Raw genomic sequence first — 72,089 nt, 5'->3', positions numbered from 1 at the left:
CCTCATGCCAAACAATCTTGTGTAATCTAGTAGATAGAGCTCAGTAGAAATGTAACTGAGAAAATGAATGAATCACAATATGACGATTCTTTACCACAAAATGTTGAGTGAAAAAAAGCCAGACACAACCAAATACCCAACTATTTACAAAATGTTCATAAAAAATTATTTTGTTCATTCTTGTGTAAACAGGAAATAAACTATAGAAAGAAAATAAAAACTAATGGTTAGCCCTGGGGGGTGGGGGGGCGGGAAACCATACATTTGAATGTGTTGCCAAATGAGGGGTTGGGGACAGGAAAGGCTACTTAAGTTGTGGGACCAAGTGCAAATGTAGACGTGGGGTATTTTGTTCAAAATTATTAAGAATTTCAAGGTGCAACAGTAGAGTGTTCAGACAAGCGAGGGACCCTGCTCAGTGCCAAGCCTGATGCCACCACTCATTCATGTTGTACCCCCATGAAGCCAGCCCTGACTCCGGAATTTCAGGATTCTGCACTAATGCTTTATTTTTTTCCCCTTGGTAGGAGAAGAGTCACTTATATAAGAATTTGTTTCAGAAAAAGCCAGATGCCAAACATTTATAAGGTATGTACTTTTCTGTAAGTTTATTCCATTTTACAACTTTTTAAGACCGTGAAAAACAAAAACAAATCCGAACTGATCGGAGCACTTCCTGCCCCAAAACCTATAGGTGGTTTCCCGTGGATGAGAATGGCTGTGGCCGGATGCTTTCCCCTGTATCCTCATTGTTGCCAGCCCAGCTCACATGCCAGCTCATCTATGAAACATCCTCGATTTCTTTCTTCAAAATTAACCATTTCCTTCCTTCTGCTCCCTGTACACTTTCTCCCTTTAGTATAGCATTTAACTTCTCTGCTTCAAGGTTGAGCTCTTTGAGACTGTTTTTTCTAATGGACCTGAAATCTCGGGAAAATATTTCATTCTTCCTCATCTTCATATTTCGGACCCTATGGGGAGTAAGACAAGTGATTGTTGAATTTAATTAAAATTATATCTAAAGATTGTCATAATCCATTGTAAAACCTAAAACACTCAAATTCCCACACAATGCCACATCCTTAACTATTCAATGATACAGGTTAACAAAGGTAAAGGTTCTGCAAACTAAGATATGTTTATTCACCTGGTGAAAATTTGAAACAGGTACCAAGTGTTTAATGATCTCATCCAACATTTTTCTATTTCACATCGGAGATGAATCTCTTAGCCATCTTTTTTAGCACTGTTTTAACATCATAAATTTGATATTGTGAAGTACTTTGTATGTAACAGACACCCTAGATACCATTTTCACCAGAAATACATTTTAAAAACTGCCCACTAATTTCTTTGATATTTGATGTTGTTGTTCTTGGCATGTTTTAGCTCTCACTAACACTTTGGGCTCTCTTGATAAACATGTGACTTGGAAATTTTCTGACAACAGACAGATGGGTGTGTTCACTGGGTATTATTTCTAAAATGAAGAAAATGTTCCCCTTTACCAGCATCTGGGTAAGATTTGGAGTTCTGTCACGGATTTAAAATATAGACAGAAATAATCATCTCTCTTCCACATAAGGTGTCTCTGCAAGTAATTTTTTCTTTCTTTTCTTTTTCTATGCCAGCTTTGAAATCACAAATGAAATATGGGTTCAGAAAAAAAAAACACTATATAAAACAGTATTTGGACATTTCTTTTCATCATTCACTTTTATGGATGTTCTCCAATCGTACTATCCAGATGGCCAGGTTACAAGTCTGCGGTAACATAAAAGCCTTTTATATATACGTAAAACACTGATGAATAGACTTCTAAATGCATATACAACTAACTATATTTTATTCATCTTTGTACATAATCTCATTGTACAAAGCCTACCCAAGTGAATTATAACATTTGGCTGGCAAACATATGGTTATGAACTCAATGACATGGACGTACAGTAAAAACATTCAATGAAAAATATCTACCATTTCTACAGGATAATTCAATTTAATTGACATGCAGATTTTGAATGATTCTCCTTTTACTCTGCCAAGTAATCATAAACAAAAGAAAAAAAATCAACTCGTCATTCTTTGCCAGAGATGATCACAGAGAATGTGAAATTTCATTAAATTTCATGGTTATTTATGCCATCCCTTTGACAACATTTATCAACAAATGACTGGAGATGAATACCACAGGTGCAATAAGACATCTATTTTTAGGTTGTTGTGTTTTTTTTTTTTTTTGCTTAAATGTTTCATTCCTTAATAAACCCCAGAGTGCAACATGGGGATTCTGGGCTTTCACTGCTTGGGGTTTTTCATTTGCTATTTCCTCTGCCCAGGATACTCTCCTTCCAGCTCTTCCCACAGCTGGTTTCCTCTCATCCACTGAGATGTCACCTTTTCAGAGAAGCTATACCGAGCTCTACCTAAGTTAATTGTTTCCCTTCTCCCTGAATCACATAGTCAGGAGTTTACACAAAGGGCACGCCAATCCATTTAGGCTACTCTAACAAAGTACCACAGGCTGGGTGGCTTCTAAAAAACAGAAACTTATCTCTCACATTCTGGAGGCTGGAAGTCCAAGATCAGGGTGCTAACAGGGTTGGGTTCTGGAGAAGACCCTCTTCCAGCTTGTACACTGCTGACTTCTCTCTGTGTCTGCACATGTTGGAATGGGCTAGGGAGATCTGTGTGGGCTAGGGAGCTGTCTTTAATGAGGCACTAATCCCATTCATGAGGGTGGACCTAAGCACCCCCTAAAGACCCTACTTCCGAATACCATCACATTAGGCATTAGGATTTCAATGCATGAGTTTTGGGTGGAAACAAAACATTCAGACCATAGCAAGGTATGTTTACAGGCCAAATCTGACCCTCCACTTGACGTTGTATACTTCACCAAGCTAAGAAAGGTTTTAACCCTTTTTAAATAGTTCATAGTTAAATAAGTGCTATTTATCATATGTGAAAATTATAAGAAATTCACATTTTAGGGTCTATTAATAAAGTTTTATCGGAACACTGCCAAGCTGTCCATATATAGGGTATATGGCTATGTTTAGGTTATAAGGGAAGAGTAGAATAGATGCTACAGAGACCATACAGTCCACCCACTGTCTACGTGGCTCTTCACAGGAATAGTTTGTCACCTTTTCAGGTAGGCCGTTTCAACATCCAGCATGTTAATTTAATCAGCCTGTTTATTCAATCTGTAATTATGATTTTTAATTTATTAATTCACTTATTTATTTATAAGCCTATTGAGGACAAAGACATTGTCTATCTCCATTATGCCCAGATCACTAAGCAAGTATACTAAGAGAAGTATAATAAATATTTGTTGACTATAAATCAAAGGGACTGCAGCCTCTAGGACAAAGCGCCTTATTTTATTTCCATATTGCTCTATATAGGTGAGGCAGAATGGGGGGGGGCATTTCTTATTATAATCAAAAGAAGCCATTTATAATATTTTAAACGCCTTACAAAGGTATCTTCATAGAACAGGAACAGCACTATTTATGGACATTAAATTTTACTTTGAGTTCTCTAATTTCTGGAAGGCTTCCAGAGTATGATGCATGCTAGAACCATATAGAAGGTGGGTGATTCCACTGTGGTTTCAGTTGTGGATCGAATGCAAGCTCCCAGAGAATAGAGATCTTCTCAGTTTCCATGTCCAAGAAAATTCCTTCCCGGCTAGCAGTGCCTTTCACTGAGTATACTCTTTTTGCTCATTTGGAGGCCTGACTCCCACACCTTCCCTATTATTTGGAGCTGATCTGTTTCCTAGCAATGTCAGAGGTCTTGAGTTCTTACTCATTAGCAATTTAACCTTAGAAATTAGCCAGAGTCAGTAGCACAGACATGTGTCTTTTAATCTGGATTAAGAGTCAAGAGATTTCCTGCATAGACCTAAGTTTCCAGAGGCCCTTTTTTCCAACGTTAAGTGGGGAATATACTGTCCCATGTGCTAATGAGACTATGCTCAGATGTCTTTCCATTACCCACACTCAGGCTCCACTCTGCCCTGCCCTTTATGAAACCCATAGAGTCTAGGGAGTACAGTGACCTTGATGCCAAGGAAACATTGCTATTTAGGATCACAAAATAGTGTCTCAGCATCATAGTTGGGAGTCACTATTTTGGGAGGCAATTTCATGAAGAGGAAAACTATACTCTCACTTAAATAATGGCATGAATATGGACTTGATCCTGTTCCTGTGAAATCTGACTAATGGGTTGTACTCTGTTGTGGAGCTGTGTTGGGAAGCAGCTCATGCTAAAGGAAGGCTAGAGCCGCATCTACCTAGGTGATTTTTATTTATATTCACTTAAACATATGGAATATTAGCTGCTCTACCTGGTGCTGTTAGGTGACTCACCGGCCATGGTTTAATAAAATGTATCCCTACGGCTTCTGTTGAGCTTTGCTGCATGTTCATAAAACCGTGGGTTGTTTTGTCTGTGCCTAGCCCCTTTTTAATGCAAAGAGCATGTCTATCTCTAGTGTTCAGTGGGGAAGCAGTGGGGGAAGCTTCACCCAGAGCCTTTGCAAGAAGGTGACTGGCTATAAATTTGAACAATTCTTAGGACCCCTAAAGTGAATTTCATGTATGCATATAATAGAAACCAGACCATCCCACATATACTCTCCAAGTTTCATAAAAGCAATCTGGCCAGTCATTTTTGAATGATGGGTAACTGAGAAAAATCTTTGATTTGTTTACACATATTTCATGGCCTTAGAATTTTATAAGCTAAAATGCATAAGAAAGACATATATGTACACTCAGGGGTAGGGTGATTGCCTGTACCCTCACTTCAGATGTTCACACTTCAGCTGAGTGTACAATTTGTGAGATGTACAGTACTGAGAAGTCTGGGTTTGATTTTAGGGAGGAGAGGAGGGTTGGTGACATTGTACACGGTAACTTCTTGAGCAATTGGTACCTTTTCTCCTTGTGGACAGTGTGAATCATGTTTCCCCTTTTTCTTTGGCCTCAAGGAGATAAATTCAAAACTCAACTTTAATTCTGAATTCTTAAATTGCTTAAAACCTGAGGGGCTGTCTCTCTGGGCTCTGACTTTTCCACTTGAATATCCTGGAGAGTCAGCGTATCACTCAGCCTTACTAGATCTCACAGTTCTCCTTTAGTAAAATAAAAGCATCAGGAAACATTAGTGGTTTTCAAGTCATTTTGGAAAAGTGTTCTTCCCATGGCCTCCTCCAAAAGGAGAAGCTTTGGGAGCAAGGATGGAACTCGGGTTCTTCCTTTTCAGTTTGAAAGCATTGCCAATGTTGCTAGTTTACACTCTCAGTTTTAAAGACTTTCTTGGAACAAAATATAAGTAGAATTTGAGAAGTCTTGTGCCCCGTAAGTTTTGAGTCCTCTTTCAGCGTTAAAAACTTTGAGTCTGAGATTAGGAATCAAAAGACTGGAATTCTAATTCAGGATCTTCCACTAACTCCCTGTGTCATTTAGGCAAGTTACTCTTCCTCTTTGGGACCTTGATGTTTCTCATCTAGAGATGTAGTGAACCGAATACAGTGATTTTGAAGGTTGCTTCAGCTTTAAGGTGCTTTAACTATTCTCTCTTATCTGATTGCCCCAAGTAACTGCTCCTGTGGAAAGTGGTCTAGCGCGTGGGCTAGAGGGGCGCGTGGTGGCTCAATCAGTTGAGCGTCCCACTTCAGCTCAGGTCACACTCTCGCGGTTCGTGAGTTCTGGCCCCGCGTCAGGCTCTGTGCTGGCAGCTCACAGCCTGGAACCTGCTTCAGATTCTGTGTCTCCCTCTCTCTCTTCCCCTCCCCTGCTCATGCTCTGTTGCTCTCTCTCTCTCAAAAATAAATAAACATTAAAAAAAAAATTAAAAAAAAAAAAGAAAGTGGTCTCAGGTAGAGGGATGGGTGGACGTCAATAGAGGAAGACTACACAGTTTCCTCCCTTGTTTTCTTTTCTGTCACTTTGTATTATAACTGGATCCATTTCAAGGAAAGTAAATAAAGGAAAGGATAAGAAGAGGATTAGATGAGCAGAGACGTAACATTTAAATATGGCATTATTGTGAAACTATTTTATTTGCTCAATGGGAGATTAATGAAAACGGCCTGTGAGGTTCTGATAGAAGTGAGTCAGACCAGGATTACCTCACAACATTGCAATCTTACTTGTTTATAGCCAAACTGACTGCTGACCTGATGGAACACGTTGGGGTTTTCCTCCCTGCTGGCTTCCGCCTTGGTAAGGCTTGGTCATGGTTTCCCTAACCATCCTGGGTTTCTGTCACACACCACACTGTGTGTCACGGGGAGTGGGCAGGGCAGTTTCACCTGAGCTCTTTGCAAGAATTTCCTTTAACAAGCTTCATACACTGTATCCTTGGGGCAACATTCTAGTAAGTTATGAGTGACATGGTACCAGAAGGTTATCCTAAATTATATGTATCCCTTCCCTCACTTGCCCCTGTGTCAACGGAGGAAGGAGGGAAATATTTTGGCCTGAATGTAGAACTTATGAAGGAAAAGCTATTGCCTCAGGGGATCTCAAGAGAGCTCTAAAAGTGACCCCAAAATAGGTACTGACTCAGGAAAGGCAGGAAGACCTTTACAGTTGTTCTTATTTATTATGACATAATCTGCTCACGTGCCCACACCCACTGACTATTGGGGTTAGATTTCAGGACCTCTGAGGTTCTTTCTAAAGGTGTCTAACTCCGACTTTCTCTAATCACTTCCTTTTTGCATCAGGATATGTCCCTTAAAGATTTTTCTCTGACGAAGAGTTAGCTTTATCTATATTTCCTCTCTCTCCTTTAGTACCTTCTGTGCTTTCTCTTTTGCCTAGGACTTTGACCTCCATCTCCTTGCCCCCTATGAGATATCAGATCTCGCCACTTTTTCGTTAGTTCTGTGATCATACAAGAGAATCCCTTCCTGATATTGACGAAAGTTAGACTACTACAGTCAGATTCATCCCATGGCAAATGGGGAGGGGGTGCTTTTCATAAACATCAGGTATTTACAGGCTGGGCAGTAATTACAGAGGCAAGCATTGGAAGAGAAGTAGTTCAATAGACCTTGTAAACATTAATCACTAAGTCAAAGAAATAGAATAATTTCTTCTCCTTCTACACATGTACAGGCTCTGAATGATCATGTTAAGTTTTTGTGACATTTTCTTTCCTTCCAAGTTGTTCTTGAAGATGTTCACTTCACCTATTGTTCGACCAAGTTCAACCTAGCTATTTAACTAAGATGTTCAATGAACCTAACTTTAATTTAAAAAGAGGAAACTATCAGATTGATTTACTTGCAAACCCTTACTTCATTACATTAGCTTGGGATACTCATGATTTATTAAAAAATCTAGATTTGGTATTGCGTCTACTTTATGGCATCCGTTTGACCTGCACTATTTCTAGCCCATCCCAAGAATAAATTTGGAAGTTAGAGAGTTCTGTGTAAAACAATTACAAAGAATCAAGTCTGCTTTAATTTTGTTTTAATAGGGGCAAGTTTTCTACTGAAAAAGTAGAATTTAGAAGAAATGTTATCATTATAAAGAAGAAGCAGTCCAAAGGAGAAACAAAAAATACTTTGTGCTTTTATTTACAAAATATTTTCCCTTAACTGTTTATACAATATGCTAATAGTCTGCTGAAATACTCTATTTTTTTAAATGTGTATTTATTTTGAAAGAGAGAGAGAGAGAGAGAGAGAGTGCACATGTGTGTGATTGGGGGAGGGACAGCGAGAGAAGGAGAGAGAATCCCAAGCAGGCTCTGTGCAGTCAGCACAAAGCCTGATGCAGGGCTTAATCTCACAAACCGTGAGATCATGATCTGAGCTGAAATCAAGAGTCAGACGCTTAAGCAGCGGAGCCACCCAGGTGCCCTGATAGCTGGAATACTCTAATCCATATATATTCAATATGAAAACCACTTAAACCATTATTTTGAAATGGGTCATTGTATTTTTCTATTAGCTTACAAGAAGGGGGCCCTAAAGTTTCCTTATTAGGATATCTTTGTCCATAGTAGACCAATCGACATGAACCAGTCCTGCTTTAGCTAGCAGGTTAGCCAGAGAACAGTTTCTAGTAGTACTCCCAAATAGTATGTTTCAGATTGAAAGGCAAAGCTTGCTTAGACAACACACATGGAAGACAGTTCTGAGAAGACAAGATGCTAAATCAACACAATACTATAGCGCTTAAGCAATCCTATGATGCGGTCAACAAAAATTTATTAAGCAGATATTGACCAATATATGAACTGGCTGGCTCACTGGGACTGGTGCGCTCTATGGATCCTTGAATCATTAAATTCTGCCCACAATAGTTCCCTTTTTACTAATTTGTCTCTCCAATAGATCTTCAACTCCTCTGCCTCCCTAATCCATATTATCACCAATTACTTTCCTAAACAGGTTTCTCTCCCTCATTTCTCTCAACTGTTCTTGATTTTTATCTCTCTCTAGATGTACCCACCAGCCCAATTCTTCCCTCCTCAGATTTTATTATAGCTACAAGGTAAGGGGGTGGGCAAGCAGGTCAGTGGGCATTAAAACCAGGGAGAGATACAGCATTAAAAAGTTGTAAAGGCAGTTTTTAAACATATTAATTTTTTCTACTTAGATAGACCATAGTCTGGTCAGGGTTATCTTTTACAGGAAAATTTCCTGAAATTAATTTATTATTCAATAAAATTGGTATTTAAATGAGACTAAAACACTTTTGTAGATGAGATCAAGACAAACCAACTAAAATATGATCATCTCAACTATGGGAATAGAGTTCAGGCTAGAAGTTCACGTTTGGGGATAGGATTGCCTGAGAGGGGCTCAAGGAAATTTTCTGAGTGCTGGATGTGTCCTGTATCTTGATCTGGGGGTGATAGTTACATGTGTATATACCTATGTAAAACCCACCACACTTTACATTTAAGACCAGGGGCTTTGCCATAAAAAAGCTATATCACAATAAAAAATGTACAAGAATATAATCAATGTAAAATGAGCTATGAAACAGAATCCTAACCCATTGTGACTGTCGTCTGACAGAGCAATGATTGGTATAATAATGGCACCAATAACAGGGGGGAAGTATACACCCTAGAATCTTGGAAAAACAGCCTGAGACCCATAATTTGGTAGCATGTCCCAGGCCATTTCTAAGATGGAGAAATGGTCTCTGAGGGTCCCCAATATCCAGAAGTAGAAAAGAGAGTCAGTCTACCAAGCTCTGTTCAGAGATCTTTTTTTTTTTTAATTGCACACCCAACATTTTAGCCCCTATTCTAAACTAATAAGTTACTTTCCTAGCAGATATGCCTCTTTTGAGTCTGAATGGCTTCATGAGCAGATTTTTCTGACTCTGCTTCTTACTTCATGTACAACCTTCATAGATGTGGTGTTACCAGGATAAGTATATTTCCTGGACTCAGAATGGCCCCACCAACTTGAGGGCTCCATTGTCCTATTCGTTTTCCTATCTTAAATGTTACAGGTAGAAATCCTCCAGCTGAGGATTTGGGCAGAATCGGAAGGGGAAGTAGACTATATGGAATGCCGTGTCTTCTAATCTTACAAGGGGGCAAAAAGGATGAAGCTAATTAAATTGGTGTTAAAAATGCAATTCTCTAAATTCACCTTTTTCCCTTGTAAAGTAATATTGCTAAAGACACTAAATATGTTCCAAAACACTTATTGTACAACAGTTGGTAGGTTGGTATTGCCCATTAAAAGGAACATAAAGAAAAGCCTCTGGAAACATGTAAGGATGGACTTCATTTCTTTTTTTTTTTTTTTTTTTTTTTAATTTTTTTTTTCAACGTTTATTTATTTTGGGACAGAGAGAGACGGAGCATGAACGGGGGAGGGGCAGAGAGAGAGGGAGACACAGAATCGGAAACAGGCTCCAGGCTCTGAGCCATCAGCCCAGAGCCTGACGCGGGGCTCGAACTCCCGGACCGCGAGATCGTGACCTGGCTGAAGTCGGACGCTTAACCGACTGCGCCACCCAGGCGCCCCTGGACTTCATTTCAAATATGTTTAAAATACAATGGTTACCAGATGTCAGTTTTAAGGGAATTTTGAAAGTAGTATCTTTTATAGGACTGTGAGTTCATTCACTATTTTCTTTTCTAAAATTTTTTCTGATCAATTTTCTGCAATTATTTCATTTATGGAGTTAATGAAGAAATATATTTTAAGCATATATCTAATGCCAAAAAATAATACAAAACCTCCTACAACAAAACAAAACAAAACAAAACAAAAATAATATAAGAAGCCTCCAATAAGAGGCCTCAAAAAATAAAGTACAGAATTAGAGGCATCTGGGTGGCTCAGTCAGGAGTCCAACTCTTGACTTTGGCTCAGGTCATGATCTCACTGGTTTGTGAGTTCCAGCCTGTCCCTGTTGCATTCTGTGCACTGACCAGCTGGGAGCCTGCTATGGATTCTCTCTCTCTCTCTCTCTCTCTCTCTCCCTCTCTCTCTTCCTCCCCTGCTCACACTCTCTGCCTCTCTCAAAATAAATAAATAAACTTAAAAATAAATAAAAGTACAGATTTACATTTACTCCAAATCCCAGTAGACCAAACCTAAACAGAAAGAGAGTAGAAATTACCCAAGGTCCTTCTGCTTAAACATCCCTATATTTTAATTTATTCAATGTGGTAAAATCAATGCAAAATTACACTCTCTCCTGCTGACATGTTTTGTTCATTGCCAGACATGCTTCTTTATTAGCAATGACAATATTTTAGACCTCTTCCGTCTGTGTCTCATAAAATCGCCCCAATTTCATTCATTTTGTTGGTCAATACAGACCTGTAACATTTTTAAGAAAATGTCAAGAGAAAAGTGTTCTAGTCATTTACTTCCTAGGAAATAGTTTATGTATAGATACTCCTTACACATTTGCTGACTGGCTGAAAGGGAAATTCATTTCTGAATGATATGCTGACATGCCCAGGAAATGGAAAACACTCAGCCATACGTGGTCTAGGCAGTCATTTATGTGTAAGGAGGTGAAAGGGATTTGGGAGAATAATTCTCTCAAATTTCATAGCCTCTAGAGAAGGCCATATGCCACAACTGTGAAAAACAGATACTTGTCATTTAAACTGTCTTCTTTGCTATTCTCTTTTGGGAAAAAATAATGCTGAAAAATATATGAGAAGCTAATAAAAACTGAGCAAAAAGAAAATAATTTATATTTTATAATTTGCATCTTAAATGTAAAAAAGAAACAAAAGTTATAAAATATTCTTTCTAGCACATTTCAATAACTTTGTTAAATTGTAATAATGCAGATGTCTTTGTTATCATGCAATCTCAGGAAATTATATGTGAGACAGAAAAAATAGTAAAGAACTTTTCAGTGCTGCCTGCAATCACAGGAAAGCTAGAGCTCGGGTACAACTGAAATAAAATGGTTTGCTCCGTTTTAACTATGTTACAGCTTTATGTCTGCTAAAATTCACCAGTGATGTCACAGGACAAACACAGGCTGGTCCAGCCCTGAGGCTCTATTTCTGGACTGTGATTGGACCTGGAGGTCTCTCTTGGCTCCTTCCCTTATCAGTCTAGGGAACCAAATGAATTTTTCAAGCATTTATTAGCTACAGTTTGGTGCCCCCAGGACTATGCAATGGGAACTGCTGAAAAGGAAGTCAAAGCAATGTAAGTCACAACCGCAAGAAGCTTACAGGCAAGGCAAAGACCCCAGGTGCGGAACTAGAAACTTGGCTTCTTGTAACTTCCTTGTAATTGAGGTTTGGGGGAAGCCTCCAAAAAATTTGGTGGGTACTCATTTTGAGGTACACAGCTGTTCCTTATCAAAGAGGCAGAATATACTGTGCCCCCATTTACAGCATACTCCCATTGAAGGTACTAATAGAGAGCTAGGTCATAAGAAGATTGTGAAATCCTGGACTGACACCCATGGTCTAACAAGAGGAGAGCAAACCTTGTCATTCCCAAAGCTTTTTTAACAAAACATTTTTTTGCATGTGTCGAAAGAGTCCAAACTTTTCTTCAGAAAACAAAAAATCTAGAGGTCTTCAAAATAAATTGACTATATTTCTGTTGGGCCTGAGGAAGTATTCATTTTAAGACTTTAAGAACAGGCGAGCTTGTTAGAGTTGTTTCCACCCAAACTTCCCAGTGGGAAAATAAAATCAAATCAAGAGCTCCTTATAAACAGGCATTTAACTTTATATAAATGTTTTAAAGGAAGTTTATGACCTAAACTAAATTTTTAGCCCAGACATTTCAATAACTTGTTAAAAAAATTTTCCATCGTTCAACAGCACATCATTTCTTGACACTGAACCCTTGAAAGAATGCTATGTTGGCTGGGTGATCTTATTGTTTTTATACAAACACATGAATATTCTACTTGTGTATGATCTATACATGAGATTTATATAATAAACAGTACATTGATATGATAAATATTTTATCTACAAAAGAAATATATTTGTATATTACATAAGCATATATATTTATAACATAACTATAAGTTTTAGAAAGTTCCACAGAGACTGAAGCTCAACACTCAGAAGGTTGAAGTGACTTGGTGAGGCTTTTTTGATTCAAATTTTTTAGATTCTCTTTTGGAATTGAGCACACCATCTCCTAACTAGTGGGTAATTTCAGCTGGAATCTTGTCTACTGTATTTCTAAGATTAGAAAGAAAGCTGTCTCATTCACAGGAATTCAATGATTGAAGACCATACCAAATAAATACTGTGAAAATAGAAATGGTATTCTGGTTCAGGAAGTAAGAAGATAGTAAGTTCTTTGACTAAATACAGAGTAATGGAGCTTCACCTACCGTGCTGGTGGTTTGTTACTCTGAACTAGGGTGTGACCAGATAGTCTTGCTAACGAAAAGTCAATATTTGACCAACATTTTGGCTCAATGCCCTGGTAAATTAGCGTGAGTCGCACTTCAGGGAAGGAACATGGCAGAAGACAGGCTGCTGAAAATGTTTCCTCCAGCTCCTTTTCTTTATCCACTTCCAGCGTCACTCTATACCACTCCTTAATTATCCATTTTAGGCTCACCAACTACATGCTCTTTGTTTCCTCTGGACATGTTTTCTAGCCATTGATTTTCAAATAGGGCAACTGATTATAATAGTCAAGAAGCTAATCCATTTAATGTAAAAACCCTGGCTGAAACTGGAAACAACAGCAAAGGAAGAAAGCTGATGAACTGAGTAATTACTCATATCCTGTGGTTAAAAAGTTACACACAGCTCTTGGAAATGACAGCATCGTATCAATACATATTACAACATCATGGTGTGTTGTGAGGGAGTCAAGGTGCATAGTAAATTGATCTTCTCAGATTGGTGTGGACAAATGAGATATAATACACACCCTATATCCCATTGGGTTTGATTAAAACTACCCATATTATTTATACTCAAAGTCTGTGGTCTTTTCTGGGCATTTCTTTAACTGCTTTTCATGTTTCCTGGGCTGAAGTAAAGTACATTAAACACTAAGACAGGCCATGTTGCCTAGAGAAAAGAATCTGAGCCAGATTCCTGTAGTTTTGACTTTGCAACTAACTAACTCGGGCAAGTTAAAATCCCTCAGTATCTCATTTTATCAGTCAAATGAGGATAATAGTGCCTACCCTGCCCACTGCCTCACAGGGTGATGATGAAAACCAAGAGAGATAAGAGATACCAAAAGATTTTGAAGTTAAAAGTGCTGTGTAAATGCAAGTGATTATTATGAAAAAAAAAAAAAAAAAAGCTGTGGTAGGTAACTCAGCTGGAAAAACCGTAGGCTGGTAAGGCTATATGTAAGGAACCTGAGAAATTGAGTCCAGCCCCCTAATTCTGCAAATGGAAAACTTTGACCCAAAGAGTAGTGAAATACACAGATAATTTCCATTATTTTTTATTTTACTTTAATATTTACCTGTTTTTGAGAGAGAGCAAGCAGGGGAGGGGCAGAGAGAGGGGGACAGAAGATCCAAAGCAGACTCTGTTCTGACAGGCTGACAGCAGCAAGCCGGATGTGTGGCTGGAACTCACGAACCATGAGATCATGACCTGAGCTGAAGTTCAATGCTCAACCGACTGAGCCATCCAGGTGTCCCTCCATAATTTTATGTAATAAAAATAATAATTAGGGCTTACTCTGGACCAGCCAGTGTGCTAAGTGCTTTACATACATTATTTCATTTCATCTTTTCCATTTCCCCATTAGTGAGGTACATGATTAGTAACTGGTAGGTCCGTGATTCCAAGTTTTTGCTGCCAAAAGCAATGCTCTTAACCAGCTTGCCATATTGTCATAGCTGTGAGCTTTTTCTTCCTGGTGGCTAATAAGCATGATAAAGGAACTTCTCTCAAGAAGCTGTTCAGCCAATAGACAGAAAGCTAGCAGTGCCCATGTATGGTAAATTACACATATAGGACAAGGGATATATTCTATTAATTAAGCATTGGTTATCCTTCCTTTTGGTATTCTAAAACTACTGTGTAGGTGTCATTAACAGATGCTGTAGCACACAAGCCACACTAGTTTACTTAGTTACAATCTATAAGTCTCTTAACATAAAACATAAGCAACTGAAAATGGTAAGCTTTCATAAGAGTTTTCTATGCTTTGCCATTTGCCGAGGTAGTGGCCAACATCCCACACCAAATAGGTCGAACCTCTGTAACCAGTAGGATATTGCAGAAATAATGGAGTGTTCAATGTATGTGGAAATTTCAAATTCAATGTATATGGAAATTTCCAGTTCCAATATTGGCCTCTTTTCAGAACTATAATGGACCAGTTATCCCTTTTGTGCCTCCAGTTTTCCCCCTTTTCCAAGGGGAGTGTTCTTTGTTCTACCATTGTTTGCTAGGTATGGGAGGGAGGGGGCAGATAACTTGTTTCAGGGCCTTCAGATCGTGGACTTTAACTTTCGACATTAGATCATGAAAGTCATTGTAGTTTCCGCTTTGCTTCCTATTGGTTTACTTGCTCAGAGGGAAGCCAGCAGTCATGTCAGGAAGACACTTCATCTACTCTCTGTGGAGGTCCATATGGGGAGGCACTAAGGCTTCCCACCAACCATAAGCCTTTAATTTGCCAGCAGCCATCTTTGAGAAGGATACTGTAGGTACAGGCAAACCTTCAGATGACCACAGCCTCAGCCAACCTTTTATTACAACCTTATGACAAACACTGAGCCAGAACCATCCAGTTAAGCAATTCCTGAATTCCTGACTCTATATGAGATAACAACTTTTTACTGTTGTTTTAAGCAGCTGAGTTTTGGAGGTTACAGAGAAATAGGTCAGAATATTCAAACATGCTTACCTCAACCATTTAACTCATCTTAGAGATTATTTTTCAGCCATAATTTTAGGACTGAGGACGTTAAAAGGGCAGGTTGAAATATTCATTTCAAGTGTAGTTGTGTGTGTGTGTGTGTGTATGTGTGTATGTAAACTACTATAAATCATTATGGGCCCAGATGCCCTTAGGTTTGCCTTTTTTAAAAAAAATATATGAAATTTATTGTCAAATTGGTTTCCATACAACACCCAGTGCTCATCCCAAAAGATGCCCTCTTCAATACCCATCACCCACCCTTCCCTCCCTCCCACCCCCCATCAGCCCTCAGTTTGTTCTCAGTTTTTAAAAGTCCCTTATACTTTGAGGTTTGCCTTTATTTTATTGTTACCAATTTTTTCTGAGGTGACCTTGAGGATGACCAGTTACCTAACTATAAAAACTCACCAATGGTAATTGTAATAAATAGGACCATAACAGTGATGAGATTAAAAGTAATTTCTGTAACTAAATTCATTCAGAGGTTTCTGAACAAAAATTACCTCTTTTTACTCTTCTTGATAGAGGTGATTAAGGGAATGTCATCTTCCCTCAGAATTTTTAGAGGCAAAATTAAATGTGTTAAGGTATAGCCAATAATTAAAATGTAGCATGGGCTTTTTCTCTCAGGGCTTGCCTCTCTCCCATCCCTTAATTTTATAAAACTTTGGAGCATTATCCTCTCCCTAGAAATCACAAATTTAAAAAATCTCCTGTTTTTGTTTTTTGCTATTCCTTTTTTAAAAGGCCTTATTGTCTCTGTGAACAAGATTCTAAAATCTTTTAGAGAAGATTGTTGACATTGGCATGGCAGGATTCATTTTGTTTTGGGTTAGAAGATCACTCAATTCATAAAATATGCTCAACACATTTCTGAAACTGTAAATTCCCCAAATCCATGTGGAAAAAAAGGAACAAGGCCTATGAATCAAAATAAGAGGTGATGAGAATTGTTTTAAACAACCAGAAATACTTAAAGGGGATTTATGATGATCTTTTTTCTCAGACATTTCAAAAAATTTCCCATAGGTGATAACTTTTTTCCTAGCTTATGCCTAATTTACTTTCTATATTAAAAAAAATAAACAGAAAAGCAAAAAGAAAACAACAACTCATTGGGCGCTTTCTAAGCCCTAAACCTTTTGATTTACACACAGCCTAGATTCTCCTAATACTCCTAGCTCAGAAAGCAGAGTTAGAGTCCTGAAGGTTTTGCTCTGTGGTTCAGCTTCAGCTTTGTCCTTTTTAAAGAAAGGGCAAATGACCGCCCTTACTGAGAAAAGAGAATAGCTTTTCTGTTGCTGAAGAGTGAGTGTGGACAACAAAAAGGTGGATAGAAGAGGCTAAGAAATGCAGGCTATGATACTGTACAGAATAAATATCTAATTTGTCCCCAAATGAGAGTTGAACAAAAAAAGAAAATTGATTTCACTTTAACAGATACTACTTTACTATCGGTTAATAAATTTCTATCCAAACATAACATAGACTTTCCGTCAAATATTATTTATCGGTGTTAAGTAAGAACTGACTATTGAGTCAGAATAATATGTCCCTGTAATACACTTGTGTCTGATTTTCATCAAAGCCTAAAGTTTTTTTGTTAAGTTTTGGCCATGATACATCATGACTCCCATGTGTGCACACACACACACTCACACACACTCACACACACACACACACACACACACACAAAGGCTTAGGCAAAACACTAAGCTGTTACTGAGTATTTTATTTTTAACTTTTCTTATCCCTGGGAATAACACAAAATGGACCTCTTTTGGAAATGTGATAAGGATATAGCTGGTGCATTTTTCTTCTGCAATATTCAAAATAGATTTCCTGCATCAGCAGTGACAGTGTTCTCCACACCAAGCAAGTATATATATATAAAGGGCACTGGCCCTACCTGTATAGCTAGATGAATTGTACATAGGATTCTACCTATGCAACTACCACCCTGAAGATAATAAGAAGCTCCCTCAGCTCCTTTCCTGTCAGCAACTAGCCACCTTCACCCCCAGGTAATAACTATTCTTACTATAATCACCAAAGATTGGGTTTCTGTGGTGACTTTTTAAGATACAATAAATATTAACACCTCATAAATAATGTATTTGTTGTTTCATGGCTTATATTATTGGAAGAGATCACTATAAAGCTTCTGAAGAAACATTTACTGTAACATCTCCTTGTAGGATGCTGCTTCCTTGTCATTCTGAGGTTACAGGGAGAGCAATGGAAACTATTCAAAGTTCATACTTGTCTGTGGGGAGAAATGAAAATGCACATTTTGTATGGTGTATAAGAAACTTTACCCTTGTCCCGTGGGTGACACTTGGACCTTGTAAGTAGGTAGAATCTTGTTGTTCAAGGTCATGATGAGTAAAAGTAGAGCCACACTGCACATTACCAAGTGGCTGTGCATTTCTTTTTAACAACAACAAGAAATCTAAAACCCAGACATGCAAACTTTCCAGAGAAACAGACAGAGACAGAGAGAGACCAACATTTTTCAAAAAATCTAAACACTATTAAGAATTTTTTGTTGTTTTGAAATCACTTCACATAGCTTACCCTTTATATATTGAGGTTGATTAACCCTGCGTGCGTTATGTTCAGAATGTACTTTGGCTGATACTTGCTTGGTTGAGAGAACACTGTCATTGCTGATGCAGGAAATCTATTTTGAATATTGCAGAAGAAAAATGCATCAGCTATATCCTTATCACATTTCCAAAAGAGGTCCATTTTGTGTTATTCCTAGGGAAGAGAAAAGTTAAAAATAAAATACCCAGTAAAAGCATAGTGTTTCACCTAAGCCTTTGTAAATAGCCTGCAATTTAGAGACAGTGAATTAAGAATTCCATGTTGAATTAGAAATTAAAAATAGATGCAGTAGTGAGAAATGTATTTAAGGCCCTGCCTACACTGCAGTAAAAATTGTGTTTGCAAAAATTAGGATGATTCTTGCTAGCATGCTGTTAACACAATTTCTCTGGCCAGGGAAGATAAAAATATAAGAGATTTTTTTTGGTATATTATTTAAAAACCTTATCGATTTTCTTACTGTTGTAAATGCTAATGCATGTATTTTTTATCATGCACTTATCTTTTTGTCTGTTTTATAATGAATTAGATTGAAGGGAGTATGAATTAGTGACATTTAAAATACACGTGATATTTCATAGAGTATGGCCTTATATCAATAGGTTCGAGTTCAATTCTCATGATCAGTTTTACATGTAGAGTCCTGAAGTGCAACTCCAGTGAAATCATTAATAGAGGCGTGTTGAAATTATGATACCATTGTCCAGAAAGAACGTGGCATGATCCTTCTGCTCATACACACACATATAAGCAGGTATAAACTTTGGAATATATTATCAAATAATAAAGGAGACTACTTCTATAAGAACACATAACTGAGAATTATATACCCCCTAATATCCTATTTCATAAGAGCAAACAGTGCTCACAAATTAAAGCATGACAGTGTTTTGCCAATAGATCTCAGAAAACTATCACTTGCCTGAATAGATGTAGTTAATATCTCAATATATTCTAGAGTGGGAAATTCCTTGACACCATTGAAAGAAGTTTAAGTAAACACATTTATAATTTTTGTCCCCTAAATTTCAGGAAGGATCTTTTAGTCTTTATTAGCTCCAAGGGCAATCTCTTGATAATTAATTCACAGCATAAGGTTTTTCTACATTAACAACCCTATCTTCTAAACTTACCATTTATATATTTTATTGGATGGGTCCCCCACCTCTCATCCCCCAAACTGTGAGATGCTCATCATCCAGTCATTTGAAAAGTTGTTGTTTTGTTCTGTTTTGTTTTCACACTGATTCTTTCTTCCCACTTAGGTGGGCCAGGCACATTTTGTGGTCTCCCTCTTTCCTATCTCCCACCTTTCATAGCTCAGTTAACTCCACTTTAGCTGGTGTTTGCTATGTACACAACATCCTCTTTAATTGCATTCCTCTCTCAGCTTTATTCCAGCTCTTTCTCTTTTACCTCAGGAAAAAACCTCTTACCATGTTTTTCTCTCTCAGATTCTCCCCTTCCCTTTGTAATATCAAAGACTATGTTCATCATGGACAGTAAACCCCACACTCTTACAGGGGAAAGTCATGAGTTTTAAAGTAAGAGTAAATATGACTAAGAACTATTCCTTTGCCCTCTCAAGCTCTTGAAAGTATTCAGAAGTTCCCAACAACCATTTTATAAATCTCTACCTAATTCCAAATCTCTTAATAAAGCCAGCTTTTAATAATAAACCATATTAAGTGGTATTATTTTCTGTTTTTTTCATACTTCATTACCATTATAGAAATAGTGCTTCTTTATTTTTCACTGTAAGTTAAATAGCTCCATATATATACTATATATTAATATTATTTCATATAATATTATATATTATATAATATTATCATATAATATTATATTATTATATATTTAATATATATTTATATTATATAATAATATTATATACAATATATTATATAATATATAATATATTATACAACATATATAATATATATTATAGAATGTATATAATATATAATATAATATTATATAATATAATATATTGTAATATTTCACTATAATATTATATTTTGTAATATTATATCTTCATCTAATATATATAGACTATTATCTTTCTATATTCTGTATTTATATTATCCTATATCTCTTCTATTGATACATATTATATATTGTATATATATTATATAATATATAATATATGCTATATATTATATAATATATATAATATATAATATATGCTATATATTATATAATATATATAATATATAATTATATAATATATAGTATATATATTTATATACATTGTATTATATATATATATAATATTATATATGTAATATATATAGTATATATGTATATATTATATAATATATATTATACATAATATAAATATATATATATATACACACTTTTTTTTGAGAGAGAGAGAGAGAGAGAGTGCACACAGGTGCATGAGTGGGGGAGGGACAGAAGGTGAGGAAAAGATAGAATCTTAGGCAGCCTCCATGCCCAGTGGGGAGCCCAGATGAGAGGCTCCATCTCATGACCTTGAGATCATGACCTTGAAATCAAGACTCAGGCACTCAACAGACTGAGCCACCCAGGTTCCCCATATTATGGTTTAAGAAGGCATTCGTGGGCTGGCCTTGACTCTTACTATGCATTCATTTCTAATCTTTTACCTGGAAGTGTACAATGGCATACAACTTAGCTGTTCTCCCTATACCTGTCTTTGCTTTTCCTGCTATTTTTTTTTTACCCAGCAGTCAAAGTGATTATTTAAAAGTGTCAACAGAATCTGCTGCTCCCATGACCTCAAACCTCCAAAGGTATCGTATTTTGAATAAAATCCAAAGGCTTCATAAAATATATAGCCCATCAGATGCCAAATAATGTGGCCCTGTATTACTGCTCCAATCTTATGCCTTTCCATTCTCCTTTCTCACCACACTTACAACAAATGGAACTATTTGCTATTCTTCCAAAAACACCAATTTTGTTCACTTTCTCTAGAAGTCTCCCTCCCGATTTCCTATAGATTGCTCATATGTCACTTGAGACTGGCTAAAATTTCAGGTAATTCTTGAATAGCCAGGTAGTGAAGGACTGGATGATGTGATAGGGGCCTGATCAAAGAAAGAAAAATCTGGAAGTAACACATAGATAGCTCCAAGACAGAGTTTGTCTCACTGTCTAAGAGAAATCATGTGAGAGAGTGCAGACAGGGAAACTGTCTTGGGAATGGCCTACAGTTAAGAGACTTGGGAGACAGTGAAGGAAAGAAGGAAGCAGGAAGTAGGAAGTAAAAGAATCCAAAATTGCTATGTCGTTGAATATCTATGATGTGGGAATTGGAAAAAAAAAACAAGGAAGAAGAATAGTAGATAATAAGTCAAGTATAACAAAGTTTAGGAAGTGTGGAGATCAAGGAAAAAGCCATTGAATTTACTGATTTATTGCATTGTTTGAGTTTGGAAAATATCTTTTGTACTTAAAATATTTGTCTTAACTAGTGAATTTTTTGGCAACTTTTTGAAATGTTCTGTATATTTATGGAGCAAACTTTCTATATGCCTAACACTAATCTTATTTTGAGGATGCTTATTTGTTTTTGATCATATGCACAGTAGTAAGAAAGTCTGTCTGTAATCCCATTGTCCCTTGAAGGTTTCTATGAAATTGTTGCTTGTAAAAGATAGGAGCCAAGATATGTAAAGGATTTGGGGTTATCAAGAGATAGTCACAGAATAAGACTCAAATCAGAAAAAAAATATAGTTGTTTATTTTAAGTTCAAAATATCTTGTATGTGTTGGTTGACAAGTCTATAGAGCTAGGATAAAGTCATCTAAAACATTACCACAAAACCCCTCCTGGGATGTCATAGACTAAATCAGCACACCTACTAGTAAAAGAACCATTTTTTTTTATCTACTGTATTATGGAAGTCCTATACTCAAGCAAAGTTATAATTATATGTAATTAACTTTTCCATTTTCAACTAATTAAATTTAAAAAAGACCTGAAAACCCATCATCCCTGTGTAACAGAGTGTACTGAAGCTTGAATGTTTGAACATTTCGTCAAAAAAAGCATATCAATTTTGGCTTCTTCTTATCCCTCTTGTTAACAAAAATACTCCACTGGCTCTAGAATAGAAATGCCATGCTTTGAAATTAGCTGGTGTTAGGCTGAGTGTAAATTTGCTGTCATACTTTTGACATGCATTTTTAAATTCAGATCTCAAAAGAACTAAGATGGTGTAATTTGTAAATTGAAAACAACATAATTAATACAAAACTATTCAAAGAATCAAAACAAAACAGAAGATAAATCCTCTGTATAATAACATCTAAACAAAGACACGTGAAGAGATATCACATCCTTACTAGTTGACAAATGTACTCTCGTGCGTATACTCATTTAATTTACTCATTCTTATGTCTACTAAGAACCAGATTGCCTATCAAATGTTACTAATGTTAGAATTTTGGACAACAAATTCTGTGTTACAGATAGGGAAACAGGAGAATACCTTATATTTTAACATGATACAACCCCAAATATATAGAAAGAGCATAACTTTCCCATCAAGATGGACTTTATTTACAAAATATAAATTAAAATTAATCATGCAAGAATACCTAATATTGTAGAAGGGAAGAATTATTGTTGCAGAAAAGGACTTTTTGATATGGAAATATTCTAAGTGAAAAAGTCTACAAATATAATAAAGAATGATATTTTGTGTGTATGGATGCAAAAAAGGGCATATGTTTATTAAAGAATGAAATGATGCATACCAAAACGCAATATATTGGGATTGCAGATTAATTTTTTTCTTATTTGCATTTTATGAATATTCTGCAACTTACCTATATTACTTTGGCATTCATTTTATAATCTTTTATGAAACTATGTGCCTGGCATTGTGTAAGACAGTGTATTGAAAAGTAAACCCAACAGACACAATCCCTGCCTATATAGTGTTGATATTTATAGCATATGGTTTATTTTAGAATTTTTACTTCCTACTGATTAAGAGCATAGACTTCAGAGACCAATTTCTTGTATTCAAATCCCAGCTTTGCCACTTACTTGGTAGTGACTTCGGACAAGTTTTAACCCGTTCCATGCTTCAGAGACCTCATAAGTAATAGAGGAATAATAATACTGATCTGACAGAATGTGTTGAGAAATAAGTGAGTTGATACCTGCAAAGCACTTAAATCAGTGCTAGCATCTGGTAAACCTTTTGCAAGTGTAAGCTGTTATTATTATTACTATTACTATTATTACTATTAATTGTACTCTTAAATCCCTGATAATACACGGATGAAGAGTTTCATTGCTCCTTTATTTAAAAGGAGAAAGATGCGCAGGCAGAATCAAAGCATTCATTCTACAAAATCTATAAAGTACAATGGAATATAAGGCGTGGTAGTTTTAATTGAGAAAAGAGAACTTTAACCTAATCCAAACCTTATTATGAGGAGTATGTTAAAGTTTTACTGTTAATCATTGCAGATACGTTATTGCATTGATGTTTCCATTTCTGGTTTACACCATAGTCAGCACACATCTGGCCTATCGGGAAAATAAGGAAAAATTTTCCTGCCCATATTCAATAGGGGAGGAATAATTTTACTTAATGGACTTTATATGAAAAGTCCATTGAACAAATGGACAAAATGTGAGGAACTTACAAAATGTGAGGAAGAAAAGATGCTTTGAAGATATAATGTAATTATTATTTTAAAAATAGGTATAAATTCTGTCTCCCTATTATCAGGTTTAATTGATTACTGTGCTTACCATACTCTCTGATATGCAGTTTAGAGCCGTGAAAATTGCCTATTACTTTTTTTCAAATTGCTTCTTGGAGTTTTCAAATTTTATCCCAGTGGGAATAAACAGGGTTGGTGGAATGGTATGAAGGATGGGATAATAACCCTAGTGAGTATTTTGCCTTTAAGTTCAAAATAGCACATTTTATTTTTTGAATTTAAAAAAAAAAGAAAAGGGGGGAAAAAAGAGGACAATTTCTCAGTCATGTGTTTGCAAATGAAAACTAACCTGAAAAACTGAGCCTGAGGGTTACATACTATTTCTTATGGTTATTTATTATTCAATCATTTATCATTAACTACCTAGGCTAGAGTGTACACGAGAGTATTATCCAGTGCTTTGTTCGGCCACTCCTTTTTTTTTTTTTTAATGTTTATTCATTTTTGATAGACACAGAGAGAAACCGGACCTGAGCGGGGAGGGGCAGAGAGGGAGGGAGACACAGAATCCAAAGCAGGCTCCAGGCTCTGAGCTGTCAGCCCAGAGCCCGATGTGGGGCTTGAACTCACAAACCGTGAGATCATGACCTGAGCTGAAGTCAAATGCTTAACCTACTGAGCCACCCAGGTGCCCCTTGTTCAGCCATTCTTATTGGGAACTTCTTTTTGTGCAAGCAGTGTACTAAAGCTAGCTTCTCTGTCAACAAAGATCAATACAGTCTAGCTCCTGCCCTCAAGAAGTTTACAGTCTAGAAGCAAAGCAGACATGTAAAGAAGTCGTTCCTGTTCAGTACATAATTTCTAGAGAAGAGTTTAAAAGAAGCCATGCATTTCTTCCTGGCAATGAATATGTGAGAGATGTTCATGGCACCATTTGTTATCATAAAACTTCTGGAGAACCTCCACATTTCTATGCATATTAGCACTGGTTTCTATAATGCATGTGTGATCCAGACAAGTAATCAAGGTCTAACACCAGGATTGAATGGGAGGATCATATAATGGGGTCTGTAGAAAGACAGTTATTCCTAGGCAGGGCATTTGTTTGGTAAAACATATAGTACCGGTACTCATATCTTCATGTGCTGTGCTCATTTCTTGATGGATTTTTACAGCCTTCTCCCCTACTTCCACTGTCCTCTGTGTGACCCCCTCCTACCACAGGGTGTAAAACTTACTCTTAATGCAAATGAATCAGTCAAAACAGAAACATTAATTTTTTAAGCAAAACTGTATCAATAAAGATGTAAAGTTGTTGGAATTTCAAAACAGGGTATAAGACCTCTACAAAAAGAGACCGTTGTGAATAGGGTAATGGTCTCTCTTTAAGCCAGTATATGGGGCACAAACTTCCTAATTACGTCATTGATCAAAGTTTTATCCCACTAAAAATATGATAAACACAGACTTTCATTGTTCACAGTCTAATCACCTCTTCTATACTTAAAAACTGAGTGTTAGCTTTGTGATAAACTATTTCGTATAAACTGACACATGTACAAAGCAATGATTTCTTTTATCCAAATTATCTTATTCAAAAAATTCCACCAGAATATGTAAAAGAACAGTCTGTGATAATTTTATTTTGAGTGTAACGTCAATTCTCATTCTTGATTTAAAGAGAAATAAGAGAGTCAATACTTTTGATCTGCGTTTTGATGTCAACTTGGCCATTTCTCCCACTTCATGCAAGTTTAAAGATTAAATACTTTTTAATTAGCAAAATCACAAGCAAAATGAATACAGAACAACAAATGGACCACCCAGAGTTAAGCAAAAATGTCTCACAAATTTCTTCACATGGAAGGAATAAGAAATTGTTAGGAGTTCAATATGTAAATATATATACAAAAAGAGAATGAGTGCTTCTGTTCAAGAATTCTGCTTTATGGTTTTATTACATGAAATGTGAGTTTAAAGAGTTTTTAAATGTTTCTAGTAATTCTAGAGTGAAGACTGCCCAGAAAGAAACTGGAATAAAATCCTTTAATTATATAATGGAAGGAAGAAATATCTATTAATCTTTCCCAAAATGACTGTATTACCTATCTTTCTCCATCATCCCCCCACACACTTCCCACTCATAAAGCTGATAATTCCTGGTTGTATGGGCACAAATAGTGGTATCTAGATAGAACAGTCACATTGAAGAAAATGTTCAAGTCACTATGGTCAGATCAGTCCTGAGAAACATTAGGATATTTGTTATGCATGAGGATGTTTTTCCATAGTATTTTTAATAGAACATGATTGTTTTTGACATTTGCTCCTGTTGTGATGGTAAGTTTTATGTGTCAGCTTGGTTGGGCCAAGGAATCCAGATATGTGGTCAAACATTCTAGATGTTTCTGTGAGGATGTTTTTGAATGAAATTAACTTTTAAATTGATGGACTTCAAGTAGAGCTTTTTGCCCTCCATAATCTAGATAGGTCCCGTTCAATCAGTTGGAGGCCTAAATACAACAAAAAACTGACCTTCCTTGCTCAAAAGGGACTTCTGCCTATAGATGATCTTCCAACCTGAGCTACCACACTGGCTCTTCCCTTGTTTTCCAGCCTCATGGCCCACCCTCCAGATGGTGGACTTGCCAGCCTCCATAATCACGTTAGCCACTTTCTTAAAATAAAATCTCTCTCTGTATACATATACATCCTATTGTACATATCCTCATCTGTTTCTCTGGAGAATCTTAATACCATTGTCTAGATAAAATTCTGATATCGAATGCTGGAAAATGAGAGACTTGACATATATAGTGGCACCAGAGTGAGACAATGTCAGAAATTCCTTTAAAACGTATCAGAGAAGTGGGTGAACAAATTACCGTTTGGTCAATCCCCTTTTAGTATGGAGTATAGTGAGTGCAGAGGCTGGGAAACTCAAACACCTTCAGGTGGCATGACCAGCATGGAGCAGGTAGAAGGTCCCCACTTAAGACAATAGTGTGTCCTGTGGTGTGTGGTAAGCATCTACTGGATCTAGTCTCGTTTCCCTTTTCTTCCTCTTCATTCTCATTTTTGTTCTTCATAAGTTAATACTGTACTAGTCAAATATACAAAAAAGACATTTGGAGACCACATTAGGTCATTAAATTTTTGACTCCAAATAAATTTGAACTTGAAATGTCAAAGGAGCTGGATCCCACAGATATTGACATAAGACTGATACAGGACAGGGGTGCCTGGGTGGCTCAGTCGGTTAAGCGTCCGACTTTGGCTCAGGTCATGATCTCATGGTCCGTGAGTTCAAGCCCCGCGATGGGTTCTGTGCTGACAGCTCAAAGCCTGGAGCCTGCTTTGGATTCTGTGTCTCCCTCTCCCTCTGACCTCCCCTGTTCATGCTCTGTCTCTCTCTGTCTCAAAAATAAATAAACGTTAAAAAAAAAAAAAAGACTGATACAGGACAATATAAGGGCATACTTTGTGAAGAAGTAGCAAATCTAATAAACTGCAGGGAAAATAGCATTGTAGATGGGTCTGTGAGGGCAGAGGCATTAGAAAGACCAGAAAGAATGAGGGGGAGACACAAAAAAAGTTACACAGAAGTGATATTATTAGAACCCCAGTGCTTGAATTGGAAGGTTCTATAAATCCAAATCCTCCAGCTAGTGACTTTCCAAAGTTCACAGCCAGCTCTGTGTAAGGATATTAGGAAATAGGAGAGTCAACAAGGACAGATGCAGAGTTTAGTTTGCTCTAAGGAAAGAATTAGGTAAAAGTTCAGCCCTATTAAACCATAAGTCCCCTGAGAGCTTATGTATGTACAAGTAACAGCTTTATCGCAGTGCCTTGTACAAAGTAGATGCTTGATAAACACCAGTTGTTTAAAATAGAGCTTAATAATAAATAAGTAGTCAGCTTGCTTGCAAAGGCCTTGTCAGTCTAAGAGTAGAGGAAGGGAACTTCCTGTAAGACACAGGGATAGCTTTGGGGCAGTGAGCCCTGAGGCATATGACTGCGCATGGCTCCAGGCCAGGACTTGTCACAAAAATATCCCTCCTTTAGCACTCTGAGCTTTTTGGTTTTTTTATTTTTATACAACATTCCAAATTGCCCCACCTGGAGCCTCCACTTTGTTAGGGCACCCCCTCCCCTTAAAAATCAATCCACATTTTTAGGGGTAATGTGACATGAGTCAGATGAAGATAAAGAGATTGAAATTAGGTAGCTATCTCTTACACATTAGCTTAAATCTTTATTTGTAGAGATGGGGGATTTTTGGTTAATTTGGGAGTAGGAAATATTTTAAGAGGAGAGACAACAGGATGTCACAGTAAATTGGGAAAACGATCAATAAAGGGGGGGTTGGGCAGAGGGATTGCAAGTACAGATGTCTCATGACTCATTATGGTAATCTAAGATCTTGTCATTCAAAGTATGGTTTGAGGACCCCACTCTGGCATCACCCAGAAGCTTGTTAGAAAAGCCGAATCTCAGGCTCCACGCTGGGCCTCCTAAAGCAGAGGGTGTGTTTTAACAAAACCCTCAGGTGCTTTTATGCTCATTAAAGTTGGAGAACCCCTGCTCTAAAAAACTGTTTTTTATTATTTCCAAATATTACCTAAGGGAGTCTCTGTGACTAGGAAAGTCAGGATTTGCTTCTAATCTTCCTTCTGTTCCAAATGACTTCCTTCTAGAAGCCAGGACTCATGCCTTTGCTGTTACTAATGTATTTGAATTACCTTGTGGGTTAGGTAGGTTTTGAAACTGGCCTAAGAGTGACACTAAGGCATGCAATATAGCACCCCTAGGGAAATGTGTTCTGATTTGGATAGCTAACTACAGTAGGCTATCAGAACATGACTCCTTTATACACTTGAGTTGCCTTTGTCATCCACAGGAAAGTCATATTAGTTCAGGGACAAAACTAAATTTTCATGCACCAGTTCATAAATAGCAGAAGTAGCAACATTAAAATTTCCATATTCAGATGTCTGTGACAGTGAGACAAAATCAAATATCTAAACAAAAAAAAATCCCTCAATAGCATAAATTTATGTATGATATGTATTATAAATCATGCTAAAAAACTTAAAAATCTCCATTGAATGAAGAAATAAAAGAAAGAAAACAACAACCAATGAGTGAGGAGGTAAGATTTTTTTTCTAGATGGCTCCTGTCTTAGAGACAGAGCGAAATCTTATCTATCCCTAACATCCAGAAATGTGCGTGGAACAAAGAAAAGTCTCATTAGTTGTGAATGAATTAATAAATGAGTAAACCAATACCTAGTACAATGCCATATTCAAGTAGATTCTGGGGCGCCTGGATGGCTCAGTGGGTTAAGCGTCTGACTCTTGATTTCTGCTCAGGTCATGATCTCATGGTTTGTGAGTTTGAACCCTGCATAGGGCTCTCTACTGTCAGCACAGAGAAGGCTTAGGATCCTCTGTTTCCCTCCCTCTCTGCCCCTCCCCTGTTTGCACTCCATCTCTCTAAATAAATAAATAAAAATAAATATTTTAAAAAATAAAGTAGATTCTAAGAAAATGTTTGTGAAATCAACAAAAATGTACAAGAGCACACTAAATCAAAAGAATTTTCCAGTAAAGAGAAGGTGAGTCAGGGTGACTAGCACATATATACTAAATCAGAATGGCATGTTTTATGCCAGGAGGATAGAAAGTGGAAAAATAAGATTTTTTTTAAACTGCACATTTTTGTTTAGATGTAATGAAATAGTCTCTCAGCAATGGAGGCAAAATTTGTAAAGGATTACCAAATGCATTAATTTTCTTTGCAGATAATCTCTCTTGTGGAGTGCTGCCATCCATGTTCATTGTCAAATTTTTAACATCTAAAAATATAGAAGAATAAAAACCAACTTGCTGATTAATGTGCATTTTGAATATTTTGTTCTAAGTTGTATCTTCCAATATGTAAGTGTGGAATTAAATAATTATAACAAAGTTAACCCAGGAGTTCTAGATCCTAACCTAGTCTTTTTAAGACTTCTAGCACATTAGTCTCCCATGGCAAATCAATTAAATACCTGAAATGTGAAAATTTTCATAAGCCTTTACCTTTAATCCAATTCAGATCAACTCAGAAATTTGACAAGCTAGTCAGTTTTATGAATGGAGTGAAAACTTAATAGACTTCACTGTCACCAGTAGCCAAGGACGAGGCTGCTCTTCATGTTGATTTTTCCCAAAACTGAATTCAGGATTGGAGTTTGCCTCTCACTGGTCTGTGTACAGTAAGCATTTCTTTCCAAACAGGAATCCAGCACCTAAATCATTCTGGTGTTTACCCTCAACAGGAGCACAGTTGATCACAAGGGCTATATCTCCAAGAAACTAAGCACTTGAATCTATGTAGTCGGACTGTCTTTTGAGTAGAAGTAGTCATCGCTTTTGTTTATTGGTCATTATTTTTGTCTTAAAACTACCTCTGTTAAGAAGTGCCCCTCTTAAGCCTAATGCACTGCAATTGTGTGAACGGTGTCCAGAGTCCATGTTCACACTAAGCACACTTTATTTTTTTATTATTATTTTTTTGTTTATTTATTCTTGAGGGAAAGAGAGGGAGAGAGAGAGACAGAGTGTGAGTGGGGGAGGGGCAGAGAAAGAGGGAGCCACAGAATCTGAAGCAGACTCCAGGCTCTGAGCTGTCAGCGCAGAGCCTGACTCGGGTCTCGAACTCACAAACCGCAAGATCATGACCTGAGCTGAAGTTGGACACTTAACCGACTAAGCCACCCAGGCTGCCCCTCACACTAAGCACACTTTAAATATGCAAAGTGTCCTTTCTGCCACTGAAGACCTTTGACCTTTCCAGAATAGATTGCCATACATTTGTGTCTACATCAATACCCTGACTAAAAGATGTTGGCTGAGTGCCCACTGTGAGGTGGGCACTTTGGGACCTGGGATATAGCCATGAACAAGACAGGCTAGGTCCTGGCTCTCAGGGAACACACCTTCTAGAGGGGCTAGAGTGGCCAGAAAAGAGACACAAGAAAACCCAAGCAAATAAACTCTTCAGCAAAACCAAAACAAAACACAAATAAGGAAATACTAGTTAAAGAGAAGTGCTATGATAACAATAAAATAGACTGATATATGGTACCAGGTGGGTAACTTTAGACTGTGTTCTCAGAAGAGGTTCATCTCAGGAGATTACATTTAAACTGAAATGCAGAGAAGATGTCAGGCAGGCAAGCCTCTGGGGAAAGGAAGTTCCAGGCAGAGGGAGAATATCTAATGAAAAAGCCTTACAATGAAGGGAGAGAAGCTGGTCTTGCTTACAAAAGAGAAGGAAGTGGGTGTGGAAGACAGTGATTGGAAAATGAGGTCTGCGGGGTAGGCAGGAGTGAGATCACAGGGGACTTTACAGACAAGGTAAAGGACCTGAAATTTTTTTTTTTTTTTCTAATTGAAAATAGGAAATCTTTGCTCTAGTTTAAATACAGGAATGATATGATCAGATTTAGGACTTAAAAAGATGACTCCGCTATTCTGTGAAGGATGGACTGTAGAAGGGCAAGGTTGTCCAGACAGGAGACAATAGGGCTTTGGACAGGGTGGTGGGAGTAGACAGGGAGTGACGTGGGTGTATTTTAAAAAAGGATTTGGAGGTAGAGGCAATAGAGGCCTCTACAAAATGCAAAGATTTTGTAGCTTTTCACAAGAGTATGTTGTTCTATTCCTAATACCACGATTAATATTATTAGAATTCTGTTGACATTTGTGGACCAGGCTGGTTCATAGCATCAATGCCTTCATAGAAAAGTCTATGTAGACTTCTAAGTTTCCTTCCCCTTATACCTCTGGGCAATGAGAAACCTCATAACTCACCACCTTTTTGAGCAGTTTGGGATAATTTTACAAAAATGCATTATTTACTGTTTACCTCTGAGCTCTTTGAGAGCAGGGACTGTGAAAAGTTTATTTATCACCTAGGCTCAGCACAGAATGCACTATAGATGCCTCATAAATACATATGCAGTAAATGAATAAATGCCGACATATTAAATTTCATTCAAAATTTCATTTCATTTCTACTTATATAAACTTTACATGGGCTCCTTAAAATGTATCCCATTTGCTGTTCTGTCACTCAGGTAAGATTCCTTTTTTTTTTTTTCCCCCAGGAGAATTCATGTTTATGTCTACTTTGGGATTGTTTGATAATGCAGTATTTTATTTTTAAAATATTGAATTAAATTGATGTCCAATATATGGATAACTGTGTTTATAGTTTCTATCTCTTTGCTAGAGCTGCCATAACAAATACTACAAACTGAGTGGCCCAAACAACAGAAATTTATTTCCTCACACTTCTGGAGGCTGGAAGTTGAAGATCGGTGTCGGCAGGTTGGGTTTCCACTGAGGCCTCTCTTTTTGGCTTGTGGGTGGCCACATTCTCACTGTGTCCTCACACGGCCTTTCCTCTGTGTGCACGTATGCCCCTGGTATCTCTCTGTGAGTCCAGATTTCCTCTTTGTTTAAGGACACCAATCAGATTGGATTAGGGTCCACCCCAAAGGCCTCACTTTAATCTAATCACCTCTTTAAAGGCCCTATCTCTAAACTCAGTCACCTTCTGGGGTCCTGGGGTTAAAGCTTCTACACAATTTGGGAGGAACACAACTTAACCTATATTTCTTTGTTACAAATGCTAATTCATTAACAATAAGAAACTAGACACATTTTTCAGTGATGACTATATGCCTGTCATTAGAATACACACGTGTGTGCATACACATATGCGTGTGCACTAGCCCCATAAGGTAAATAGTATTATTTACTAATGAAGAATCTGAGGCCCAGAGAAAACAAATTGGTAAAGATCCCAGAGAGATAATATGGGGGCTGGGATTTAAACCCAGATCTTCGTGATTCCAAGGCCTGTTTTTTTAACAACTGTAGAGTGCTGCCATCCCTAATAGAATGATTGGGAATGTATCCAATAAAATAGTGCATGTCAAGTACTTGGCACATGGACTGACACATAATGACTGGACGAATGTCAGGTTACTGCCCCTAACACTACAGGCTTAAAGGACGATAGCATTTAAATCGCCTCTTTCTGGCTCTCCTAGCTTTTCTGGAATGCGAATTTGGAATACGCTTTTTTAAAAAGACTGGCCATAATGGTTATTTCTCTCGACTCAGTGTCAAAGCCTGTTCGCTATTTCAGTAGATGCCTCTGTGTACATAGGAATTCATAGGAGCTAGATAATGAAAATGCTTTTAAATATAAAAATAGTTTTCACAATTCTAATGCTTAGCAACTAGCATTAAAAAGGGAAAGAAAAGCACAGTAACATTCCTTTTCCTTTAAAGACCATTCTGTTTATAAAACCATCTCTAGCTGTGAGTGCTTTAAATCAGCAGGAATTAAGGCAAAATATAATAAACTCCAAGTTTAACATATAAGTAAATTAACTATTCAAGCCCCTACCATGCATATATACACCAATTTATAGAGGTAAAGGTTGATGGTAAAATGAAATGTATATGCTGAAAAGAAAATCAACTCAGAACTAGAAAACACCCAACATCTTTAGAAATGCAAAGAGAATTCGAAACAGAATTTCTCCTTTTGTGATTTCACTGGTTACTGCTTTCCCTGCGATCTCAAAATGCCTAATAATAATAATAATCAAGGCTTGTTTATGAAATCTGTAATCTATTTTAAAATGTTCCAGCATAGATGCTATAATAGCATATATGTGTCCATTGGTTTCAGCTTTAACCCGAAGGGCAGTCAGTTGCCTTCATAGAGATTCCAGAGACAGGAGGCAAGCAATTTATCAGAAAATGCCACTTTTCAGAGCGAACTGGTACAAGTGCTTTAGCTATCTGCATCTCAACACCTGAGACTTGGCTAATTAGCATACTAAATGTCAGAAGTGGTTTTTATCTGGGAAATTCATGGTTTATTTATAGGTATCATGAATGTTAGAAATGGGCCATCATTGGTGACGTTAAAGGTATTTATGGATCGCTGAGGAATTTTAGAAACACTTTTCTACTTTTGTATGAATCTGGTGAATCCCAAAAATTGTTCCAGAATGAAGGGGCCCAAGGCTGGACTCCTAGATGATCTTGTGTCCATTCAGGGTTCTGCAGTTTACTGGCTGTCCCTAGCTAGGACAGAATCCTGCCCGTGCGTTTTTGGTATTGTTTTTGTTTTTTATCTATCCAGAGTAAACTTCCAAGCCGAATACCTAAAGAATTCCGCTGGCACATCCTCAAGCTTTAGAAGCTTCTAGTTATTAAGTATTTGTTAAATGATTGTCTACATGTATGGTAAAACTGGGTCTGAGATTTATTTTTCATTATAATGTGGTAGCCAGTTTGTTGGGGACTTTCCCACTCAAAGTCTTTTGGGGTCAAATAGAATTCAAGATATATATGGGTATAATCCAAATGGCTTGGGTCACTCAGAGCAGCATGTTAGGTGGTACTTTTTATTTCATTAAAAAAAAAAGTTTACTTCGGTGTTATTTATTTTTGAGAGAGAGAGAGACAGAGCACAAACAAGGGAGTGGGGTCAGAGAGAGAGGGGGACATAGAATCTGAAGTAGGCTCTGTGAGCACAGAGCCTGATGTGGGGTTCAAACCCATGAACTGCTAGATCATGACCTGAGCCAAAATCAGACACTTAACTGACTGAGTCACCCAGGCGCCCCTTTTTATTTGATTTTAATCTTTAATTTTCTCTGGGAATGTTGAGATGACTCATAAAAAATAAACTATATTAATCTTATTAAGTATGTGATTCTAAATAGACCCTTAATGATACTAAACATGAAACCACTTGAATGTTTTCCTTATTTCTTAGTTTTCAATTAACATTCTTTTACATCTTTCCAGATAACAGGGAAAAAAACAACAAAAAGTTGCTTTGAGAATTTAGATATTATACACCAAGAAAAGCTTTGTCCTCAAGGCAAAGAATTCAGAGAGAAAAAAGCAGGAACTAGTGCTTTAACCTTATTTAAATTTCATAAACCATTTTGTCCTGGATTTGGCAGAACACAAAATGCTTTTGCCAAAATTTTCCCTCATTATTTAAAGCCACATGTTCTACGAAGGGAATTTAATGCATATGTTACAAATGTTTTTATAAATATGTTTTACTAGTAGGGATTACTAAGCTAAGGTAACCATGCCTAAACATTAGCCCATTATAACACAAGCCATGGGATTGTTTTAATTAATCAATCCCTTTCCTAAAGTATGATGGAATGGAGTTTACATACAGAGGAAATGGGTTTTAGTTGAACCATGAGGAACTGAGGTTGAATATACTTATCACCAGTGAGATTTATTAAGCCTTACAATATATAGAAGGCTTAGGAATGTAGATTCACTAGACAAATAAAAATTCAGAGTTGGAAGGGGATTTTGGCAACTTGCAACCTCATTTGGCCTCAGTTTCTGCTTCTGTAAAATTTAAGAGTTGCTGTATGCTGTTGAATCCCAAACTATTAATATTAAGGACCACCTTTATTATTCACTCGCTCACCATGGGCCCTATATTTTGAAAATTTTGCTAACCAAGTTGCATCTAATGACTAATAAATCCTTTCTCAGATTTTTATTAATGAAACATATTAATCACTGGTTCTGATCAGTAGAAGATATCCAGGATTACCACACTGGGTGGGTATACTGTTGGCCAAAGGCAAAGAAATTTGATACTTTAGTTAACCTGTGCAGGTTGACTGTGGTAAAATTTATTGTTTCCATCAGACATTTTAAAACATAGGCAGTGCTGATTATACAAGGATAATTGATTCCAGAAAAAGGCCATTTACAGTGAGTCCATGTAAATCAGAGGTCATTCTGCCTTGAAATTTGAAGTTTATAATTATGAAAATGAGTTTATTTATTTCAGTTATACTTGTAGTTAAGGGTATATGTGTACTTGCATACATCAAAGAATAATAGAGTGACAAGAATGTTTTATTTTGATGTTCCGACAAGCCTTCACCTCACATTTAATTTTGAAGTTTGCAAGAAGGGTCATTTTGAATGGGGGAGGGGTGGTGTGAGGCATAGTGGGTGCAAAATAATCAAGGCCCAAAGACTTCCTTAATCCTTTGGTCCTTAATCAAATTGTATATATATAATCAAATATATATATATATATATATATATATTTTTTTTTTAAAGTGTTCATTATGAGTGATGTTTTCCATGTTACATCTACTTTCTTTCCTTTGCAAATTTGTAACCTTGTACCCCTTCCAGGGGTCTCTGGAGGAACTCCTATAAGGGAAATATCTCATTGTCATCTATTGAAAAGCATCATTCACCTGGCTGGCCCAGGAACCCTAGATTGGGGATCAGTCGATCTTTATTGTAGTCCTCTGGTCTCTGATATTCTACACATTTGGTTATACATTCTTTTTTCCTGATGTGGAAATTGAGAGGCTGAGGGGTTATTATTTGCTATAGGTCACATGGCTACCAGTGGCTAAAGCAGGTCTAGAATCTGGGCTCCTGACCTTTTTTTTTTTGGACACTTAAACATAATAGTTGTGGTTGCAAGTGTTTGTGATTTTATTAATTCAAATCATGCCTTGTCTTTAAACTCTAAGATATTATAATTCAGTTAACTAGAAATGCTTAATGTCAAGAACAATAACTATCTCTTCTTCAAGAAACCTCATGGGTTGTAAAAGAATATCTCTAAAAAATACATTATATTATGTTAATTTTAATCTTTTAATCACATTTTTCTTGTCTGGAGATCAAAATTAAGCTACAATTTCAGACATTGGCACTCCAGCACAGCATATTTGATACAACTCAGCCAAGGGAATTTCATTTGTTAAAATGTTTTGAAGAGATAGTGTCATGTGGTCTAAGTGGTAACAACACCCTACATGCTGAACCTTCAAGATGGGTACCTGGAGTGGGAGGGAAGGAGACAGTCTTCAGGCTCCCACAGTGGAACCAGGGGAAAAGGGATGAGTTTGAGTATTAAAATCTGGGGTAAAATTCAGTATTATTGGTCTTCAACCTTTTAAAACTTACCCAGAGTTTGGATTCACCTTAAATTAAATTATGGAACATTTCCTGTATAAGTTGATTGATGTGACATGTTTTTTTCATGGATATCTTCAATGGAAACTCCCAAATAGCAAACACATTATTATTTTTACTAATCTTCCTCTCTGAGGAACTATATTTATTTATTTATTTTTAGAGAGGAAGAGAGAACGTGTGGTAGGGAGAGAGGCAGAGGGAGAGAGAGAGAGAGAGAGAGAGAGAGAGAGAGAGAGAGAGAATCTTAAGCAGGTTCCCCACACTCAGTGTGGAGCCCAACACGGGACTTGATCCCATGACCCTGGGATCATGATCTGAGCCTAAATCAAGAGTCAGATGCTCAATCAATTGAGACACCCAGGTGCCCTAGAGCTTTTTTTTTTTTTTTAACAGAAAAAAGGAAGAACAAAACCTTATTCTGCCATAAGTCATATCTGAATAATATCACAGGAGAGTTGTATACATGTTCTAATTAGCCTTGGTCAAGTTTTGATAACCTCACTTGAAGAGTATTAGGATTTTTTTCTTTTCTTTTGTTTCCCTAAATTCATGGAGAACTTAGCTTTCCACTAGCCATTAATCCATCTATCTATCATATGATAAATGGAAGTGGAGCCCTCTTGATTTACAGTGGTGGAATGGGTAGTCAGGAAGAGTCAGGAGATTTAAAAATATTTGAGTTACTTCTTGCTTCATGGTGAGACTGTTTAAATTTAGAATATACCTATAGTGTAATTGTTGAATATATGTGGAAATTCAGAAAGGTTTTAAAATTTAAAAATATCACTAATAGGTACACTAAGAGCTTCAACCTTTCCAGGTCACAGTATAAAACAGAGTGGTTAGGTGCCTGGATTTGAAACTGGACAGGCTGGGCCCCATCACCAGCTGGGTGACCTGAGGCAAGCTGCTTAATCTTGGTGGGCCTCAGTTTCTATCTTTTTAGGATGGGGATGATAATAGTACTTACTTCATTGGGTTGTTGAGAGGATATAAATGAGCTAACATATATGGAGCTCTTAGAACCATGTAAACATGGCACATGTTAACTTCCATAGTAGTGTTCATGATACTGTTACCATTTTCTCCGCCTAAATCCCTGATAGACATATAGATGAATAACTTCACGGATGTATTTTAGAATTGCACTAAGAAATAACCAATAGTATGTAAAGGATCAAGGCTAATCTGTAGCTTTGTATCTGCAGAAACTGGTGTCATTAAAAAAAAAAAAAGAAGAAAAGACATGACCAGACATTTTTCTTGTGAGAAATATAAACACCAAATGTGAAAAAGGATTTGGTGAGATTGGTGGAGAAAAGTTCAGAGTTGATCAGTGGTTAAGAAATGAGTGTCACAGTAATTTGGGAGATTTCATAAAATGCAACCACTTTCTTGATAGTCTAATGGGAAAGAGCAGTGGTTCTCAAAGCTGGGTCTCCAGTCCAGCAGCATCAGCATCACTGGGAACTAGTTCGGAATGCATTTTCTTAGGCCCAACCCCAAACCTAGTGAATCAGAAACTCTGGGGGGTGGGCCCAGCAATCTATCTTTTTAGAGAGAGCACACTGAAGTCAGTGAGCACTGGAATAGAGAGATCACATAAAGATTGAAAAACCACCTCTTGTGATTCTCATTCTGACATATATTTGCATCAACTGCCCTAAGTCAAGACCCACTGCATGGATGGAAATCACCTGTAAATTAAAGAAAAAGAAAATTCATTTTGAAAAGAAATTTTATCAGTGAGGCAAGAGGGTTTTAAAATTATTTATGTACTTATTTATGTATGGACAAAAGGCCCTTATTGTACTAATAAATTAAATCTGAATTCAAAGGCACCCAGTTCTGCCTTAGAAGAGACCAAAGTGGTTGAAAAATCTCTGAAGGGTTTTTGTCTCTATAGTTCTACTTTCTGAGCTGAATTGGATGTGTTTGCTTAACTACCAGCCTGCAAGGTCCATAGCAGTTTCCATGTCTTAGACATCTCTCTATATATATTTTTAAAGTATTTATTTTTGAGAGAGAGAGAGAGAGAGAGACGAAGATGGGGAGGGGTAGAGAGAGAGGGAGACACAGTATCTGAAGTAGGCTCCAGGCTCTGAGATGTTAACGCAGAGCCTGATGCAGGGCTTGAACTCATGAACCGTGAGATCATGACCTGAGCCAAAGTTGGATGCTTAACTGACTGAGCCACCCAGGCACCCCAGACATCTCTATACTTTTGATGCTGACCTAATGTAAGCACTGATAAATGTTTCTCAAAATAACTAATTAATTAATTGAACCAGATGACTGTTACTTAAGGAAGATTAGTGGCTGAATTAATAAAGAGATGGCAGAAATGGCATTTTAATTTTCATGTACAATTTAAAAAGCAATTGTATAAAGCTGCAAAAGGAATTATGTTTTTTTTAGCAGGCACATTGTTTTAAAATAGGTGAAGAAATTAAAGTGTCCGATTAAAGCAATATTATCAGATTTTTGTTTTTAAAGTGACAGTTGAAATTGACTACTTTCCAAATATAAATATCATAATTCTTAGCAGAACTTGTTGATATTTCCATGATGTGACATAGCAAATCACATGGAAAAAATATGTATGTATATATATTTTACCTTCAATCTGCAGGTAAGACAAATTGAAAATGTTTTCTATAATTAAAAGGAAATTTTGTGTTTTTATTGATAGGTGGAACTATAATTGTAAAGGCTAGGTGAAAGAACAGTGAGGAAAAAATAAGTTTAGATTCAGTTGAGTCACTGGGCAAGAATCTGGGAGATATGCTGAGCTCACAGCCTTCCAGGGAAAAGACTGGTGTGCGCATGTGCATGCGTGGGTTCTCAGCCGTGCGCACAGCCGATGGCCAGATGGTGACAGTTTGGGGAGAGGCAGGGCTGTCAGCACTGAGAACGTTCAGGTTGCATACAGATGTTCTATGTGGGCTGTGACAGAGGGAAGCCTTGCCTGAACAAAGATAGACCCTTGGTTAAATAATTGTTTAGGAGCAAGCGATTCAACCTAAATTATGGAGAAAATAGAAAAAATGTTTTATAATATTTAATGTATTAGTAGCTATAATATACAGGAAACCACATCTGAGATCTTTGAGGTCATAATTCTTGAATTTGAGTCAATGAAGTAAGGAAGATGTTGCTTTTAGTCAGCTGACTGAAATGTAGCAGAGTGCCTGGGGAATCTTACAGGTTAAAACACAACAAAACAAAACACCGGATCTATATACTGTATTCCCAGCTTCACTGGATTCCAGCCTATAAGTTTGCCAATAGGCTTTTCATGCACCAGCTAATGATATAATCACTCTGAGGAACGAGTACACTTGGTGCAATGGCAGTTTCCAGAGTCCAGAGAATCCTATTTGGTGCTACATGGTTAACTTTGCCCTTGTCCTTAAACCTTGCTCTTGGCACAGAGGCTAAAACATCTATTACCAAGTTGAAGTGTGCTGAAGAAAAGAAGGGAGCTGAGTGAGAGAAAGAGGGCGATGAGAGCAAATGGCAGGGTACTGGTAATTGAATCATAAAAAAATAAAGCTAGAAGGAACCACTGGCTGGAAGGAAATTCCAGGAAAATCTCTGTTAAGTTGGCTTGTCTTGGCTCTTTGGAATGATTTTCCCTTTAGATAGTTAAATGAGTAGGAACTCTGTGGGCCTAAAATGGTCATGAATTCCATCATGATATGTATGTGTGGATGTCAATTCTAGCCAAATTACATTGCAGAATAAGGTCTATGCTATCAAGATTATGTTGAGCACCCTGACTACACCCACCGAACTTCAAAACAGAGGGTGACTTTCAGTCTTCTTTTGAGGTAGACTCAGAGATCTGGTCTTTGTAATTCTGCAGCCATTGACAACATGGCTTCATTCATTGGACCAATCTTGAAAGTGCTATGTCCCTTCAGAGGGCTGTGAGATGGTGAGATTGTGGGACATGCCCTTTAGCTAGCAATCCCCCTTTTCCTCCCTGTCATGCCTGAGGATGGTGATTGGAAAATGTGGTTGCCTGAAAGTATGTCCACGTTCTCCTTGTTTTTGGACACAACCTACATGTAAACAACATTATATAGACCTGTAATTTTGTTGACTCTTGGCCATCAATGAAACAGAAACTTGGGGGGGGCTGCTCTAGTTGAGAAAGCTGAGGCCAAGCAGCTGTCTCATGACAGACTTCAGGAGGCAAAGCAAAGGCTTCTGATTGTAGTGTTTTCTAAGGCTAGGCATTTCCAAGACTTTGGAGTTTGGAGGGTGTTGGGATTTGACTTTGGCTCGCCACTACTTTTGGCCCAGAACAGGTGTATAACCAGCTTTCAGTATGTTCATGCTTGGAGGCAGGAGTAGAACCATTCCTACCTAATGTACGGAGAGACGGAGTGTAAAGGAAAGAAATGAACATGCTCTTTGTCTAAGGAAGGGGAAAGACCGCTAAGTAAACAAGCAGGACACTACAGATGTTAGCTAATTTCCTCCAACAGAGTTTTGGATTTAAAAGTCTTTAAAAATTATACTTTTTGGGGGCACCTGGGTGGCTCCGTCGGTTTAGCGTCCAGCTTCAGCTCAAGTCATGATCTCAAGGTTCATGAGTTCAAGCCCCACGTAAGGCTCTGTGCTGACAGCTCAGAGCCTAGAGCCTGCTTCAGATTCTGTATCTCCCTCTCTCTCTGTCCCTCCCCCACTCGCGCTCCGTCTCTCTCTCAAAAATAAACATTAAAAAAGATTTGTTTTTAATTACACTTTTTCTTTCATATGCTTAAACTTTTTAAAACTCTTTCCCATATATATTCTCATTTTAACCTTACTGTTAGCACTCTGAAGAGGCTGTATATATCACTGATTAAGAGCACAGATGCTGTGGCCAGTGTTCAAAACTTGTCAAGCTGTATGATCTTTGGTGAATTATTTAGCCTATTGGTACCACAATTTTCTCATCTGTAAAATAAGGATTATATTAGCAAGCTCTTCATGGGTTGGTTGTGCAGGCTGTGTAAATTAATACATGTAAAACCCATAAGGTACCTAACTCATACTAAACCATCAGTAAGTGTGAGCTCTTATGAAGAAACTGGGGCCCTGAGAAGAGAAATGGTTTAGAGGCTAAATTCCACCAAAATCTCAAGGTCACAAGACCAGGAAGTGGTGGTGTCAGGACTTGAATGCTAGTTTAATCATATCAGCTCTAGCATTACATTTCAACAATAGAACACAGTATGAAAATTTAAATGCACACAAGAGAGAAGGGAGAGGCCCAACGCATTTATAGAAAATCATAATGTATGTCATTGTCTTATAATTATGTGTGAACATTTTGTCTGTGATTCTGAGCTTTTGAGGAGATAGGAACTCTGTCATTTTCTTTCATTTTACTGGAACCAAGTACATAAAGTGCCTACCTGTATGTATAGATGTTATAGAACAAAAGAATGGAAGAATGAATGAATGAATGAATGAACATACATGATTAGCTAGTAAAGTAACACTCTGTGTCATAAATTGAAGCAAATTGTTTGGAGAGATTGGTGTAATAACAAACCCCAAACCATGTCACCAGGAAAGCACTTGATGCAAGAAATGTCTACCATCAACACAGCCTCAAGTGGTGTTCTAAGAGCACTTAGTCTTAGAAAATGATAATGAAGGGGACTAAAATGATCAGGTGCCTTAAAACATTGGGATTCAGTGTTTCTTCAGCATAGTGCCCCCACCCACCTCATAGCTGTAAAGACTCAGATTTCTTTTTCTCAGCTAAGATTTTCCTTTTAGTCTGAAGTCTTCAGTGGGAGGATGAAGGGCTGTAACACTATTCTTTAGCGGTCATCTAGCTCTGCAGCCTGTTTTCAGTCTCCTTGGTCACTCAGATCCCTGTTGCAGCCTGCTAACACACAATGAAAGCTTCTATGATCTGTCCTCCCACCCCCCCTCAAATGAAACCATTATTTCCTATCTTTCCATGGCTGGCTACTTGGTGAGCAAATAACTAACAGCAAATAACGATCTGAACTCTGTAAATGAACAATCTAAAAATAAAAGTCTAGGGGCACCTGGGTGGCTTAGTCGGTTGAGCGTCTGACTTCAGCTCAGGTCATGATCTCACAGCTCGTGGGTTCGAGCCACACCTCGGCTTCCTGCTGTCAGCACAGCGCCCACTTCAGATCCTCTGTTTCCCTCTCTCTCTGCCTCTCCCTCGCTTACCCTCTCTCAAAATAAAAATTTTAAAAATTAAAAAAAAATTAAAAATAAATAAAAATACATAAAAGTCTATAAGCACCTTCTGGAATTCCCTAAGCCATCCATCCTTTGTTTCAACTTTTTGTTGAAATTATACCCTATCCTAAATGGCATTTCATTATCAGAGCGATAGATGGCATGGAGCCCTGCTGCATCCCACTTGTTAAGATGTATGTTACTTTGCCATGATTTGTGGATCTGCCTGATTTCTCCCAATTTTACTTTTCCAAATTAAGTTCATTAGTTCTCCCTATAAAACCATGATAACTAAATTTCTGCAGCAATCTGCTTCAGAGACACATAGTAAATTTCCCCTCCACTCTCTGCTTCTTTCCCAACTCCTCTGGGGCTTAATTTTTGCCCCCTGCTTCAGCGTTTAACAATTGAGAAAGTCAGATTTTAAGTTATTGTCAGGACCTTCATTTTCACTTCCATATTTAAGTAGTTTAGTCTATAGGATACATTTGCAAGATTTATAGTGATGAGCATGTTAGTGAACTTCTTAAGGCTAAATGTAAAAACTTGGGTCAAAATATGCCACCAACAGTCTGGAGTTATTTATTTATCATAGGTACGAGAAGCTATTCTTTATAGGTACAGCTATTTATTATAGGACAACTCCAGCATGGACCTACTGAAGATCTTCGGATTTCCTCTGGTTTACAATAATTCCAAAAATCAATCTGCTTTTTTTTTTTCATTGTAAATATCATTTAGGAGGGTGCATGAATTAGTTTGATGGCAAGAACTCAGGATAAAGAGTTGGGAGATATAACTTTAATTTCTCATCTTATTGTTGACTCATATTTTGGCTTAAGGCAACAAGGTCATCACGATTTGTACAGAGAGGGTAGATGTTTACAAAATGTAATTTGGGAGGGTACTAGTTCTGTTTTCATACAGGTGCCAAAGTGCCTGTTGTTCTATTTTGAAAGGTCAATTTGCTTGTGTTGTCTTTCTTTCTCTTTTAAAAAGCGAAAGGAAGTAATGCATTAAGATCCTGATAACATGCTATGATTTACTATACAATATATTCTATTGCTGGGCTTTTAGCCATATGACATCAGTGTGGTATACATCCAGGGGAGGGAGTGTTAGGGTTAGGTGTCTAAGAGGGCAAAAGGGGGAAAAAAGATTGTTTTACAACATTAAGGGCAAATCACCTTTTTCAGTTTCTTAAACTATAAAACAGAGAAGAGCCCTGAATCTATACAGTCATTTGAAGATTTGTCTGCTAATGGTTGATCATGTATTTAGAAATGAATGGGAGACATATACAAGGTATCAGTTATCCAGCTGAGAACATCTGACATTCCCAGTGACTCTTGACCTTTCATGCCTGATAGTGAAGCTGTTAGTGCCGTCAGGAAGCACACACACGAGCACGCACACGCACACAGGCACACACATGCACACACCTAATGCTGTTATATAATACCTTTCATAGCGAGCCATTTAAGCTACCAGGTAATCATGGCAGTTAAAATAACATATTTTTTTAAAAGACCAGAAGTCGTGTCTCCTCCTTAGATTTATACTTTTGATAAAATGCTATTTTGTTTTTTAGTCCTTCCAGTACAACTTGTGGAAGATAATGATAGGCTGCAGTTTTGAATCCATTTAGTTTTCTTTCCTCTGAATAATCCTATTTGACAGGCTCCCCTCTGCCCCTTTTTCTTGTCATTAAGAACAGCCTCAGTGTGGTCTGAGTAAAAAGTAGATTAATTGTATAGCTGTAGGAACATGACTGCTGTGTTCTGAGAGGTAATTTCGGAAAGGGATCTGTCTTTAGCAGGAGTAAGTACACCTAAAACACGTCTGAGCTATAAGGTAAGAGTCATCCATTTGTATCATATTAGTGGAATATTACATGCCATGACTTCGTTTGTAGTTTGAAATACAGACAGATATTGTTCAAACCTTTTGGTCAGGATCTCAGTCTTCCCAGAATTCTGTTTTGTCTTATCTTTTGGAAAGCAACAAGAGCAGTAAATACTTATCATCTTGATAAGTTGTCATTCTTTTAATGTTTGTTTATTTATTTATTTAGTGCAAGCAGGGGAGGGGCAGAGAGAGAGAGAGAGAGAGAGAGAGAGAGAGAGAGAGAGAATTTTAACCAGGCTTAGCGCTGTCAGCACAGAGCTGGACCCTGGGCTTGATCTCATGAACCGTGAGATCATGACCTGAGCCAAAATCAAGAATCTGATGCTTAACCAACTGAGCCACCCAGGCACCCCCCAAAATTGCCATTTTTAATGCAGTTTTTAATTTGGAATTGACAAATATTTTAACACCTTACACAATTATGGTGTATTCATCCCCAAAAGTTATCCAAAAAGACCATTTCTCATAGGAAATATATATTTTTTCCATTTCAAAAGAAAATTTAAAAGAACAATTTTGAGATGAATTAGTTGATTACAACGGGTGTATGCATTTTCACTATTTTCTCCACAAAGCTCCATTTGGGTTTATCTAACATTTCAGAGGGTTTGGAAGAGGCATGTGTTACTCCTGGTGAAAAAAAGCTATTATGGCATCTAGACGTTAAGTGGCTTGCCAAGATCACTAAGTCAAGCAGCGGGACTGAGGCTAAAATGAGAGGTTTCCTGCCTTCCAGATGGAAACAGAATGAGATGAAACCTATATATCAGGTGTTTCTACACAGGAGGAGGGGAAAGACAATCCTTCAAGAGCAAGGGCCTCACCCTCTTTCCACAAGGCAGCTGAAGTTTGACGTTCTTATTTGAGCCCAAGAAGGCAGGGAAAATTGCACTTTAAACAATAAGACTGCCTGTGAGAGAATAGCCTGGGATTTACGTCTTGAACAGGTGTTGCCCTCAGCAGCTTCTACTGCCTCTTCCGCACTGTCTGCAAAGGAGTAACTATCTCCAGGTGGAAGGACTTGAGACCTGTTGCTTTCCTCCCTCTTCCTTAAGGGTTGAATACTACTAGCACACCAGAACATGTCACCAACTTTTTTTTTTTGAGGGGGTGGGTGGGTAGGGGTACTTTAGGGTGCAACGGAGTTTAACACAAATGTACAGAGTCAGTTTTCCCAAGGCAGCCCTGGAGGGGGGTGGAGGGAGTGGTCCCAGTGATTTGAAAAGTGCTTACAGCTTGCCTGGCCCTCACTTACTCCCCGCCAGAGTCCCTGAGTCGGGAGGGAGCCATCACTCTGAAACCAGTGGTAAGAGACCACCCGGGGCAAGTGGTTGTTCAACAACTGAAAGAGAATAGAGAAGGATGAGGAGGGAGGGAGGTGCTGAAAGGGTCAAACAACAGAATCCCAGTGCTTGTGTAGCTGATCCCATCCCGCCCCCCACTTGCTGAAACTGCATATCTACCTAGAAGGGCAATGACTAGATTCCTTTTGACCACACCTGGTTTCCAAAGATTAGAAAGGTAATTTAGGAGATAGGAAGTGTCTCTCTAAGGTTTGCTGGAAAATTCGATTCTGGTTAAGCAGCTTTCATTCAGTAGCTTCCTGTTGCCCATGCTGTAAGAGATTGGAGGAGGAAGCTATGGGGAGAAAGTGTAAAGCCTTTAACTCGATTTATAAAGCCCATCCCCCTCCTTACTTAGGTATTTCTCTATTTAACTCTGTCCCCCTCAGTCATCCTTCCTTGCACACTCAGACACACTCACCGCTCCAAATTATTTGCAGTTTCCCAAACCTACTACGCTCCCTTACTTACACCCCCCCCCTTCCTGGGGGTTATCTTCCCCAATCTGTCCTTGTTGGCCTGCAAATATCAACAAGTTTATCTTTCAAGATTTAGCTCAAGCTTCACCTCCTCTGCAAAGCTGAAGCTGGTCCCCACCACACCAATAAGACTAACCATTTTACTTTTACACCCCCATGTAGCTCAATTGATTATGCCTATTTCTTTACAAGTCCATCTTCCCTGGCTAGCTTGAGAGTGCCCCTGGGGTGGAGCCTAAGTCTTATCTTTCAGTTTCTTGAAACAACACTAGTGTCCCAGTACGTAAATATGTTTGTTGAATGAGTGGTGGTCAATATTCTCTGCTGTGTTCTGTCTTCCTAGAGAGAATAATTCATAGTTGCAGATTTTTAAGCAGTGGAGAATTTGGGAGAATGGCATGGAAGGATTGTGGAAACTCCCAAGTCCAACTCTGATTTTCAGGCAAGTTTTTGTCAGGGTGGAACAAATTCACTGCGTGAGAAACATTCTTCTGATTATAATGAACTACATTTAAGTCAAGTCCTAGCTGTTTGGACTTGTTAGCTGAGTACTAACTGTTTGGAAGCAATTTATTCTTTCTTTTTCTCCCTCTTTTTTTTTTTTTTTTTTTTTTATATATATATATAATTCAGGGAAGTTTTAAGACAATATTGATGCCTGGATCCTACACTGTATATTCTGGTTAAATTGGCCTGGAGTAGGGCCTGGATTTGGGATTTTTAAGTTTACCAGGTGATTCTAATGTACAAACAGGCTTGAGAACCACTACTTTAAGAGAACTTATCCAGGACTAGGGCTTACATAGCCTATGCATATTGACAATTACCAACTTTTTAGGTCCAACTTAAACCTAATGGATATCTTCACCTCTACATGTCCAAAAGCAAACACTTTCATGCATTAAAATAAATGGCATCTCCATTCTTCCAATGGCTCACACCAAAATCCTTGCAGCTGAGAAGATGAAAGAGGAAATTGAATGGTGGGGGAGGAAGCCAGATACATTTTAATGAGGACGAGGAAATCGCTGATGTAGTAGAATAAGGTAAATGCCGTAAGAATTATACAAAGACCTAAAAGTGTTCAAAGAATGAGAATTGTTCACGTGAGATAAGAGTCAGCAAAGACTTCAAGGAAGAGGTGATGTTTGAGGTTAGTTCTGAAGAACTAATAGCATCCCTACAGCCAGTAGGACTGAGGAAAACATTCCAGATAGAAAAACTATCTTGGCAAAAGCACAGAACTGTGACAGGACCAGGAATGTTCACCAGTCTAGCACTGTAGGCTCATGGTAACATGGTAACATAGGCTATGTGTGTCTCAGGGGTCGGAAACTAATCTAGAAAGTCTGGTCTTTGTAGTTAGACAGGCCTGAGTTTGGACACTGGTGCTACGCCTCAATCACTGTCCAATTCAGGGTGAGTTACCTGACCACCCTCAGCCTCAGTTTACCCATTTCTAAACTTGATCTAATCATGCATTTCCTGGGATTGTTTTGAGATTATCTGTTCTGTAATAGTTGTTTAATAAATGGTAGGTATTATTATTTTGCAGAGATCTTGAATAACAGGATAAAAAGTTTGTGTGTTTTTTTGTTTTTTGGGTTTTTTTAGTGAGCTAAAGGAAGATTTGCAAAAGGTAACTACAATTGGAACAATCTGCCAGCCATATAAAGTGGGGAGAGAATGGGGAGAGGGAAGAAGCAGGAGAGAAGTTAGGAAGCTGTTTTGTAGTTAGTTGGGCAATCTGCAAACCTCAGGGTGATGCTACTTCATGGTCAGTAAATGATTTCAAAGTTTTATCTTTGAGTGTTCAGAATATACAGATCTTGTTTATTTTATTCCCATTGGGTTTTTCTACCAGCAGGTAAAAGGAAAATCAGCTGGAACTTCAATCAACCAATGTTACCATAAACAAAAGAAGAACTTACATATTTGGGGTTAATATGTGAAGGTAAGCATCTTTGAAAGATTTGGATGTAGCAGGCTAAAACTAACAACTTGAATTTAATATTTTACAGAGAGTATATGTTCCAATAATTCTTAACTTCCTTGCGTTCCAAACAATACAGCTGAGTCATTACAGTGTTCTAAGAACTTCTATGTAAACACTTTTCTATCAGTTAATTTAAAAAGGCAGTAGGGCAGGGCTCATTTAGAATCAGAGGATTTGCCACTGACTTGCCCCATTGGACCTTGGGCAAGTCATGTGATTTCCCTGAATAATGGACTCCACATCTGTCATTTTGGAAAGGTAATTTATTTCCTGCCTCGTTCTCAGTGTTGTTGTAAGGATGAAATGAAGTAACTGATATAAGAATGCTTATGTTTTATAAGCCACAAGTGCAAAGAATTATTATTAAGACAAATCTGCATCCATTTCAATTAGACACAATCATCGTAAACTTCATTTGAAATGTTCCCGCTTTGTTTTCTTCCCTGTCCTTTGAAGATCTGCTTAGTTTGTCTTTAGGTTGGTGAACATTTTTACTTCCCTATGTTGACCACAGTTAATGTCACATTTTTGGTGAAATGTCCAAAGTATAATTTCAAACTAAGTAGCCATTTCATCCTTTTGAATTTGTGTTGTCTGTCCTCCCCTGTGTTTTGGGATAAGTATGGGAGGGTTTGGTTTCAGATTTTGGTTATTTCGCTAAGGGCAATTTTGGAAGAGGAGAGGTTATTTTTCAGTCATTTAATAAAATAACTTCTTGTACAGCAAATTCTCTCTCATTAGGGGCTATGCTGTAGACTCCAGGGATGATTTAAGAGACTGAGTCAGCATCTTTATCTTGTGATGCATTGGAAGATGTGTTAGTTCCCCTCGGGAGAAAGAAGGGAAATTGAAAATAAAATCTTATTGCCCCCTTTTTGGTTAATTTCCTGTTTTTGCCAACAAAACGAAGCAGTTACTTCTGAAATATAGACACACAGATGAGAAAATGTGTGTAATTACTTAATAAGAGGGGAGACTTGCATAATTAAATGGAAATTCAATGCATTTTAAGGAAAGAGAAAGCATTCCAACTAAGTTTCTGGCAGATAATAATGAGGGAGAAAAATTAAAAACATTTGAGGCTCTGAAGTCACACTTCTGTTGATACATATGGCGTTAATGGATTTTGAGCTCCTCTGCCTCCTGGTAAGCAGATGGTTTGATACTTGTTCTAAAACTAGAGGTTAGATGGCTTGGTGGAAAAAAGCAATGACCTTTCAGCTCAAGTTTAGTTTTGGACCTAATGATTTGTGGATTTAACTGAGCCAAAGGATGAAGACAACAAACTTTTCAAACACATATTCTCATGCTTAGTACTCTTTGAGATACCTAAACACAGACTGGGCTTGGTAAATAAGTCACACACAGTTGATCGTCTCCTCCTGGGTGAAGCTAAGAGGTTAACAGTTTGTAACAGTTACTTTTCTTATCCTGGGCAAAAGGTTAAATCAGGGAATTGTTATCTCTCCTGGGATTACCTGCTCAAGTGTGTAAGATGCAAACGATAATAAGACCCTAAAAATATACACTGGTTCCTTGATAGGTTAACTAGGAAGTAATATTCCTGTAAGTAATTATGCTGCCATGGAAGTATAGTAATAGGCTTCCCCCTTGCCTCCCACCACGCACACATATTTTATTAGAACATTACTGGGCTCATTCCAAATCCTAACTAACTTAATTTAAAACTGTATGTTCTATACAGTGATCACATATATACATATATATATTTTTAAGTTAACTAACATCGGACTATCAGCTCATAGGTTTTATGAATGGAAACAGCACTTCTCATTGATAAGCATAGCATGCTTGTAAAAGAAGCTTAAACAACATTGACCCTCTGGGAAACAAATGTAGCCATTTTACTACTTTCCAGAAGTAGCCTGTTTAAAATTTTTTTTTTCAACGTTTATTTATTTTTGGGACAGAGAGAGAGCATGAACGGGGGAGGGGCAGAGAGAGAGGGAGACACAGAATCGGAAACAGGCTCCAGGCTCTGAGCCATCAGCCCAGAGCCTGACGCGGGGCTCGAACTCCCGGACCGCGAGATCGTGACCTGGCTGAAGTCGGACGCTTAACCGACTGCGCCACCCAGGCGCCCCCAGAAGTAGCCTGTTTAGAAAAGATCTAAGAAAATTACATATCTCTGCATTCAAGACTGGTGGCTGGAAGCTGAAATGTACATGGAAGACAAGAAAGGAAGGAGGAGCTGATCCTTTCCTTTTGGTCTGGCAGAGGCGCTAGGAGCCAACTAAGGGGACAGGATGCCCTAGATAGAGCCTAGAGAATTACATCAGGAAACACATTCTTACTCGGGCTCCCTGGGTGCCAGGATGCCAGGACTCTTTCAACACCAAACACAATAACTAAGAGACAACTCCATCTAAAGAAGGAACTCTCACCTTCTTTACTGTTTAGTGTTTACAGAACACCCTGGAGAAAATATATAATACCCTAATTGATTGAATAAAATTATTTGAGTCAAGAGAAGATTGGATAGATAAAATGTATTATGAGGGAAACAGCATGTGCAGTAAGTGTAATTCATTTTTTTGTGTGTGTGAACAATAGTTCTCTAAATGTACATAAGAAAGACTACAACGAGGCATTCAAACAAACAAACAATAAGGAGGAGGGAATACAGACGATTTTCATTTTCTTTTGAATTAATATGCATTTTCAAACAATCATATATTACTTTTAGAATAAGAAAAAAGTTCTTAAAAATGACTTATGGGAATAAAACTTCAAGTTATGAAAGCATGGGACAATAATTATTACTTAGACTAGTAAATAAATCTCTAGATTTAAGGGAATAGAAAGCAATTAAAATGTAGACATAAAGAACACAGTATTTATATTTCCTTTCATACCCTGGAAAAATACATATTTGACAAGTGAAATATTTAGCTAGGTTAGGCTGTATATATTCAAAGAATCCTGTAATATAGAATGATTAACTGAAGAGTATTACACTAAACAAAAAACCCAATTCATATGCATATCATCGTATATAAGAATAAGTTAGTTTTGAAAAATAAAAACTGGTCCTTATCTCTCTGAAATAACTCAGAACTTGAACTGAGAAGTATTGTCATTAATAGCTAGAATATGCTGAGACCAAAAACCCTCAGAAACCACAAGGTTGAAAGAAAATTGTAATGTGCAGTGATGGAGAGGATATTGGGAAACAGGCTCTCACACATGTTACTGTTGGAAATATATTTTTACCACACTAAAGGGCTGCCTGGCAATACTCTTCAAAAATCTTAACATTGTGATATCTTTACAACCAGCATTTCCGTTTCTAGGAACTTATCCCACAGATTGTATAAGAATATGAACAAGCCAATAGGGATGCTGATAACAACCTTGTCTATGACAGTGAGGAGTTAGAATTAGCTTAAATGTCTCATAGATGACTTTTTTTTTTTTTTTTTTTTTTTGCTTTCATTCTTGGTCAAGTCATAGTAAGCCATCCGATAGTATACCATACAGCCATTAATAAGAGTTGGTGCACGATTGTATCTAATAAACACAATGCTGGACAAAATAAGCCAGATGCAAAAAAGCATATATATCATTTATATCTAGCTCAAATGAGGCAAAAATAACTACTGCTTAACTTTTACAGTGCGTCATGACTGCAGGTGAGCGCAGGCATTCTATCAATGCTGGTTTCTTGGTCTCAGACTGATACATAAGGATGTTCACTTCGTGAATGTTCATCAAACCTCATGATTGTTTAATTTTATGCATGTCTTTCAGTCTTATTAGAAGAAAGTTCATAAGTACTAATCACATAGAAAGAAGTTCAGCTTATAGGACTGATATAAAAAATATTAGAAAAATCCTTTTCTGTCGTAAAGGATTTTATAGACAAATAAATGGATGGATGTTTACCATGTGGCATTGGTGGATATCTCTGAGTGATGGGTTTATGAGATGATTTTAATTTCAATGTTTTAAGTTTTAATATATTCTTAAATTGTTAAATTACATGCCTATTTTGTACAAGAGAATAGTCATAAAAATATCATTATAAAAACCAGGAAAGTATGTGTAAGTTTGTTGAAACAGAGAACAGAATTAACAAGAATATGTGGATAGTAGGACCTAGAGAAAGAGTTGCTTTAGATCAGTTACAATTTAGTAACCTGGCATTTTACAAAGCCTTTATTCAGAAAGAGAATACTTTCATTCTGAAAACACATAACATGTAGCTTCAAACTGAAGGTAGGATATTAAAATTCTAACACAAGTATATAATAACTAACTCTGCCCCACTAATTTGTTAGGTGATACAAAGCAGTCTGGACTTCAGTTGTCCTCTCTGTAAAACGGGTTTAATGATACCTTGTCTGCATCCTCCCAAGGGTATTTTCAGAATAAGTGATATAAAGATATATCAAGAGCTTTGAACTTTTCAGAGATGTTGGTTCAAGGCATTATTACAAGGGGAGTTTATGAAAAAGTATGGGGTTTGATGCACTTGAAAACTTTGTGAACTGTGTGAAACTATATATTAGAAAGATCTTAGGATAACACCATATTGAGACTTCTTTTTTTTTTTTTAACATTTATTTATTTATGAGAGACAGAGAGAGACAGAGCATGAGCAGGGGAGGGGCAGACAGAGAGGAAGACACAGAATCTGAAGCAGGCTCCAGGCTCTGAGCTGTCAGCACAGAGTCTGGCACGGGGCTTGAACCCACGAGCCATGTGATCATGACCTGAGCCAAAGTCAGGTCACTTAACGGACTGAGCCACCCAGGCACCCCACCATATTGAGACTTCTGTACAAGAACATTTTTATAAAGAAAAAAAATGAACATAAATTAACCTATTTTCAGCTTGAGAAAAGTAGAGCCCTTTTACAGATCCAAATTATTTAAAAAATTGGATAACACTAATTCTATGATTCTTGTAATCAACTGGCTATTTCCTACTAGACAGAGATAAAGACGAATCCTTTACCCCAGAAAACACATTTGCCTCAGTTCCTGTTGGAATCTTATATATCTCTTTATTGCCTGTTGTCTTTAATTGCAGATGCATGGTCTTCTAGGATTGATTAGATAAATACTAAAGAGCTGACAAATAAATTAGTCTGAAGCCTAGAAACTTCCCTCTCTACCCTGACTCCTAACCCACCTCCATTCAATGGTCTTTATTTCATTACCTAAGGGGCTTGGTGTTGATATGCACTTAATATTTTACAATGAAATCTCTTTTGAGCTGCCACTTTTATTTAGCAAATAGTGTCTCTATTGTTTGCCCATATCCACTTTGTGCAGAGGGCAAAGCCATGTCTATGGCATTCATTCAATCTAGTGGCTCATTGAAATGGATTTCGTCAAATGGTTGTAATAACCCCAGCAAATATATCTCTGCAGCATTCTCTAGAGCAGTGACTCCAAAGTGTGGTCCTTGGACCAGCAGCGGCCGCATCTGGGAACTTGGTAGAAACGGAAGTTATTGGGCCCCGCTTCAGACCTACTGAGTCATAAACTTGAGAGGTGCTGTCCAGCAATCTGTACTTTAACAAACTCTCCAAGGTAATTTTGATGCATGAAAAGTTTGAGAACAGCTGCCCTACAGGAATTATAGGTGCCTATAATTATATATAATCATATAATTATAATAGAGGCGCCTAGAGGCAAAGTATGCTCCCTCCAGGGATGTGATGAAAATTACCAGTATACACCGGCTTACTTTGAAAACAACATTGAAATCTCAAGATAGCTTTTTATCATAAAAACACGTGGTAGTACCAGCAGACTCACTTTGCAGCCGTTTGACCACTTTTCAGCTCACCACTATGGTAGATCAGAGCTATTCCCAATTTACAGACAAAATAAAATCAGGGCAGGGAAAAGACTCTTAGAAGTTTGGCACAGCTTAGCATCCTCTGAGTTTTTCTGTGAATTGCAATAGAGATGGCTGTTACATCACCTTTTCAAACCCTTCTCCATGGCAAAACAGAGACTGAAAGCCTGAATACTGGCCTTATTTCCACCAGTAAGTCATCCTGGTCTTTGAAGTGTGATTCAAATATATGAAATGCCTGAAGAATGGAAGATCTGTACTACGAAATTGTCTGTCCCCGTTCAGTGTCTTAACCTAACCACCTCCATCTGTATCAATGAGATTTGGTTTGCCTAGAACTTCCTGGAAACCAGTCACAGAAAAAGGCCTCTTCTCTCTAAAGTAAACTCAGTTTACACATTATATGATTGCTCCTTGTCTTACAAAGGATGTATAAGGTAAAACCAGAAGAGACATGACATGAGAAACACTACTATTCCTACTGAAAAAACTTTTGCATTGAAAGAATACCATCTAACTGACTAGTCTCTTTACTAACTTTAACTTACTTTCCCTGTCTTATAAAGATTTTGATGTACTAGAGGCCCTACCCAATACCCTGGATTTGATCATCTGCCTCTTATTTAAATAGAATTGTGTAAACTGAATAACAGTGGGAAATATAAAAGGATTAATCTACTGCTCTGAATCTGTAAACAACTTTTAAACGAAATCTCTATCTTGACTCTGGTGAAGAATCAGAATAGTAACTGTTTTCCTAACAAAGATATACCTAGATAATAGCTTAAAATTTTTAATAATGGATTAATTCTAGAAAGTCATAAAAACAGTGGTAAGGCTCTGCAACAGTTACTTAATTGTCTGAGCCTTGGTTGTCTCATCTGTAAAAGGGAATAACAGGATAGTTGTTAGCATAAATGAGATAATTCACGTAAGTTGCTTAGGACAGTGCCTATCACGTAGTAAGTGCTCGAAACGTTAGCTGCAATTGTTATTGCTGTAACTGTCAATGCTATTCTATTCTGATTTCAGATTAAATTAACTAAAAAATGCTGGAGTCAGTACAAACAAATCAACTAAGTTTGGGCAGTTAGTGATCGAAAATTTTTCATAATAACGGATAGGGTTGCCTTATCCCAAGGCACTACCATTTACCTAAAGAATTCATATAATAAAATACATTTTCTCTTAATAATCATACTTTGAAAACATCTAGCTAAGTTTCTGATACACAGTATCTTATTGAAATTTGATTTATCTATTTTAAAAACAAAAACTATTCTTAAGCCCTTGGAATAATCACTTTTAAATTCATGGACATATATAGGTCATATTTAAAACAGAAAAGCTGGGAAAGGGTTACTCCATAAGGTATTTGGCATTTATCCAGTTGGCCCCTGATGTGAAGAACTCTTATTTGGTCTGGGAAATCTATAGCAAGAGGACAATGGTCCTAGGATAGAGTAGCATGACAAAATCTCTTTTTCCTAATTCAGTATCATTCTGTAATGAGGTCCCTGTTATCAAAATAATGCACAGATACGTTTTAGTTTTTAAAAGAAAATTTTTTTAACGTTTATTTATTTTTGAGACAGAGAGAGATAGAGCATGAACGGGGGAGGGTCAGAGAGAGGGAGACACATAATCCGAAACAGGCTCCAGGCTCTGAGCTGTCAGCACAGAGCCTGACACGGGGCTCGAACTCACAGACGGCGAGATCATGACCTGAGCCGAAGTTGGCCGCTTAACCGACTGAGCCACCCAGGCGCCCCCATTTTAGTTTGAATAGAATTAAAATGCACACATTAGAAAGGAAACTAAAGGTAGAAAAGAAGCCCCTTTTTATAGCTTGTCTCAGTTAATCCATATAAGAATATTGAAATATGTTTTGTGTGTGGGTGTGCACGTGTATGTATGCATGCACACACATACAGTTTTATAGATGAGAAAACTGGAGTGCTGAGAGATTAAGGACAGGAGGGGCAGAAACCATACAGAAAACTCACTAGACATCTGGGAAACAAGCATGCCTTTTAGAAGGAAACCTGTCCTGTGCTTGGAACAATTTCACATTTCACAACCAAAGAAAAGCTCTTTTTTTTCCCTTTCTTTCCTTCTTTCTTCTACCCACCCCCTACCTCTCTCTTTCTTTCCTTAATTTTTTGTGATGTTTATTTATTTGAGAGAGAGAGAGAGAGAGAGAGAGAGAGAGAGAGAGAATGAGTGGGGGAGGGGCAGAGAGAGAGGGAAGCACAGAATCTGAAGCAGGCTCCAGGCTCTGAGCCGTCAGCACAGAGCCTGGCATGGGGCTTGAACTCGAGAACCATGAGATCATAACCTGAGCCCAAGTCAGATGCTTAATCGAATGAGCCACCCAGGTGCCCCTCTTACTTTCTTTTTAAAATAGATGATAAGTTGGGAGGCTGGGGGGCTCAGTCAGTTAAGCATGGGACCCTTGATTTCCTTTGGGTCATATCATGGTTCGTGGGTTTGAGCCCCTTGTTGGGGCTCTGTGCTGACAGTGCAGAACCTGTTTGGGATTCTCTCCTTCTCTCTCCCTGCCCCGTACCAAATAAATAAACATTAAAAAAATAGGTGATAAGTAAAACTTTAAAACCTACCATTCAGACCTCCCTGCCAGCATATCACAAACTGATCTCTAGGATTTACTGATCTTGAATTCTAGAAAGGTTTTAAGGCAATGCACATTTCCGAACTTTGAAGTCTGAGGATAAACAGCTTGGCTCAGGCATATTCTAATTTGGCACTCAGAGTGCACATTCCTGGGTCCAAGTCTTGGCTTTTCTCTACGCCTGACTGGGCACTGAAATATTTAACGTATTAACGTAGGATGCAGATAATTGGGTGGGTAGGAAAACGCGCCGAATTAGAAGGTATTACCTAACTGGTATTTCTTGTTATATTTTACAACCTGAAAATCTTAGTAAGTGATACTGGTTGATTTCTGAAAAAGGAATCTTCGAAAGATGTTATTGTATAGACCTTTGGTACGTCCGATGTTACAGTTTTAGTGATCTCTGTTTTTCAGACAATAAGCATTCAGTAAGAGCACCGCATGTATATCCTATAGTCTAAGTACCAAACAAATATGTACTCAGCCAGTCAGAAGCCTAATACAGAGTTTTAGCCTTAGTTATGGGCTAAAATTAATGGTAGTAACTATAAACAGTGACAGATTGGATGGCAAACCATCTACAGTCTCAATTTGCAATTTTATTTTTGGCAGAACTCATAGGTTTTATGACCAACAATATATTGCAATCCAAGGGAAAAAATGGAAGCATTATGAGCCATTTTCAAAGGCTGTCTCACAAAATGCACGCTGTAATTACTGGACTGAAGAGAATGATTCCTTCCTGATATGACAAGGTAGGGGCTGTTTATAATGTTGCTGTTATTATTTGAAGGACAGGAAATATATATAATATTGCATCTTCCAAAAGGGAGCAATATGAAAGCTGTGTGTTTGGATATAGCCAAAAGTTTGCCTAGTACCATTCAGAATTAACAACAGACACCCCAAAAAGGAAATTCTGTTTCAGGGAGTGGCTCAAACATCAAATGTTTAACAAAGGTGTAGTTTGATTCATAAACACGGTTTGAAGGAATACTGATATAAAATAACTGAAGATAAGACAGATCACAGCAGATTTATTTTCAATTCTTCAAGCTTAAACTCCGGGATAGTACATTTAAAATTTTACATTGAGCTACAGACATGTACAAATTTACTCTTCCATATTTTAATCATATAAGCTGTGAATTCATGAGTTATTGAAATGAAACACCACTGGTTTCACTCTTATTTACTGTTTTCTGGTAGGATTACAGTGATATTCAAGGATTAGCTCAGATCTGTAAATAAAATTAAGCAATATCTACACACAGATCCCCATTCTCTTGTTTTACTTCACTTAATTATTCGTAGGTCCCATTTAGATTGGCAATGTGGGAAGTACTTCTATTCAGAAACATTTCCATGAAAAACTCACAGACAGCAAATATCTCAGAGATAAATTTCCCACAAATTGTATTTGGAGGGTAAAAACAAAAACAAAACAAAATAAAAAAAGTCTGATTGACATTTTTGTATGACAAGTGTAGAATATGAAAAGCAGAAAGAATTTTCAAGTTTGGTGAAAAGTTAATTTCATGTAAAACTTAAAAGGCAACACAGAAAGTGAGATATGCTTTTATTTGTAACCAAACCCTTAACTAATCTCTACTCCCAATGATTCATTTCACATCTCACTTTCTTTTTACTGTCTATCAAATCACCTTGTTTTATTTTCTTCTCAGCACTTATCACCATCTAAAATTATCTCTGTGATATCTTTACTTGTTAATTAGCAATTGACCTTGCCAGCTTTATTCACAAATGAATCCCTAGCATCCCGCACAGTAACTGATACACAGGGCCTCAAAAATATCATAACACTAAACTTATAATTAAAGGAAACATCAGTGGGGCATTCTCTTTAGATGTCTAGTCTCCGAAAGTTTTACAGATTCCATTCTAAACTTTTTTTTTTTTTTCTTTTTCAAACTTCTTTCTTTTTCTCACTGTCTCTTTCTGGCTAGGAAGAAGAAGAAACATTTTGTTGTGAATGTTGAATGAAAAGTGTTCCTTGATCTGAAAATTTAAGAATAGGCCACAGAAGCATGGGCTTTTATTTACAGATCATAGAGCCTGTGAAAAGTTACATATTGTTACATTATTTCCGCAAAACAAAACCAAAACAGACAATAGCCAGGCTTCTATTTAGGTAAGCCAGTGAAAAGTTTGACTTCTTCAAAAATCTGAAATCCAACTGCAGGTATGGATTCTGATTAAATACACATGTTATAAAATAAGCAGATTGTAACCGTACTTCTGTCTTTTTTTTTTTTTTTTAATTTTTTTTTCAACGTTTATTTATTTTTTTGGGGACAGAGAGAGACAGAGCATGAACGGGGGAGGGGCAGAGAGAGAGGGAGACACAGAATCGGAAACAGGCTCCAGGCTCTGAGCCAACAGCCCAGAGCCTGACGTGGGGCTCGAACTCACGGACCGCGAGATCGTGACCTGGCTGAAGTCGGACGCTTAACCGACTGCGCCACCCAGGCGCCCCTGTACTTCTGTCTTTTGAATAGCAGTCCAGGAGAGGGGCTAAAACATGGGCTCATTTGACTCCTGGCCTTTCTGTTCGGTAGCTATGTAATTTTAGGGAAGTTAAACAACCTCTTTGTGCTTCGGTTTCCTTATCTGTGTTATGGAGATAATAATGGAAGTTTCTTTTTAGGGTTGTAAAGATTAAAGGCGTTAATACATGCTGAATCTTTGGAAAAGTGCATGGCATACGGAGTGTGCTTAAAGTTTTCTGTAATTATCTATTCCAAGATAAAGTATCCAGAGTGGTATCAGTAGTACAAAATTATTTACCCTAACAAATATCAAATTGTCTTTTTTTTTTTTTTTTTTAATTTTTTTTTCAACGTTTTTATTTATTTTTGGGACAGAGAGAGACAGAGCATGAACGGGGAGGGGCAGAGAGAGAGGGAGACACAGAATCGGAAACAGGCTCCAGGCTCCGAGCCATCAGCCCAGAGCCCTACGTGGGGCTCGAACTCCCGGACCGCGAGATCGTGACCTGGCTGAAGTCGGACGCTTAACCGACTGCGCCACCCAGGCGCCCCTATCAAATTGTCTTCTTAGAGAAACTTCAGACCAAGAGTATTTAAGAGCTTTTAACACGCATTACCTGGTCACCATCTACAGGCCAAACAGACCCACATTTCTCAGACTGAGACTCATTTCAGGGAATAACTCATATTGGATAACTAATGTTAGTTGGGTGACAAATGACAGTATTTCTAACTTTTTCAGTTGCTAGGGGGATTTAATAGCGCCTTCCAAGGCAAAGTCATAGAAAGATAGTAAAAAGGGAGGTTTGAACACTAAACCAAGATTTGTGGAGTCTCCCTTTCTGGCTACTGTCTTCTAAAGTAGACCTGAGCAAACAGGAAAAAAATCGCATCTACCCTATCAAGTCTCCATGTCGAGGTATCATATGAGGTATCATATGTCCTTCCTAGTAAAGGATCGTTAAACTCTGGTGTCATCTGAATATGCTAACATGCAGATCTGAATCCTTGCTTATTCAACAAAGACTTATTAAGTGGCTACTTAATGTGCCAGGTTTAGTGCCCAGCTCTGGTTCTAGCCCTGGAAACAAAACAAACCCCAAATATAAAGCCTCTCTACTACTGTTTAACAGCTTAGAATGTAGTCAGATAGAGATGAGCAGTGGGCACATATGAGGCAAAACGAATCCAGTTCGGGGAGGAGTAGGGGATTTTGATTTCAGAAATAAGAAATGGCAGTTAAGTAAGCTTAGTAAGGAGGCAGGAGGGGAAAACTGTTGTCAGCAGAAGGAAGAACACAGAAAAAGCTCAGAGGCCAGATGCAGCAAGGTGGGTTCTGGAACTGCAAGTAATTCAGTAATTCAGATATTCAGGACTCCAGTAGAGACTCATGATTCTCGTTACATAACTGAGTCTCCTGAGGAGTTGGGTTTTTCTCCCTCTGGTCTTTCTTTCTTTCCCTTTCTTCCTCCCTCCCTCCCCACTTGCTTGCTTGCTTGCTTTCTCTCTCTCTCTCTCTCTCTTTCCCTTCTCTCTCTCCCTTCCTCCCTCCCTCCTCCCTTCCTTCCTTTCTTTCTTCCTTCCTATCTTTCTCTCCCTCCCTGCCTTCCTCCCTCACTTCTTTACTTTTCTCTCTTTTTCCTTCCTTCCTTCCTTCCTTCCTTCCTTCCTTCCTTCCTTCCTTCCTTCCTTCCTTCTTTCCTTCCTTCCCTCCTTTCATACTAAAACCCTCTTTGGATTCTTTCCCCTTTGCTCCCAAAGATTTTAAAGTAATGGGTCAAGGGGTAGTGCACATTCATTGGTATTTTTAAATGCATCCTTGGTGATGCTGCAGTACAAGCAAATGAAAACAACAGAAGGTGGTATCAGGCAGAAGGCTGACTTTGACTAGTACAGAGTGTACCTTGAACCATCTCTAGAGCAATAGGATGACCTTGAAGAGTGTCATGCATGGGCGGGATATACTCAGAAATTCGCTTTGACAAAATTACTCCTGCAGACCTGTGGGCTGAAGAGGAATGAAGCAGAGGCAGAGGCCACTTAAGAGGCTCATGTGGTAATCCAGATTACTGCCTATGGCTTTCCTGGTTATTTCTTAACCCTGGCCTCAGAAGTGGAGCAGCGTCCTTTCAAAAAACACATAGGCTATCCTTAAGTGCTCAACGTGAGCGGAAGCCACTGAACTATGAACCCTCACAAATCACAGGGGCAATCATTCAAACAGGGGTTCGTAGCTCTAATGGGTTTCAGCCGTCTACCGACTCCCAAAAATTCTGTGCAAACTTTTGACTTTTCTGGGCATGTGTGTTTTTCTAAGAGTGCCGGTCCACACTGTTCATCAGCTCTGCACAGGCTTATATGATCCCACAAGTCAACAGCACATGAGGAAGGAGCATGTAGGGCCCTGCTGTGGATGAGATGGGCTTATTTAGAAATTAGAAATTCTCTTCCCAATACAGCCGATCTAATATACGGGTATTTTAAAAACTGTCTCTTAACTTGAATTCTCCTGTGGTTGCTAAACTGAAAAAGCATCAGAATCATCCAGAAAGATCATGAGAAGTATAGAGTTACAAAATTCATCTAAGAATTATTGAATAAGGACCTATAGGGGAGGATTGGAGTGATTTGAATAGGTAACCAGGTTTGGGAACCACTGAGATGCTTTTGTACTTACAGAAATAGTTACTTATGGTCTCTATTATCTTGCCTTTATTGTTATACATCTTCATTATTTATGCACACAAACTGAACCAGGAGCTTTTTAAAAAAAATAATACAACATCGGTAGTAATAGTAATAATAATAATAATAATAAAAATAATAATAATAATAAATAAAAATACTATCACATTACTAATTCTATAACTCTCCATATATGGGAGCATATTGATAACCCACTTTATAATTCTGAAGAATTTTTTGAGTTGGAAGGTTTTTATTGTTTTGTCTGCATCTCTGTCCCCCCTCTCTCTAGCAAGAATTGCCATCCAATCCTTTTCTATTAGTACTGTTTTCTACTTAAGATTTTGGTGCCAAGGTGAAAATCATTCTAAATTGCCTTATCTCAGCACTTGAAATAAATGGATACTGTTTTTAAGAAAGAGGCTTCCTGGTTTGAGGAAATTATTTTTGCTCTCCTATGAATCTGGCCCTCCCATGAATAGCCTTCTTATTTTCCTCTCCTTATGCTAACTGCTCCACATCTGGTATCCAGTACAAGGCAGAAACAGCATGTTATCAACCACAAGAAGAAAGAAACATAAGGCTCTTAGAAATCTTGGATCTCATTTATGGCACTATTGAAGGCGGACTCTGGAGTCTCTGAAAAGCTTTAGATGATTAAAAATGAAATGTAAGAATGCGTTGTCCTGGACAATTATGAAGGCAGAAAGGAAACCTTTTGTATGTGGTGGGGCTACTGCTATCTCCAAGGACAGCTTGGAATAGCAGCAGGAACGTTATGATATTCAGAAGGGCTGATGATGTAGGATTGATACAGTTTGTGGTATTATTTCTTGTTCTACCAGATTTACTAATATAAATTTGACACAGTTAAGTATTCTAAATCACAGCAACACACTTGCTGTTTTGACGCACAACTTTCTAAAAGAAATACTTTGAATAAGTTCCACAAAAGTCATCCAATCTGGAAAAATCTACGTTTTTGAAAATTGGGTTTTTTTTTTTTAAAAAAGATGTCTAAATTTTTAAGTCATCTCTACAGCCAGTGTGAGGCTCCACATAACAACCCTGAGATCAAGAGTTGCTCACTCTTCTGCCCGAGCCAGCCGGGCGCCCCTAACGATGGTTTTATTGGGACTCGGGTTAGAATCTTCTGGTAAGTTTTACTTTATACCTACTTCCCATTTTGTATTTTTTTCTCCTGCTTCCTCTCAGGTTGCTTTTCCCCATATTTCTGTATCTCACTGTAATCCTTCTTCTCTTCTGTGGCTTATCCCACTTCCTGTCTGAGTTCAGCACCCATAGCTCTATGGAGCTTGGCAGAGGCTCTCGGGAGAAAGAATGCTGTGTGCTGCTTCTGTAAGAACAGCCACGAGAAAGGAAGGACCAGGACTTTGAGGGGAGATATGTGCACTTTGAGGGGAGTCTGTATGTGCACTTTTCAATGTTTTACTTCCTGTGCACTCCCTATTGTCATTCCCTTGCATTATAGGACTTATCTTCCTATTATTTTTTTTTTCTTATTTAATGTGTAATTTCTTATTGTTGTGGTAGTCACAAAGTACCAGACTCTTTTAGGTTTAGTCTTTGCTCTCAACCTAAAATACTATCATGTAAAGAAATAAAGTCTGGCTCTAGAAGCCTGACAATTTGGTAATTTGCCTGAAAAAAATGTATTCCACATCCCAAGTGTAGTTCACGTCTGTGTGCAAATCTTTCCTCTTCCTGCATTTAGGATCACCCTGTGAGAGAAGGGCCTAAACCCTGTGGTTTAAGGACTGCCCAGTGCAAAAAGGCTTTTCTCATAGCAGTGGTTCTCAGTGGGTTGATTTTGTCCTTACCTCTTGCCCTGAGACATTTGACAATATCTGGAGACATGTTTAGCCGTCAAAACTGAAGGAGTGCTACTGGCAGGGAACAGGTGGAAGCCAGGAATGCTGCTGAACACCCCACAACACACCCCAGGAGCTCCCCCCTTAACCCTCTGCCACTGAACAAAAAACGGCCAAGCCAAAATGTCAATAGCAATGAGGTTGAGAAACCAACTCTGTTCTCGACTTTGACCAAGAACAGGCCCTGTTAACAAGCCTTGCTTGATCCATGGGCAGCAGTAGGAAAATGTGTTCATGAGACCTGATGCTGAGTCACTGGTGATACTTGTGTGAACTTTGGGAAAACTGGCTGCGCTTGTTAGACTTGATGGGTGTGTATGTGTCTGCCAGACTCTTGGTTTGTGTGTAATGGAAAGTGAAATGGAGGCTCTTAAGCAGGGGTTGGGGCGGTTGGAACACAATCTATTTAAAGACAGTAGACATGTCTACGGCCATGCCACCCTGAACGCACCCGACCTCGTCTAAAGACAGTAGACATACTGCCCTTCCATTGGTCTGCTTTTGGTTGGTCAGGGGCTTGAGCAAATCACCCCTTGGGGCCTCCATTCTCTTATCTATCAACTAAGGGTTTGAACTAGCTTGTTGCTCTCTGTTCCACAATTGTAGAATGAATGAAAAAATTACCTCACAATTAAATGGAACTATTTAATATAATTTAGACTGGACATCTCCTTAATCTGTAGTTCCCTAATTTTTTTTGTCATCAAAAATGAGGGTCATCTTTAAATATCTGTACTCAAGAGTTATTGTGTCAAATCTGTACTCAAGATTTATTTTATATTCTAGGAAGACAGAGTATCCATTGGTGTTTAAAGGTTGCCCGTCTATGATGTGCTTCTTATAGAAAAATCTAGTTTGTCTAGCTACTTGTTCTACCACTTACCTTGAAGAACTGTCAGTGTTGCTCCACCAGAACTACACCAACCTGGCTGACCACTAAAGCTCCCTGGAAAAGATAGTACCGTAGAATCAGGCCTGAGGAGAGAGCTGTTGGGAATTGTGGCCTGTAATGACCTCAGTCTTTATGCAGTACCACACCCTTTTCTGAAAACTCCCTGGATCAATGGTGCATTGGTCTGACTCATCATTGCCCAGAAGTATGTAAGATGGGAAGAGGAAATGAAAAGGAAACGGGCTCAAATAGTTGCTGCATGGTCAGCACATAGCATACCTTACAAAAGTTATCTGATTTAATCACCACAAATACCTGACAAAGGGGATTATATTAACATCCCTTTACCTGATACGAAACTAAAGCTCAAGAAAAGCTGATCTATTTACAAGCTATAGAAAACTGACTCAAGGGGACATAAGTAATAAAATTAATTCATTGGGTCGTGTAGCCAAGAAGTCTAGAGGTAGAAGTGGAGCTTGTTCCAAAGCCTTAAGATACATCACCGTTGTCCCAGTTTCTATTTCTCCTTTGTGTTTTCTCAAGTCTTGGTTTTGGCTTTAGGCAATTCTGTGCCTCCCAGAAGCCCTAGGTTCTCCCAGCAGGACCTCATACCTCATTGCTGGAGTAGACTGGAGTGCCTGCACAAGCCCTGGATTCACTCTTTCTCAATGGCTCTTGTCAAGTCACACATTTTTCCCAGAACTAAACACTCAACTGAGGAGGGTGAGTTGGTACTGGGAAATGATGCCTGGAGTTTTTCATAAAAATTATTTTATTTTATTTTATTTTATTTTATTTTATTTTATTTATTATTTTCAGAGAGAGAGAGAGAGAGTCAGGAAAGGGCAGAGAGAGAGAGAGAGAGAGAGAGAGAGAGAGAGAATCTCAAGCAGGCTCCACACTGTCAGCACAAAGCCCTATGTGGGGCTCAAACTCATGAACCATGAAATCATGACATGACGTAAGCCAAAATCAAGAGTTGGATGCTTAACTGACTGAGCCACCCAGGTGCCCTACAAAAATAATTTTTAAAACAAATCTAAAATCCAAGTTGGAATTCAAGTATCAAACAAAAAAATTATTGTCAGAATCTGGGCGGCTAAGCTTTAATTCCCAATCACGCTCTAGAACCTCTTGAGATTTTTATTAGTAATTTAGAGTTTATTATTTAGTGATATTTTGAAGTTGGTCTAGATAAGGTATAGAGACTAAACAACCTTTCCACTAGTGTAATTTTTGTTCACTGCTTATATTACTGGATATATTTCTCTCCCTGATTGGTGGAAGTCCTCATGAAAAGATAAGCAAGACAGATTAATTCCCTGTATCCCACACTCTGATCATCTTGGAAAGGGGTTATAAGAAAGAATCGGAAAGATCTCTAGATCCATCCTGGTATCTTTTGCTACTACACATCTTCCCAGTTTCCAAAGATGACTCCCTTTGTTTTCAGCTATGAGTTATTTCATCATTATTCATATGACGATTTCTAAAGCAGTTTGAGTCAATTGCATATGATTTAAAAATAATGAAGCTAACAATTTTAACAGGAAGACTACATTACTCTTCCTATTGCAGAGATTTTTCTCTCCATAATATAAAATGTAAACATCTTCAATTAAGAGAATTCATATGGGCTGAGGAAAATTGTCTGAGCAGCAGCCACTTATTCTGTAGAAACAAAGACCATGGAATGTGGATGTGAAACTTGTTTGTCCTCAAGAAGTGAAGAGAAATCAATAAAATTTATTCTGAAATGGAAGGAGTTATATTAGTTGGATGTTTCAGCCTTTACTTGTGCAGATGCATATCAGGCAAAAACAGGTTTCTCATCCGTCACATAACTATCAATATGCCAAAACCATCTTTGATTATCCACAGCCCACCCGGATGGAAAATGCATTCCCCCTTTTTAAAAATTACTTGTTTTGCTAGGTCAGAAAACTAACGTTGAACAAAACAGTGCTTGTGAGGGGCGCCTGGGTGGCGCAGTCGGTTAAGCGTCCGACTTCAGCCAGGTCACGATCTCGCGGTCCGTGAGTTTGAGCCCCGCGTCGGGCTCTGGGCTGTTGGCTCAGAGCCTGGAGCCTGTTTCCGATGCTGTGTCTCCCTCTCTCTCTGCCCCTCCCCCGTTCATGCTCTGTCTCTCTCTGTCCCAAAAATAAATAAACGTTGAAAAATTAAAAAAAAAAAAACAAAAAAAAAAACAGTGCTTGTGAAGAAATTAGCTCAAAAATGTCAAATAGTAATTTTTTGGTTTACCTCAGGCTACCTTTAGACCACAGGGTAGAAATGATTTAAAAAACAAAACAAGACCTCCTTTATAACATTAGATTTGAAAACAGAAAACAGACCACAATACTGAAACCATGGTGAATCACTTATTGTCTCTGGGCAGAAGTCAGAGTTGGCCTCCTGCTGATCCGTCTTTTCTTGGGCGCAGCTCAGGACATCACAGCTTGAGTGACCACGAGGTAGATGGCATATTCAGAGAAGAGGGACTTTGGTAGCGAAAGGCCTCAAAATGAGTTCATGACCAGTCTGGATTTGTTGAAGGAACTTGAATGTTTAACCTAGGAAATGGCAAGACGTTGTTTCTTTCTCCAAATAACCCAGAGGTTTAACTTGACATAGAGAACTAAGTGCCCTATTCTGTGGATCCTTAGGGAAAACCAGAAGCTGTGAAAGGAGGCTCAAGAAAGTGGCTAAGTACACAAATGATAGAGTCCAAAGTCAGGGTTCAAATACCTGTTCCACCACATACCAATTATCTAAGCTTGGCAAGATATTTGCCACTCTGAGTCTCAATTTCCCTGTCTGATAAGTAGGGAAAATAACAACTAACTTGGGGGGTTGTTATGATAATCAAATGAGTCAACAGTGTATGCATAGTGCGAAGTGTAGCAACTGGTATTAATAAGGGTTTAACAAATGGTGGCTGAATAGTTGCTTCATAAGTCGTCATCACACTGTTACTATCACTTGTCAGAAGTATCCAATGATAAAAATTCTTGCCTTTGGAAGCAGTAATTTCAGCTATCACTAGAAATATTCCTTACCTGGCAAATGGGCTTCAAGACTTGAAGTCACCTGATCTGGATTTATTTTTATTTTTTCAATATATGAAATTTATTGTCAAATTGGTTTCCATACAACACCCAGTGCTCATCCCAAAAGGTGCCCTCCTCAATACCCATCACCCACCCTCCCCTCCCTCCCACCCCCCATCAACCCTCAGTTTGTTCTCAGTTTTTAAGAGTCTCTTATGCTTTGGCTCTCTCCCACTCTAACCTCTTTTTTTTTTTTTCCTTCCCCTCCCCCATGGGTTTCTGTTAAGTTTCTCAGGATCCACATAAGAGTGAAAACATATGGTATCTGTCTTTCTCTGTATGGCTTATTTCACTTAGCATCACACTCTCCAATGGAGTACTACATGGCAATGAGAAAGAACAAAATATGGCCCTTTGTAGCAACGTGGATGGACCTGATCTGGATTTAAATTGCAGTTCTAACATTTACTAGCTCTGTTACCTTGAATAAGGTATTTAATTTGCATGAGCCTCAGTTTTCTTGTCTTATATGATGATAATAACACCTCTTTCACAAATTGGCTTTTTTCCTGAGCGATAACTATAATAGTCAAAACAAGAGTATAATTTTTAGCATGTTCTTAGTTCCAGACACCATTCTAAATGCCTTCTATGCATTCATTTAGGTAATCCTTTCAACAAAACTGGAGGAGCTTATGACTGTTATTCCCATTGTATAGATGAGGAAACTGAGGCACACAAAACTAAATCATTTCCCCACGGTCACACAGCTAATAATAAAGGGTAGAACAGGAATCATGAGTCCAAGATGTCTGGCTCCTGGGACCATGTTCATGAGCATACCCAACACAGTGTTTTACACTGAACGTATGTTTGTTAATTCCTTCCCCATGCACTGGAAGATCACTTAGCTGCCATAGCCATACAAAGGGTCAAACTTCCCAAGGGTGGTAATTCAAGAATCCAGACCTACCTTTCTTGAATGCCAATACATGAACTAGGGTCTGATTGCCAGTTCGTGAAAGATCACTTTGAACAGTACTAACGGGAAGATTAAATCTAATGAATATGTTCAAAACCCGAGTGTAAGCCAATCCCACAGTCTCCAGATATTTTGGATAGCATAAATAAACAAACAGAAGCAGTGGCGTGTGGGTGGCTCAGTCAGTTAAGTATCTGACTTCAGCTCAGAGCATGAGCTCATGGTCCGTGAGTTTGAGCCCCTCATTGGGCTCTCTGATGTCAGCACAGAGTCCACTTCAGATCCTCTGTCCCCTTCTGTCTTTCCCCCTCCCCTGCTCGCTCTCTCTCTCAAAAACAAACAAACATTTAAAAGAAGCAAAGATGTAGGGCATATTGAATGTAAAATAAATGGGTATGGAAACTCTACCTCTGCCTCAGGCATGCAAAGCTGCGCAATTTAGAAGGAGTAGGAGAATCAACATCTGGGTCCAGGGCAGATTTTGTCTGTGAAGAACATCCTTAATTACAGCATGTATACAATAGGAAAAAGGTGAGCTTTCAGCTCAGGGCATAATACTTAGGAGAGAAAAATAACTGGTTAGAAATAGGGATCAAAGACCCTGATTCAAGTCCTGTAAAGGTGGGCCCCCTGAAGGGCTCTTTTCCTATAGTTGAGTGACTGTGACACTGTGTGGAGTTGACAAAGAGCAAGATTGTGTGTGTGTGTGTGTGTGTGTGTGTGTGTGTGTACTCTCACACACACATATAAATGCACATTAATTCATGCACATACATATATATTTCAAGATCATACCCATAAAAATAATTTTAATAGATCATCTGTCAGTTATTCCTTAACTAATTATTTAGGCAAAAGATTTTCCTCCAAGTTTTAGTACAGAATATAGAAAGGAAAACAAAACTTTTGTGATCCTTCAGTTGGAATTTGATTCACAGCCAAATTAATTTCTCTTTCCAGTGTTTTGTTTTTCCCCCCTTCCCTGAACAGTGCTTGGGAAATGATGAATATTTTTTCGAGAGAGCAAACACACATATTTTGGTTCCCTAGATTCCAGCATGGCGTAAATACCTAAAGGAGATATCAGTATTGTGAAAACTCCAAAGTAGCTGGAAGGCAGACGTGCAATGGGGAATTTTCCAGAATGCTCTTTGACAGCAAGTTGTGGTGGAATGTTCAGCAGGGAGTAGAAGATGACATTTGGTAATTCTTTAATTCCCGAGAGAAGAGAATGACTCAAGTGTTTCTAAAGAAGCAGAACAGTGTATGTATCAGAATAAGAGAAGGGCAAAATAAATAACTGCTGTTGTATAAGATAAAGGAATAGAAATGACTTATTGTGAAGGAAAGGCCTTTACAAAATTGTAGTGGACTTGAAAGACTATTTTTAAAATTTACTGTGAGTGCCAGATAATAATGAAAAACATCTGTGCATCTTTCCCCAAATAACAGATAAATAAAATAAAAAGTGAGCAGAGAGCAGAGATTTTGTCCCTATTACACTGGGAAGAGTTACTGTTTTACTTGTGCATTTTCTCCTGCCAATTGGAAGGAAATAGATTCTTTGGGTGCCATCTAGTGGCTAAGTGAAGGAAGGCAACTAAAAGAGCTGGAATTTGTTTTATTTCCCACACAGGAAAAAAGAAATGAGTATAATGAAACAGGGATAAGGCATTAATTTGAAACTTATTAAAGAAATAAACACTCATTCGTATAATCAAGAATTTGGAGGTGATTTGGAGAAGGCAGGGACTTTTGCCTCTCAGTTTTTGCTCAATTCCCAGCACCTAGAAAGACATCCAGCACCCTGTATAAACATTATGTTAGCCTGTTTGAAACAAAATGAATAAATGGAGACAAACATTATAGGATTTGAGAGACCATGTATATCTTGTTCTGCATAGATATTTCACCTCCCCAGATTTTTTAAAGGTATGGTGCAACTTTTACAAATGATTTTAAATAACAAAATTAGAATTCTTTGCATTAAAGCATTGTTATTGTAGATTCTTCAAAATCATGTCAGGAATTCTTTGCAGAGTTTGAAATGGGATACAGCAAATCTAGACTATTAATCCCTAAAATTCATATTACTTGGCATTATCTGCTAATTTCTTTCTTTCTTTCTTTCTTTCTTTCTTTCTTTCTTTCTTTCTTTCATTGTGCACATTTTCAGGAATAGAAGGAGATTAATACACATTGTATCTCTCTGATGAGCTAGTTGTCTTGTTTATACATTAATTAATGTAATCTTCACAAAGAAGACAATTGGGTAGCTTAAAAACCTGAGGCTCAGAGGTTCAGTCAGAGTCCACCCAAGGTTTTTGGCTTGAAAGCTTGTCATTTTTGTACCATTGCCTGCATCCAAGAAGTTGGTTTAGAGTTGGACATGTAACTAGTTTATGGCCAATGACACAGAGAAGAGGTCTTCCAGAAAAGTTTCTCATCCATCCATCCATCCATCCATCCATCCATCCAGAAAAACGCTTTCTTTTCTGCTTCTTGACATTGGTTTCTGAAAATGTGATGTCTGGAGCTGCTGCAGTCATCTTGTGGCCATGAGGGGAATGACTTCACACATCAACGGTGACAAAGTAAATAGATGAAAAAATGGGCATTTTTGACATTACAGGAGCAACTAAGCTAACCGACTCAGAGGCTGCTCTACCTTGAACTTCTTGTTACATGGATAATAAAGAACCTCCTTTCAAAAGCCATTGAGAGGTTATTTTTCTGTTACTTGCAGCTGAAAACATCTTCATTCAAACAGGCAAATGGAATAGAAGAGATAAATAATCAGAAATTGTTTAAACACTGTTAGAAAGGAGAATTAATACAAGTCTTGTCTTAATAAATCAGAGAGATAATCCTACATTTAAAAAAAGTCAACAAATGACACATTGAAAAAAGTCCAACAGAATGTACTTGGTGAACTTTCAATT

General features: G+C 37.9%; 1 long non-coding RNA gene across 1 annotated transcript; it reads left to right on the top strand.

The window, feature by feature from the left end:
• The first annotated feature begins 17,298 nt into the window (after positions 1-17,298).
• LOC115523252 lies at positions 17,299-57,848 on the top strand. Its single transcript, XR_003971680.1, has 3 exons — positions 17,299-17,388; positions 48,535-48,624; positions 57,746-57,848. It is a non-coding gene; the product is annotated as an uncharacterized LOC115523252 (long non-coding RNA).
• The last annotated feature ends 14,241 nt before the right edge of the window (positions 57,849-72,089 follow it).

Source organism: Lynx canadensis, chromosome C2 (assembly GCF_007474595.2).
Source record: "Lynx canadensis isolate LIC74 chromosome C2, mLynCan4.pri.v2, whole genome shotgun sequence".
NCBI lineage: Eukaryota > Metazoa > Chordata > Mammalia > Carnivora > Felidae > Lynx > Lynx canadensis.
This window is presented reverse-complemented; position numbering and strand designations above follow the sequence as displayed.